At 45.9% G+C, this 63,813-nt stretch overlaps 1 long non-coding RNA gene and 1 pseudogene across 3 annotated transcripts; one reads left to right on the top strand and one right to left on the bottom strand.

Moving 5' to 3' along the window:
- Positions 1-22,565: 22,565 nt before the first annotated feature.
- LOC109736571 (uncharacterized) lies at positions 22,566-40,602 on the bottom strand (annotated as a pseudogene).
- Positions 22,907-28,917, top strand: LOC123494666 (uncharacterized). 3 transcript variants are annotated; one of them, XR_012189288.1, is made up of 10 exons: positions 22,907-23,545; positions 23,652-23,735; positions 24,074-24,216; positions 25,149-25,326; positions 25,430-26,357; positions 26,750-26,849; positions 27,297-27,355; positions 27,482-27,568; positions 28,184-28,307; positions 28,394-28,917. It is a non-coding gene; the product is annotated as an uncharacterized lncRNA (long non-coding RNA). The 3 variants fall into 3 exon arrangements; XR_012189287.1 differs by having other exon boundaries at positions 25,430-25,577; positions 26,250-26,357; positions 28,184-28,917; XR_012189286.1 differs by having other exon boundaries at positions 28,184-28,917.
- Positions 40,603-63,813: the final 23,211 nt, after the last annotated feature.

Genomic DNA, 63,813 nt, shown 5'->3' on the forward strand with positions numbered 1-63,813 from the left:
TCAAGCAATCTTCATAGCGGCAACAGCTTGTTCAAAACCTCTCTTTCATCGGCGACGGTCAAGGAACAAACTCCGTCCTTGACGACTAAGGATTATATAATCAGCATATATATCGTAGCATTCCATTTTTATAACATCAGCTGCGATCATACTTTGTGCAGTCGATACCTAGCTAGAGACACATGGATGTTCTAAAGAGCGAAGAGTTTTGAAATGAGCGAGCCCGTTGGCGACCGGGTCGGGCGACCGCGAGGGCGACTCGCTTGCGCCGTCGGGGGCGGCGCCGCTGGACGGCTGGGAGCTAGTCCGGCAGGGTGCGGGGGGCTCGCCGGGGCGCGGCCCCTGCCCCATCTATGCTTCGACGGCGCGGGTGGCGCTGGGACCGAGGGGCAGCAGGTTTTGGGCGCTAGCGGGAGAGGATTCGGAGGCGGAGAGCGAGGCGGAAGATGAGGACGCGGAGGCCTGGAGGGCGGCGCCGGCAGGGCCGCTGGTCTGCGACTTCGTTGCTTTCGCAGCGGCACCAGGCTAGGGCGCGTCGGGCAGGCGTCAGCGGTTTGCGCCGAGCTGCAGAGGCCACCGTGCCTTGGCGGCTCAGGTGTGGCGGCCGGCGTCACCGGCAAGTGGGAATGCGGCGGCGGCGGCATGCTCGATTAGGTAAGGACGGTGGTCCACCTGTCCAGGTCGGGCGGTGTGGAGGCGTCGGAGGGGGTCACGAAGTGGCCGTGCTTGCCTCGGCCCTCACCTCGGCGTGCGGTGGAGGCGCCGGCGGGCGCAGAGAGCGCGGAGGGGGCGGTCCTGTCGCTAGTGCCTAGGGTTACTGGCGATGGGCCGCTGGCTGATTCGGCCCAGTGTGGGTCGAGGCCCACGATGGCGGGAGTCGGCCCAGCGGGTGCTGTGTTGGAGGAGGTGCGGTTTGGTCTAGCGAGGGGAGTGCGAGGCCCGGCCCACCAAGCCCACTTTCCAGGGCAGCACCCGGCTATAAATGGGTGAAGAAGGGCAGCCTGGAGCCCTGGTTAGGGTTTCCCACAGCCGCTCGAGACGTGCGGTGATGGGCTCACACTGCTCGTCACTTCCAGATCGTTCCCCCACCTTCTCCTCTCCTCATCTCGTACGAGGCGGCGGTGATGGGGATCGGCGTGCGGAGAAGCGACCGATGGAGGCGGCGGATCTAGATGCCGAGCGCAAGCGGGAGCGAGATCTATGCGACAAGGCGAAGCGGGCGATGCGAGGCAGGTACGGCGATAGAGATGAGCGGGAGGTGCGTGAGGCGTGGGATGTGTCCCAGGAGCAGTTGGGGCGTGAGGGGGATTGGGGTCCTCCTCCCCCATGGTGGATCCAGCAGCAAGAAAAGAAGAAGAAGAAGAAGGCAGTCTAGCGGCGGCGCGAGCTTGAGCGCAAGGTGGTGGAGCACCCCTTCTGTGGTGGGGGCCACGGGGACCCCCTTGCCAAGAAGCAGCGGGCGGCGGAGGAGCCTCTCGCGGTGGCGCTGCCGTCTTCTTCCAAAGGGACGGCTTGCGAGCTCATTCCGGTGGAAGATGCGCCGGATATTGAGTGCTTCAAGTGCGGCCGGCTTGGCCACTTTCAATCCAAGTGCACCTTCAAACCTCTCTGTGTCTTGTGCAAGGAGGAGGGTCATGCCTCTGCCAATTGCCTGGCGCGCGCCCAAGCTGCAAATCATGGGCAGCGCGATCTCGGGGGAGGGCTTCTTCTGCCTGGAGATTGCAGAGGATGCGGAAGAGGAGAGGCCGGTGGATCAGAAGGTGGCGAATGCGGCGATCCTCTAGGCGAAGTCGGGCAAGCTGAATCTGCGAATCCTTCAACAAGAGCTCAAGCACATCGTCACAGGTGAGTGGGATTGGCAGGTGACACAGGTGGGCGACGACGAGTTTCTGGTGGTTTTCCCCTCGGCGGATCTGCTGCACATGGCCAAGTCAAGTGGCAAGCTTTTTCTTCCTATCCATGATATCACTGCAAGGGTGCGTGATATGCTGCATGAGAAGATTCAGCCGATGGTCATGTCGGAAGTGTGGGTGAAGCTTCATGGCATTCCTCAGAAGCACCGCAGAGAGGAGCGGATCAAGGAAGGTTTTAAGATGCTGGGGCGGCCGATTGTGGTAGACGAGCTTTCTCTCATTCGGTTGGGGCCGGTGAGGGTGAAAATTGCTTGCAAGGCACCTGAGAAGTTGAATGGCACGGTCGAAGTTTGGTTCAACCAAGAAGGTTATCAGGTCAAGGTGGAGGTTGAGCGCCCGCTCCAGCGTAGGGAAGGGGGTGGTGCCAGTGGTGGTGGTGCGGGTGCTTCTGACGCTCCCCCTCCCCCACCATCCAAGCCAGATGGGTCCGGACCCTCGGCCCCCTCTGCTGGCCAGGGAAAGTCGCTCGGCACGGCGGGTAGCAAAGAGAAACCGGGCTCGGAGCGTCACGGTGCTAAGCAAGATGTGGTGATGGGTGTGCAAGAGGAGGAGCAGGAGGACAATATGCAGGACACATCAATCAATACTGAAACGTGGGACAAACTGGGTGCAATGGAAGGGCGTGTGTTGGTGGTGGCGACCCAGGACACTGCAGTGAGCGTGCCTGCCCTGGCGCCGATCTGGCAGGGGCTTTCGACGAGTACGGCTCCAACATGTCGCGGCAGGCCCCTATCTCCGTCCCTGCCCTTTGCCAGCTGCCTTTCGTGAAGGAAGGCGTGCGTCGCGAAGCGGGGAGGGCCCCAAACCTTTCTTATCCGGTGGCTACGCATGCTGATGAGGGTTGCGTGCTCAATGTTGGCGCCACGCCCGCTTCGGCCAAACGTGGCTCTGGGAGCTCGGGTAGGCAACCCAAGAAGACGACGGGCAGGAAGCCGAGGCCCAAGGGCTTGACTCCGGCGGTGCAAGGCGCGGCGGCTTCCTTGTGTGGTGTGCTGGGGACGGAGTTGGCGGCGGTGGACGTGGGTGCCAAGGACAAGCGGTCCAAGGCGACTTCAGTGGTGACGCGGGAGCCGAGCGCCAAGGCGAAGGCCAAGCTGGGCGATCTTTCTTCCATGGAGAGCGCCAAGCTTCGCGCCGCTGACAAGAATCTGGACGTGTCAGATGTGGACACCTTTGGGGAAACAATGTGATGCTGAGCTCATGAAGATCACGATGGAGAAGATTGGCAGGAGTATTCCGAGACTCCGGCAAGCGGCTTGAGCTACTCTATGTTCCGTCTCTTTTGGTTTCTTTTGGCTGCGACAGATGCAGGCGACCGGTGCTCTTTTGGTCGTCTCGGTTGGGGCCGTTTTATCTGAACTATGGTTATGTGAAATGTGTGTGGCCGTTCGGGCCCGTGAAACTTGCCTTTGTTTTGGTTGTAAGATATTTAAACCTTGTGATGCTGCTTAGTTGGCTTTATTAATTTAAAACCGGACACCTCTAGTTCTTCGTTTAAAAAAAACTTTGTGCAGTCAACGAGCTTGTCAATTGCCTGCACAACAAAGTCTACTATTAGTCCTTGTCAATTGACTGCACGATAAAGTTTACTATTAGGACAACTCCAACGTAGAGATCTAATTCTTGTCTGTATTTTGTCCGTATGGGTCGCCAAACGGACCGGCGGACAGGGAGACATGTCCTATATGCGGCTATGCATCCAACGCGTCGGACCCATTTAGGACGGACATGCCTGGAAAGAAGGGGAAACACTTCCCATCATACGTATGATAGAAGCTAATCGTCAGACGGATCGACAACCGTTGATTCTGCTTCCATCCCACGGCCACGACCATGCACCCAAATCCCACGTAACATCCCATAATTCCCGTACCTACCTCCCCTGATTTCTCGGCCAGGATCTTATCTCTCCCAAATCGTCTCTTTCCAACCACGTTCAGCTCACCATCCAAATCCATCGTGCCGCCGTTGTTCCTCTCTCCCCACATTGCTTCAATCATCTCGCCGGTCTCTCTCCCCGGGCCGCCTCTTTTCTCTCCAGTAACACCGCCTTGGTCGCATGGCCCAACAGCCCCCACTACTCGACCACGCCGGAGCGCCATCCCCTGATTTGACACGCGACCCCTCCATCACCAACGCGGTGCTCGTCTCACCAGGCTGCCCCAAGGATCACCAAGATGCCGGAGGATGCAGGTTGGTTCCTAACATATTGTTGTAGATATGTTCATATCTTTCTATTTTGCATGCTGATCCCTGTCAAAACTGCACTTCCATTGTGTATAAGACCTGATCCCTGTGAATTTTGAATTTTGATCATATAAACATGCATCCCCATTTTGGCTGCAGTCTTAGTTGGTTTTCATTCCCAATTGTCCATGCTTCCAATTTAAATGAGCCATATTGTGATAGCACATTTGTATGCTTCCTACTTGTTGAGGTTTAAAATCGTACTCCTGCATACTCTTGTTTATTTCTCATGCATGCTGCGCACAGTCAATCCTATGTTTCTTGTCAGTCATGCTGCTTCACAAATGCTGCAATAATATGATTTTGAACATGCTTACATACTTAGAGATGTTCGTATTAGCTGATTGATTGGCACTTTTTAATTTCAGTTCATGGCTTTGTCATCGTGAAGTAGCTAGATACAGATTGTGTCTGCAGGAGCTGCCATATGGTACCATGTTTCGTTTCAATGAGATTGTGAGAGGGCCCAAGCCACGACGAAGAGCCCTTATTCCTAGATGTGGTTATTGGAGGCTGAAAATATTTATGCGAAGCCGCACTGTTGTATGGTTCTTGAAACAAACAAGACTAATGTAGGAAACTAAGAATTTGGGCGGTTAAACTAACCATTGTGTACAATGTGACATCTCAAATTCTGATTGATAAATGATTTGTAATGACGTAAGAATTTTAAATTATGAGCTCTTGCAGCATGATCATAGTGGTAGTAACCGAAGGAGGAGGGAAGCACGTTTGTAGATGTTCTAAACATTCCAAATAAAAACAGAAAGCATTGTAATAGTCCTGAATACAAGGAAGCAAATCTGCAGGTCTTTGGAAACATGTTTACGAAATTATGAAGCCATGTAATGTTGTTTATAAGGTACCAAAATATGTTATCTAAAAGGCTACTGAGTTGGTAGAAATTTTTCAGGTCTTACCAATCACTTAGAAGAACGAGTGATGTATTGTGATATTGGTGATTTAATAGGAAAAGCGAACTTAGTTCGGAAAATCAGGTGTGATTCTTGGCAGTAGTTATTCGAGACTAAATCATACGGAATCAAATGTTTAGATACATCTTTTGTACGGAAACAAATCACAACTGCATGGGAAGCAAACATCACTGCATCGGAAACAAAAAATGTTGTGGATATATCCTCCCTAAAATAAGAGGGAATGGATACGCAACAGTGAAGAATAAAATGGAAGCAGTTATTTCCTGAGTGATTTTCGGGATAATACTTTCCTTTAGGAAGCAATTAATGGCCGCATTAGCTAGAAACGGCCTGGGGTGCACACTTTCATGGGAGAAATCCAACGATCCAGACTCTCTATATCCAACGGTAGCATACTAGCCTGATGGATGCTTAGGAATCAGTAGTCTGATTCCTAGCCGTGCCCGGAAAGAAGAGCGGAAGAGAGAAGATGATGAGAGGATGGCGGCCATCGACACCGGCCCCTGCGTCCACCCTGCCGCACGCCGCGCCGTGCATGTCCGGGGCCTAACACGCCGTTGCAACCACGGCTATCCCACAACAGCCCACGTCGGGCCCAGCCCATCTAGATCTAGTGGCCTCCCAACTCCAACACACTGGCCACCATGCCTTGGCCGCCGCCGCGCGCCATGGCCTTGGGCTAGAGGTGCTGACGCATACGAATTTGAGGCTATTATGGGTTTAATAAATGTGATTTTTCAAGGATTTTTTAGACTTGAGATATGTGTGGCGGGCGGCAGATACTGCCAGCCACTACAAACTTTTAGAAATTTTGAAAGAAAATTGACGGGTTGCCGAAATATTGTTCTGGTGGGTTTATTGCCCGCCCACCATTAGTTTACGAGTGGCGGGTAGTAATTTACTAATTATTGTTCGCTACTGTTGTGCACTAAGCAGTGGCGGGGATTTACAATGACCCGCCACTGCTACTTTTCCAGAAAAGTGGTGCGCGGGTTTCTGACCATGTCTGCCACTACTTTGAGCCCACCTAAGCCTTTTCCTAGTAGTGGCCTTCGGCATATCTCACAAGATTCGAGTAGTGGTTGTCATTGGTGGATCTGCTCATATCCGGTCTTCATTCGTCTATATTCGTGTGTCTTCAGGTTTGATTCTTCCGATCTACGCTTCTCTTCATCGGTGGCGATTGTTGTTCTGTGTGCAGGTCCTATGGAGCCTTAGCACTATGACTTCCCCGCTCTCTACTACAACAAATTTCTCCAGATCCGTCGAGGGAGGGGCGATGATGGCGGTGCGCCTTCAGCTCGATTCAGTGTCCATAGTTGTCGCTAGATGGTCTACGAATTTGGATATATTTTTTATTATTTTCGGTGTCTGTTGTACTACAATGATTGAAGATGAATGGATCAGAAGTTTCTCTGAAAAAACAGTTCTTAGCCAGACTACAAAAACTTAACCCACCCACCCCCCCCCCCCCAATAAAAACTACACACAAATTCATTTATTTAGGCCATCGAACTAAATTAAAGCTTCACTAGTTAACCACTTCATACAAAAGATATTTAGAGCGCATGGTTCACCGGTTCTTCACCAGGAGAACTGATCTAAACAAGATGACAAAAACAACTACAAACTTCAACAGAAACACAACTTCATTGACTGCTACTACAAGTGCAGCCAATATTTTCTCCATCTACTTATGTCCATTGCCATCTTCCTCAACACTTTTCCCTTCTCTGTTGACTTATCTGGTACTATACTTGTTTCTTCTCTGCCCCCACATGAAAAAAACTTGGAGATTGTCTCGTCTGTCAACTCATCTCTAGCAACTTCTGCACCATCATCCAATAGAGCTCTCTGAATCAATGGACCAAATTATTTTTCTTCCCATTACCAAATTGCAACCTTTCTGCAGAACATGAATCCAACATTTACCTCAAACTGCTTGAAAACAAAAAACATCAACCATCTGATGAGCACTTACATTGTCCTTCACACACTCATGACCCGTACGTCCAGGGTGTTTTTCTATCATGGAGACCCGACATGGCACCTTCGACCAGTTGTCATCGCTTTTCATCAATGGGCGAGGCCAACCAACGAATTTCTGGGCAACGACTGAGCCCACGCTACTGGCAGATGAGGGCATGCCGACAGGAGGAGGGGCGGCGAGAGGAGGACGACAACCCATGAGGAACTCCGAAGGCAGTGCATGCACACGTGTAGTTGCGCAGTTCCATTCCCACCTAAACGCAGCTCTGTAGTGGCCCTTCTCATATATCGATTCTGTGAGGAACTCCGAAGGCAGTGCATGCACACGTGTGGTTGCGCAGTTCCATTCCCACCTAAATGCAGCTTTGTAGATGCGTCGATTCTGGCGACTGCGGCAACCGATGAGCGAATTGAAGAGGGGGTGGGACGTCAGCGGGAGTTGCGGGGTTTCAGTGGACGTGCTTGGTGGCCATCGGATGCAAGGTGGGCGACCCCGGCATGGAGGAGGCCGAGCGGGGGAGGGAGGCGGCCATGCGAGGGGAGTAATCTTTTGCTGAGAGCTGGCGGAGGGTTCTAAAAAAATTGCAGCTAAAGCAAATGGGAGTTCGGCTAGGTGCAACTTAACTCCACAAAAGGGAATCATTTGAGGAGTTAAGCCCTTTTAGGAGTTCGGCTAGCGATGCTCTAAGCTATTGCACTAGACAAAGACGGGTATACATATTCCAAAATAAAGATCATTTTGTTTACCAATTGAATTACAAAAACTTGTCCAAGCACACATAAATACATATTCCCAGAAATGAGAGCATAAATATCAAGGAGAGATCCACAGTTGAATCCTAATCTTGATGTTTCCGTAAAACAGAGTACATAATTTAATGATATTTCCCTACATAAATGTATCCCTTATCTGATCGATACTGCATCCAGAGACTAGAGGGTGTTCTTATTTAGACCGTAGGCAGCCTGAATGCACTATTCTTTGAAGCGTTTTAGAAGATAGCCAATCATGCATGGAGTGTAAATAAATGGTCCTTGAATGTAGTCGTCACAGGAGTAATCTCTTGGGTGTAGTCTGCCCAGATACTGAAATTTTGTGCTATTCAAATGGCAAGCCATTGCAACTACTCGTCTGTATGATATTAACCCCAAGAAAACAACTTCTTTGTAGGGATGAAAGCCGAGAAAGAAGACATGGCTGCCTAAATATTTAGAACAATCTTCAATGTTCACAACGTTATCATCATCGGAGTCCCAGTCCAAATTTTCAATCCTTATCTTGCGATTATTGCCGTCCACATCATTAACATCATCGAAAATCCAAGTTTTTCCAGTTACCTCAAAATGGTCTGACCAGCCAGATTGTACAATTGCAGATACCGATAGGTCAATATCAATAGGTTTCTTCGACATCCAATCTATCCGTTCACTTGATTCCATGAGATTCCAAACCTGAAGTCGGTCTCCATCATGAATTGCTGCAAAGTACACCCCCCTTTCCGATTTCCCAATATAAGTACGCACTTCAACACTCTCCTCGATATTTGTCGGCAGTTCAATTACTCGGTACTTTCCATCTGATAAAGATAACCTGCCAAAATATCAATTCATTCAAAAAAGTTGTAAGAACATTTTCGAAGAAAACAGATGGACAACTAGTGGTAGAATTGAGAAGGTGCTTTTTGCAAAGATGCATTGCATACCTCAAGACAAACACACCATGAAAGTGCAGGTAGAGTGATCCTTGCCAATACACACTTTGCCTACACCTCTTAGGGCCCCAGGGAGATGTTGGATATAATTGATCTAGTGGCATATTGGTCATTGACTCCAGAGCTTGGGCTTCACGGACAAACAACCTCTTCTGCCACTGCCTTGTACTGGATGAGAACACATTTAACGTCCAGGAGAACACATTGATCGGCGAGTCACCTTCTTCTTCGGGCTCATCTTCACCTTCCTCGTCGGACTGTTCTTCACCTTCTTCGTCGGACTGTTCCGGCGGTGATTCCATGGGTTCTTTAGATCGCTCTTTCGACTCATTGTTCGGCGGCACCTTGTCTGGCTCGCGCGGGACGGAGAACACCTGATAGTGCGGCGACTCAGCAGGGTCAAACACAAGGTACGCGTCGCAGCCGTCGTCCAGCCAGGGCAGATCTTCCCAGCGTTCTGGTGGCGGGGTTGATCACGCAGAGGGTCCTCAGGTCGCGGTACAGCAGGAGGCCGCTGCAGTGATCCACGATCTGTGAGGCGCCGCCGTAACGAGGCAGAAAGCCGAGAACCCCGTCGACCGCGGGCTGCCGCATCGAGGAAGGGCGGGCGAAGAAGTGCTGCGTGCGGTCGCCGTAGTTGAAGAAGACACCGTGCACCGCGCGCGGGAGGAGGTGGGGGAGCAGCAGGCGGCGGCCGTCGATGACGGCACGCCACGCCTTGCGGACGCAGCGGCACGCGGCGAGGTCGCGTGGCTGGAGGCGGTCGAGGATGCCCGCGAGTGCGTCGTCGGGCAGGGATTCCGTCTGGTCCATGGCTGCCGCGCGCTGCCGGCCTTTGATCAAATGGCCAGAGGCACGAGAGTTTAAGCAGGAGATCGACGATCACCGGCGTCTAGGTCTCTGTAACTTCTGTTTGACAAAGGAAGAGGAAGGCTATACCGCCACTTTAAGCAGGAGTCCGGGAAGCTTAAGGCAAGTGCCATCCGGCCGATTCAAACTCAGCACAGCAGGGCCGGAGATGGAGGCGTATCCGTCTCGACCTAACCAGCGAGCAGGTGATCGATTTGAAATCTTGAATTTTCAATCATCCGTACATGTGTGACATCTTGGCTTAATTTCTTCACTTCAATCGCCGGGTGTCCCCTAACGATATTCTTGGCTTACATTTTGTCCATTCTAATTTAATGGCAAAATGTAATACAGGTGCCTCATAAAATACCATCATTCGTGTTATTGCCAGCCGCCGCCACATGTGTCATTGGTTGGCAGGCCCTAGGCCATTTATCTAGGTATTTTTTGCAGGAAAACATTTGATCTATTTATTTTCAATCGTGACAGTACAATGAACATGAAAAATAATAAAGCTTACATCTAGATCCTTACCGACAACCTAGCGGCGGTTAGAAGCACTAAAGCGAGCCAAAGGTGCGTCACCATCATCGCTCCTTCCTCCCTGGAGCCGGGCCCATAGAATCAGTGCATCAGAACAGCGACAACCATGCATCGATGTAGAGCCGAGTAGATCAATGATCCAACCCAAAAGCACATGCACGTAGACGAACAACGATCAAATCCCAGCAAATCTACCAAAGACAGATCTGCTGGAGGCATACCTTCACACGCCCACCGATGATTCTAGACGCACCACCGAAACGGGGACTAAGCGAGGAGAGAGCTTTATTCCAAAAAACAAATGAAAACCCTAAAAAACTCAAAAAATGAAAACGGAGCCCTCCCGCCCACAAAGGCCGGGTCCACCATGCCCCCCAGTGACCTTGGGGCCACCGAAGAAGCAGAGGAGCCCTAGGCATTTTTTGGAGAAAAGGAACAAGGAAAGAAGTCGGTTTATCTATCTTATTTGGTTAAATGAAAATAAAATAAAAACAAATTTAGGTGGAGAAGTTTAAATAGCTCCCAGAATTATCCCTCTAAAATTTACAGACATTCTATAAAAGCATTTCTACAGGAAATTTTGTAGAGAGTTGGAGTGCAGTGATTCGGTGCCCGGACTCATTTGCATCGAGTCAAGAAAAAAATCACAAAAATAAAAAATCCAATTTTTTTTTGCAAGGTACAGCTCCAATTTAGTGCGAGAGGCACGCTCCAATTTTTAGATAATTTAGACATCTTAGTAGCTCTCAGCAAAAAAGACAAATTAGGTTAGAACAGTACGGTAAACTTTTTTCAAACCTCAAATTTGTCTTTTTTGCCAGGAGCTATTCGGATGTCCAAATGATCCTAAAATTGGAGCAGTCCTCACGCGCAAAATTATCTGCCATGTCAATTTTTTTTAATTTTTTTAAAGATAGTATTTGCGTTGACTTTTTACTTCAGCACAGGTGCAGATAAGCGCGGGCTTAGAAATGAATATTCGAGAGAGTTGCTCTTACACAATACTCTGACAGGCAAGCCGACTTTGTATGCACGATCCAGCGCCACAGCACCCGCGACGGTGGAAGAAGCCATCGCCGTCGTCGCCGCTGTAGAACTGCACGCCTCCTACGCCTGTCGCCACCATTGGCCTTCAAGAACCTACCTTGCTTCACCCTCACCTTCCCTTTCCTCGTACCCAACCATGTAGTACATTGTACATATGTCCTCGCCTTTGATCCGCTGATTGGAACCTGCGTGCATCACAAAGAAACATGTGTCCGGCCCAGAAACATCTACAAGAAACCGGCACTTTTTAACCCCGCGGGGCTGCTATTGGGTAAAGTATAAAACCCAACATGTTTCGCGGGTTCAATCCCGTTTCAAGAATACCCGAATCCGAAACCCGTCATCCCCATCAAAATATACAATAAGCATATTCGAGGAGTACAATCTTGAGAGTGATGATGATCATGGATAGCCATCTTGCTCATTCTCTTCTTTGCAAGCTCCAGACCTTATGTCACTCTTCAATGAACGTGTTGCTCAAAAATGGCCAACATCTTTTAGGATGAAATATGAGCTAGACTGGTACTTGGAAGATGAGCTAGTTCCATTGTCCAAAGATAAATTCAGTGTGTTAGATTGGTGGAAAGTTGGTTGAACACGCTATCGAACTTTGAGGCTGCTAGCACGTGATATTTTTGCAACTCCGGTCAGCACAGCTGCCTTAGAATCAGCATTCAACACAAGTGGTAGAGTTCTAGTTCTAAGCGGTAGAGCTCCAGTCCTTATGTTGCTTAAATATGCCAATTTCCCCGTGGGTTTAGAAAACCCGATGGGTTTAGGGGATGGGCAAAAAGCTAGCCCCGCAGACGATGACGGGGACGGGGATGGACTTGCGATTTTCTCGTGGGATGGGTTTGGAAGGCAAAACCCAATGGATTTCATCCATGTTGCCATCTTGAGTCACCATTATCAAGGACAGGAATGGCCACGGTCAGTGGCGGAGCTTGACTGCAATGTCAGGGGGGGCAAAAAACAAAGTACATGTTTGGTTTTTTTTCGGGGGGGGGGGGGGGGGGGGGGGGGGGGGCTAATAAGAATACTTTGTCCTAATTATATCCACCTAAAAACATATAGCTCCGCCATTGTCCACGGTGGTCTGACATTGTCGCCTCCAAGGACGAACATGGTGGGCTTCCGGTAGACCTGGACAACATAAACCTTGCGCAAGGTGCCACATTGTACTCCTGCTAGAAAATTGAATTTTTATGAAAAGCATTTGCTGCATCCCGTAAGGAGTTTGACTTTTTAAATGTATCGTGTGTTCATCATTTTTTTTGCCAAATTACATTGATCCCGTGTATCATATTATATGGTGTATCATTATTTGATCACAATTCAGGGCGCAGAAAACTTGCCTTTTTGCAGAGGTTCTGATAAGTTATACGCCTTCCGTAACAAAATTATATGGTGTGTCAAATTATATGTCCCATGCAAAACCAAGAATCGTCTTACATTTTGGTACAGAGGAGGTACTATGATTTTCCCTGCAAATATCTATATTTATGTCTATATCTATATCTATATCTATATACCTACTAATAAAGCAAGGTGCGTTTCTCCGATTTTTTGATTCCGTTCACCGCCGAAGAGATTTTTCTTTTATTCGAGGCGGTACTAAATTTTTGTGCGTCCATCTATTAGAAAAGAATAATGGTTTGTCCAGATTATCGTATATGGGCCACATGCGCTATGGCCCAGCAAAGCCAGCCCACTTAATTTACTGCCCACGTAATGAGGAAAATCCTATTTGCTGCACAGTGCAGCATATAGTCAGGGCTTCGCATCTGACAGCCAAGACTGGGTCGGCACATTTTCTTTTTTTTCTGTAGTTTTTTTTTCCATTTTTTTCCTGTTTATTTGTTATTTTTTCTCTGGAAAATTATTTCACTTTTTCTCTTTTTTTGTAGATTCATAATTTCCATAATTTTAATTTTGGTCAAATCTTCAAAAACTTTTCAAAATTTGAAACAAATACTATTTTAAAATAATTTTTGGTATTTTATTTTATTTTTATCGTTCAAAAAGTTGTTCAGAATTCATAAAATGATAGTATTTTCCAAATTTGTTTGACATTTAAAAAACAGTTACATTTTAAAAATGTTCAAGATTCAAAAAATATTCTTATTTTACTGAAATGTTCACAAGTTGAAAATAATGTTCGCGTTTAAGAAGAACATTTTCTAAAGTTGTTCCGAATGTTGAAAACATGTACCTGCCTTAAAAAAATCCAAAAGTCAAAAAATATTTGTGATTTTATAAAAGGTTAATGTTTTCAAAAAATGTTCCGGTTTCAAATTATCTCTTCCGTTGCAACGCACGGGCATATGTGCTAGTCATTACTAAAAAGTTGAAGCTATCTTCAAGGCCATTTAGAAGTTTCAGAATTTTTGGAGTTCTTGTTCGGAAGTTGTGTATTTCCCCAAAAGATGCATTGTACATTCTAGCTAATACATTGATCAGGGAGAGACATCGGATATTTTTCTGAAAGGACAACTTCATATCATTCACTGGAATTTTTTAGTACAAATAATGGTCCTGATAATCCCAGGGAACTCACTGTACCATCGGGAGGATTACAAGATCAGTATACCAGCACGACATTACAAGAGTGAATACATGGTGAAAGTCACTCAAAACAAACTTCGGGAATCTACAGTATAATTTGAATGGATTGATTTATTATTATACCGAACATTAGTCTGTTATACTTTGACAAGTAGATGTGTCTTGTTTGGTTAGACAAGTGTACACAGGTCAGGGTGGACATCCGGTTTGGTTTGGTCAGGGTTCAGGAATCTATAGTGCTGCTGGTCTGGTCCCGGAATACTACACCATTCTGCCGCCGGTCCGGTCCCCAGTCGGCTCGCTCATGGCCAGTCCGGAGGGCAGCTCAGTGAGGCTGGACCGAGCGGCTCATTTCCGCCGCCCAATTTAAATTTCAGTGGCGCGCATGCATGCTCCAGCAATGCACGGGGCATCGCGGGGAGAGGTGTAGGGGACCTACGCATGGGCATAGAGGCATGCAGTAGGGAGGCCACACCCTTTTGAATGGCGCGGTTGGTCGGGGTCAACGCCATGGTCGAGATCGGTAGCGGTGCACGTACGACAGTGACGGCGAGCGGCGTCTCACATGGCGGCAAGAGGTTACGGGGCACGGGAAGGAGAGGAAGGAGAGGGGAAAATCGTGCTCACCGTGAACACGCTGAAGAGGTCGGTGAGGCTGAGACACAACAACAGCGATGAATTGACGGTGGGAGGCGACGACCCTGGTAGGAGAACATAGGATGAGTGGATCATCTCTGCGGTGTTCTAGAGCAATTCCTAGCACGAGGAGGGCGGTGGCAATGCGGAACATCAAACGGATGGCACCAAATGTCGGTGGAAAACACAGGGTGCGCTGGCCATCGAATCATAGATACCAAATGTCCGCCTTTCAGCTTTTTTCTTTACCCAGACTACTGAAAGTAATGAAAGATAAATAGCATAATTCTTTCATAATTGAAAGATAAATATAGCAATGTAACAATAATTCAAATATAATCATTATAATCCAAACATAAAATTTTGAAATAAATTAGTTCAAATTCAAATTCAACTTATTCTGACACATGTTCTAATTGTCCATATGAAACACTATAAGATGTTCAACCAAATCATTTTGAAGTTGTGTATGAGTTCCTTTACTGCTAACGTGATAATGCATTTGAAGAAAATGTTGAAATGTTGTCGGATTCTACCGTGGAAGCTGAATAGGATCACCCATCTATTGAAACTCCAACCTTGGCGAAACCCCAACACCATCATCCTCTATAATCATGTTGTGCATGATCACATAAGTTGTCACCTCACAGTCTCTGGATCACATAATTTAGCAGGTCTGAATCTATTGTCTTTGCTTGCTTAAATGTAAACAAGGAATAGACCCCAAAAAAATGCTATTACATTTGGTTGACACTTGCCAGGCATGGTGTCTGTCATGTATGACATCGGCAGGGGCGGAGTGTACCTGGGTGGCAGCCGGATCCAGGGTGGAACAGCGGAGTAGGCAAAGCCGTGCGAGCGTCTAGGTGGAGCGGTGGTGGTTCAGCAAGGGCTAGACGGCATTCCGTGAGCGTGGATACAAAGCACATGAGGATGAACGGAGTGGAAAAACCAAGGGATTCATATGGGCGTTTTTGGTGGGTGATGAGTCGGAGTCTGACATAGCGTTTGTCTGGACTACCTTAAACCTCCCTATTTTGGTGTCTTCTAGATCGGTCTATATATTTTTATGAACCCTGTTAAATGGCTAAAAATGTTTTTTTGTCAAATGGCTAAAAGTGTTCTTTTTTAGAATGGCTAAAAGTGTTGGGAGATGTGGCGAATAGGTGATCCGTAGTTTTCCCTGTATCCGAGCCTGCAGAAAAAAGAAAAACTAACCTCTATCCGAACCGATCGGTCGGGGTACGTAAAGGAAGTTGCCTTTCTAAACTAGATACTCGAGTGCTAGTCGAACTCAGTACGGGCAGAAAAAACTGGAGAATATTACTCTCACTTCGGGCCTTGGATGAGTCGGGTCGGAGTTGCTGTAGTAGTTTAACCCTCAAACCCTCAAATCCTTAAAGCAGTTTTAAGGGTTGAGAAGTGCCACTTTTTGACACTTTTAAGGGTTGAAAAACAGGGGCAAATACTAGAACCCTTAAACCCAACCCTTAAACTGCTTTAAGGATTAGATTTGAGGGTTCTAGTCTTTGCCTCGACCCTAACCTATAAATCTATCATTTGACATCTCATAATTTATGACAACAAGAACACAATCAACTTTCAAACAAACTACCAAATGACAATCATTGATGCATGGTTTAATAGTTTACATCACAAAATCATCATCTTCCTCCTCTCATCGGCACCATCACCAAAAAGTTGCACCTCGGCGCCATCTCCTAGACCACAAGCGGGCTCCATCAAGCATCTCCATCGGCACCGGTGGAGTCGTACACACCGCCATCACCACAACTACTCATCGGAGTGTCACCTCGAAAAGTAGAGGACGCAACACGGAACATCCTCTTCCTCTCTGCGATGTCCTCCTTGGTGTCCTTCCACCATTGCAATTGGTCTTGATCCATGTCCTTCTTGGACATCATAATGTGCTCTTTCTCTTTCACCATGAGTTCTTTCCATACCTTTGCCTCTTTGAGCTTGATCATCCTCTCCTCCAACTCAGCCTTGCGCTTTGCTTCTTCACGCTTTGCTTCAACTTGTGCAAGCTTGACCTCTTTCTTCTTCTCGGTGATAAGAAGCTTCGTCTCCAATGTCTTCGTTGTCAGTTCCTCTCTTGCCTTCATCATGTTTTAGTTGGATGACGGGTCGTATTCGTGTCATATCGGCTGGGGATTGTATGGTGTTTGTTGCTGTGCTCTGAGCCAGCTACAGCTTCTCATCTACTCCCCCCATAATGTAAGACGTTTTCTAGTGTTAAAAAATGTCATGAGCAGTTTTAAAAAGAGAGAAGAGGTAATATCACCGGAAGTTATACAACTTGCTCTCGATGTTCAGTTTGATACTAGAACTTTAAAAATACGGATTTGTGGTCACCTAACTTGACATCACGTGCAAATACAGTCACAAAACACGTATACGGACGTATCATGGTGTGTGGCCCCACCTGTGAGTCAGAGATGGCGCTCGACCTACTCAGTTTTGCACAAAACACCCTCGCGTTTTTTTATTTGTGGAAAAAGCCGACCACTGCAACGCATTTTACACAAAACTCCCTCGCTTTTTTTATTTGCAGAAAAGCTAACCATTGTACTGGATAATGGTACGAAAATTAAAACAAAAAATCAGGGCGCCTGTTCTTGAACCCCAACCAACGATCACAACACAAGCCAGTCCAACCAATCTAACCTTCACGTTCCCACCTCATGTATGGATACCAAACCTACATGTATTAGACGTGGGAGCTTAAATCACATTTATTCTTTCTACAGAAAAAAAGTGTGGCCGCCAGCTCTCTAACCCACAAGCAAAGAGTAGCACACAAGACGTTCTAGCCACTAGAACCTGCACCTGTACACATTTACCGTGAATAACTAGTCTTAATGTACTAGAAACTTGTAGATATTATATGTAAATTATAATTTCAGCAATAAAAATAACGTCTAAATATACGCGTGTTATAAATATTGTACATACAAAGGAAATAACCTACTATAAAATTTGTTCATGAACTATTTTAAAAATATTCATATACTTAAATATTATGTATGAATTACAAAAATGTTTGTATCATTTAAATTAATACTTTTTCCAAAATTACAGTTAAAAATAGTATTTTAGTTATACAAACATTTCACTACCTATATACACATGTGTATAATTCAACGTTTGTATAACTAAAAAATATTCATAATTTAAAATGTAAAATGTTTATATGACTATTCAATCGTGTCTAATATTTCAATTATATACATTTTTAATATAAGTCATGTGTAAAAATTATACACAAGTGGATATTTGGTAATATTTAGTAAATGTTTGAATTCATTATTTTGCATGATTTAAATACAAGCCACAAGTTTATAATTTTTTATTCCTTAAACATATTTATTAAATAAAAAATCAACATTGTTATTAACTAAATATTTTTTATATAATACACAGGCTTATATATATTTTTATTTACTAATGATTATTTGTATGCATAACATTTTTGTAACATAACTTTATTAATTATGTTTTACAAATATTTTTAAAAAATAACAAGTGCAAAATGGGCTGCAGTATCTGCAGCTCATTTAAAGTCCACATGCGTCCGCGCTCAGTACATGTATATGTCGGTTGAAATCTTAAAAAAAAAAAGTATACGTCGGTCTGGTGCTCAAGACCTGTTTTCCTTTAAAAAAAATTGTATCTAAGCTCCACCGTGAGCACATGTTGATTTGCTATCTTACTAAACATTCGTACGTGAAGGGTGTGTTGGCTAGATTGGCTTGTGTAGTAAACGTGGGTCGCAGGTTTGAGAATCGGTGTCCCCAATTTTTCTGTGATTTTTGTACCTATTCAGTGGTCAGCTTTTTTTTGCAAATAAAACAAGTGAGATGGTCTGGTGTAAAAATGCGTTGCAGTGGCCACTTTCCCTGCAAATAAATAAATGCAAGGGTGTTTTTTGCAAAAATGAGTTGATGGAGCGCCATGGCTCACTGACTGGTGGGGCCATACACCCTGATACATCCGCGTATGTTTTTTGTGACCGTATTTGCATGTGATGTCAAGTTAGATGACCACAAATGCGTATTTTCAAAGTTCTAGCACTAAACTGAACATCAAGCGCAAGTTGTATGACTAGGTGATATTGCTTCAAGAGAGAACAGTGTCAAGTACATGTATCTCTAGGTTTGTTTCAAAGATTCCATGCCAGGCCAAAAACCGCATTCTCACGAGCAGTTTCTGCCAGCCATCTGAACCGTGAGAAGTAGGCTTTGTTTAACAACAAACACATGAGAAGAAGAAAAAATGAAGGTCACCGGGCGGCAAAGCCGCCCACCTGAATCGTTTTCTTTTTTATTGATGATTAGAGGAGTAACAGAGATCAGGGATCAGGGGAAGTTACAAGCGAGGGACGAGGGTGGGTTTGGGGGGGGGGGGAGGGGGGGGGGGGGGTGATGCCACAGCTACAGCCTCTGATCTACTCCGATCCCTTCATAATGTAAGACGATTTCTAGTGTCAAAAAATGTCTTATATTACAGGGCGGAAGGAATATGTAGGTATAAATAAACTGATGTAATTCAAAATAATCGTACCTAGTTGGGAGATGGGATGAATAAATGAATCACTTGTAACAGCTGCTTGCTTCATTTCTTTTAGTGTGCAATTCAAGCATCAGTGCTAAATCTTTAAGGGTTTCTTCAGTCTTTCTTGTGCAAGTTGATATCAACTCGACTCTGTCTGAAAGAAACCCATCCCATTCAGGGTCGCAGCAAAGCAAAGAAGAGAGAACAGTGTCAAATACAGTATCTCTAGGTTCGTTTCAAATACTCCATACCAAGCCAAAACCGCACTTTCATAAGCAGTTTCTGCCAGCCACATGAACCGTGAGAAGCACACTTTGTTTAACCACAAAAAAACACACGAGATTGTGCATCTTTTCGTGTACCTGCCCTCTGCCGCTCCATTAAATAAGTAATATAAATAAACTGTTCCCACATCAGAACATTAATAGTATCATGCATATGATGCTAGTATATGATACTACATTCATAGTGCATAATATCATAGATTAGTATCATAGGTAGTCTCATTTATTGCCATGCATGACACATATTAGCATAACATTTATTATGTTACGGTATCTACCTATGTTATTATAATCATCTCTCTTTTTTAATTGCCTGCCACATAAACATATTTGCAAATCCCAAGTGCATGATACTACTTATGTCACCCCACTATAGTCAGCCTTAGTGGGATGATAATCAAAAGAAGAGCCGGAAAATAAAGAGACCTCTGCATGCACCCGATCTTCACCTGACCCGGACGTGTAATAAAGAGAGGAAAGGAAGAAAGAAAAATGGGCCTGAGCTGGATTTATCTGTGGAGACGGCAGTTTAGTCGGTTGGTTTGTACTCCCTCCGTCCGAAAATACTTGTCATCAAAATAAATTATTCATTTTAATGACAAGTATTTTTGAACAGAGGGAGTACTGTACAGCGTCACAAGAACAGTGTGAGAGGTCACAGATTACATGCGCGCATGAACATGTGTGTGCAGTTTTACCGGTACGACGACTCCGCACATGCACGGGATCTGTCTCTCTTGTTCGGAGACCCATCATCGTCACTCATCAGTGCCTGCTCCTCATCACTGTCTTGTTGTTGTTGTTTAGGAAACCCAATGCTCAGCAGCTCTTTGTTTAAGCTCACACTTAACACAGCAAGTACTTTACACTGCAGAAAAAAAGGTAATAGGACACCTGTCCCTCTTGCCATGCCACGAGTACGATATGCGTCGAGATTCTCTGACTTAAGCCAGGTCATAGAGGATCTGCGCCCGAAAACAATGGACACTCACATGACCGCACAGACCACAAGGCTGAGAGTACGAACAGTTTATTTCGCGTCATTTTTGAACTTTTCTGAAAATTACTAACAGTCTTTTAAAACATGAATATTTTTTGAAACAAATTTCTGGATCAAGAAATTTCGAACAAAAACTTCAGAAACGCCAACATTTTTTTTTTGAAATCCGTATGATCAGCCAATCTGATATTATCTTCCTCAGTTAGATCCTCACAAAGATCTGAAACCTTGGGTATGAATAGATTTTGTGGATCTTCGTCATATTTAGATAAATTACTAGCAAGATGCCCGTGCATTGCACAAAACATCAAGATGCACTTTTTACAAAACATCTGTTGTGATTGACCCATGCGGGAGTGATATCTCGAGAAAGTGGAGAGATAAGGTGAGGAGGAGTGGGGCGTGGTGGTGACTGGTGGTCGGACTGAGCGGAGGCATGGGATGGACGACGCTGGCACCGGCCATCATGCCAGATTGTTTCAGAGGCTTCATTTTTTAATTGGTCAACAATGAGGTTGTGGGAGATAAGGATGAAGGAGGGAAGGTCTTATCTGCAAATATGGAGGGAGGTGCGGGTTTTTGCAAAATTGTCTTAATTTATTTTCTATCCGTCAGATATAGATCGGACGGTCTATATTGCAAGATGGCAGGCATATCATCATCACCAACTCAGTTTTTTTTATAAAAGTAGAGTAGAGATTCTTTAAAAAGAGAGCTCTATCGTCTTTACGTTTTTAAGATTTTTAACAGAAAGAGCTATCTCGGTAGGTGACTTCCCAAACGAAACACCTAATTTACCAGCTCTAGCAACAACAACACTATCATATAAAAATGACAAAAGGATAACTTCGGCATTGGGGTTGTACCTGAAGGGGGGTCGCCGGAATTGGCCACCTTGATGGCCCTCTCCATTTGGGTAGCATCCGCGTTCACTTGCGCCTAAATGAGACCGATTGAGCGATTTTTTATATGATGGTTGTTTGATTTGTAGGATTATGCAATCCCATAGAAATTTTTTCTAAGGAATCCTTTGCACTAGATTTCATTGGAAATCAAACATCCACTCATGCCTTTTTTCTAAATCCTTTGCTTTTCCTGTGACAGAATCAAACAAACTTTGGTGTTTATGTAATCTTGTAAGATTGAAGTGGGCATGACATTGGAATCCTGCATTTTTTTCTATTCCTACATTTTTAGACTCCTATGAATCAAAGAGACTCCTCGTATTAGTAAGGTATTTAACGATGGCATTGCCATCTGGAAATTATCTGTGTAAGCTCAACCTGTACCGTCAGATAACCAAATCAAACAATTTGAATTGTATCCTAATATAGTTTAGCTTGCATCGTACCGTTGCACACTACATTTAGTTGCGCAACTGCAACAAAATCAAAGAAGAAAATGTTACAATCACCAACCTCTACATTTCATTGGGGAATCATGTTTTCATGATTGGACCAGGGTAAGCAGGGACAGCGGATTGAGCAAATAGTGCGCCCTGCTGGTTCACCGTGCCACTCAAGACGTTTGTTTTTTCATTTACTCCCTCTGTAAAGAAATATAAGAGTGTTTGAAATATAAGAGTGTTTAAATCACTATGCGTGATATTATATTTCTTTACAGAGGGGGTACTTGTTAACCGGCAACTGCCCGGTAACTCAACATCTCGTTGGAATAGAATGCAGCGCCTGTTAGCACTAGCATTGCATTTTTCACCTGGCCGGTCACCATCATTGTCACAAAATGCAGAGAAATGTTCAAGCTCCTGTCACATAGCATAGCATCACTATCTATTAAGCTATATGTACAACACAACACATCACCCACCTAAGATAATGCTGTCACAAAGAACGAGTTTGAAACCGGCTGCCTCGTCAGCGCAACACATCCTAACATACGAGCAATGGTAGCTATCACTGTTAGTAGGGTACGCAGTAGGCAGTACCCGGTAATTCCGGCGCAGGGATACACAAGCCGGGTCGTTGCAGAGATGTGAGAAGAACCAAGGCAGAGAGTTAGAGAGTTCTCCGATCTTCCTTCCCTCGGAAGCGACCCGGCATCAGCAGTTGCTTAATCTTACGCGCGCTGCGGCTCCTCCAGAGCCTTCTCGGCCTTCCTGCAAGCAAGTCGCAGAGATTAAAAGGCGTCGAAAGTACATCTCCAACCGAAGTTCGAGCTATAAGGTATTTAGATATGTCCGTCGTCCTCTGCGGATGACGGATTCAATCGATCATGGTAATAATAACCCAAGGCAAGCAATGCCATCGTTACCTCAGCGCTTCCTTAATCTCTTCACTCTTGGGGTCGAGCTGCAGCGCCACCCGGAACGCGTCAACAGCGCCCTCGTAGTTCTGCGCACAATGAGACAATTTACCTTATAAAGGACGCTGGGGTGCTAGGCGCAACGACGGCCTCCACGTCCGCAATGAACAGTGCCGCAAGCGTTGCGTCCCGCACGAGCAAAGAAGCAAGCGAGCTAGAGAAAAAAAAAGAAGCGGGCGAGCGAGCGAGAGAAAAAAAGAAGAAGCGTGCGAGCAGCTGTAGCGAGCGATACCTACCCGCGTCTCCCCCACGACCCCCGCCTCCTCTCCTGCCGCCGCCGCGCCCTCCCCACCCGCACGCGTCCCACCCTCCTCCTCGACCTCCCTCGCTGCCTCTCCTTCTCTTCCTCCTCTCTCTCCTGTGCCGCCGTCCTGCTCCATCCACCCATGCTCCACTCCGACGGCGACGATGACCTGTAGGCGAAGGGCGACGACGCAGAGGAGAGAGAGGTGCGGCAGCATACGGGAGAGGGTCACCAGCTAGCGTCGGCCTGTGCTGGTGAGGTCGGGCTCCACCGTTCCTGTCCCTCGTCCTCACGCGGCCTCTCTTGGTCACCGGCGCTGCAATTGCGCGGGGCGTGAGGATAGCAAGGAGATGTTGGCCCTCGTCCAGGAACGCGGCGTCCATGGCCGCTCCTCTCCTCCCGATTTGCCTCCTCTTCTTTGTGCGCGCCGGCCGCTGCAGCTCCTCGCGCCGCCTCCGTCCATCCCACCTCTCTTGTTTTCCTCCTCTCTCAGATGGGGCGCCTTCGCTCGCCGTGGTTCCAGATCGGGCGGATTGGAGGAGCAGGGGAGGGCGAGGCCTGGAGCTCCATCGGCACCGCGTGCTAGACTGGTGCCAGGCTGCATCTTCTCCTACCTCCGTTCTGGTGCCTCCTCCTACCCGCGTAAACAGCGAGCGGAGGGCGTAATCACGTAAGTGCCAGGTGAGCTCTTCCTCCATCCTGCAACTGTGAATTCTTTCGGTTTCTATGAAGATCATTCACATCTATTTTTTCATTCCTCCCATCTAGATTTCTGATTTGATTCCAGAGTTTGGAGGTGGATGTTACTTCAGGAAGGAAGTTGGTTACAATTTTCATTTGTTTGATGCAGCAGAGACAAACTAATTTGCAGGTAAGCTTTCTTTCAGCGATTGGTGGGTTACAGGTCAACCTGTCACACCTCACTAAATTTGGAACTCATGATTTGTTTTCTTGCTTGATATTAATTCTTGATATTTTTGGCACATCCTTATAGGGATATCATGTGCATATGTACGAGTTTCCTTTGCTTCGGTTGGAGATATGTGTGTGCCTGAAGATATAATCTTAAATGCATTTTCTGTATGATATGAGCACTCTTTCGTTCTCTGGGTGTACGTAGGTTGCAAGAATGAGAAGGCTTAGGGGATTATTGTAGAGTTTTGATTCACATGGATGCTCTATTCATGACTACTCTTTCTTTATTTGCAGAATTTCTTGGTGTTGCGATCTCTCCCCATCTTAGCATTGTCTTTCGTTGGAAGGGGAGGAAATTTGTGTATATCACACCTATCAGCTGCATCCCACAAAGAGGAATTTTGTGTCAGACATTGCCATTGGAGAAGCTTTGACAGGTATGGCCCTTCTTTCAGTAATAAGGTTTACACATGTACTGATGCAAAAGATTTGATTCAGAGGTTAGTTCTAATGGAGCGACACGTATTGTGTTTGTGGTCTTCCAGTTTGCCTTTCTTCCATGTATATGAATGACTCATACTTCCTTTCCTATTGCGATTTCATCCAGCCATTCCTTTCCTTGCAGCTTTAAATTTGTGAAATCTAAAGTATTTGGTTAAGAGAACATTTGCCACATAATTGTACTAATATTCTATGAATAATTACACTTTTGTGGCTGTGCTAATAGATGACCCTTAGAGACCCTGCGCATTCTCTAATTTTCCATACATGAAGATTTATTAAATGAATGTGGTGCTTTATTCTGGCTTGCAAGAGGAGCAACAAGAAATTCCTATTTCACATAAGTGAAGAATATTTATATCCCTGATTGTTATAGTTGGTGGTCCGGATTCCAGTTTATTTCTCTAATTTGATGTAGGAAATGGATTGTAATTTGCAAGTGAGGTGGGGCTTTTGATTGGGCCTTGTGGTGGTTGGATCTGCTAACAGATAGGGAGAAGCATGATAGGTTGCTACTGCTGCACCTATTATTTAATTTCTCGCGATGTTTTCGCAATCAGTTTATCTAAAGCATGATTTTAATATGCAATTTTATCAGTCGGAGATTATTTGAATGATTCGAAATTAGAATGTGGGGATCTCAAAGAATGTTTCACAAAAAAAACCAATATTGATCATTTCCAAACTTGCTCGGTGATCGAGGTACTATAGAGGATATCAATAGAATGAAAGCAAGAGCAACCTGACAACATCATTTTCCCTAGAATATTGATAGTCAACTTCAGTTATCAGCAGCTTCACACGTGTATGTATTTTTTTGTTCATTTTCATCTTTGTGGTATTTTCTTACTTCCCCTAGTTGTTTCAGATCGGGCAGAGATCGCAGGTCGCGGCCATGGGAGAGCAGGGGAGGCGTGGTTTACGTGATGGATATGTAGTAGGGGAGGGTGAGGAGGACGGGCATGTGGGAAGGCACAGCAATGCCGGAGCTAAAGCGGGCGCTTGTGTCACGGTGGTGCTTGCTGGTCATCGTCCCTAATCTCCAAGTTAGGCTGCACATCTTTGGCCCTGCCATCTCCTTCCTCCAAATTTTGCCTTTTAATAATCTCATTTTGATTTCTCGATTTATGTTTTTTCTGAACAAAATAGGTGCAGATTGGACGATGAAGAGACGAGGAAGGATGTTAGGAAGAGTGAAGAACAAGGCGGACCTTCTCTGGTGGAAGAACAAGATGAACCCTCTTTTGTGGGTCCTGTTTTTGGCAAAATATGTGGGGACTCGAATGACAATGAGCAGGTATATGATCTTCTTGTTCATTCCTGTTCCTACCATGTGACCCTCAACCTGTTTGATAGTGGTACTCCTAAAACAATGTTCTCAACTTGACTTCTATGGTTAATTTGTTATGGATCTCTAGTGCAGATTTGTTGCTACTGGAATGGACTAAGGTTAGTATGGGATGCCGATTTTTTGTCTTCAATTCAAAGATTTGAAATTCTTAAAACTAGAGTTGACGTAATTTTAGTGGCGTCCTTGGGGATCTGATTATCCTGCTGTTAGCTACATAAATAATCGATTCTTTGTGTTTTGAGATCAAATGCATGAAATTCCATCAAGCAATATATTATTTTGACCTTGATGGATCCTTAGTACATGAACGGACTTGATGGGTCCTTCGTTTGTTCGCAGTATTTGAATTGGACTGGCAAGGCAATATATGTATAAAATTATATCGATTGGAACTTCAATTAGTCTTGCTTGCAGCGATATTATTATGATTTCCTTTTTGTATTTTCTTCAATTTATCTTCCAGCTCATCTGAATGATTTGCACACATATTTTTCTGGCAAAGTATACCTGCGATTGGTTCATAGAACATTCAGTTTTGTTCAGTTCTGGTAAGCAGCTTACTTGGCTGCTACACATGTGGACCACAACTTACTTCCCTTTTATTATGTCACTAAACAGGTGCCATTAATTCCTACAGTGGCCTTTTTCTTCTTCTCACAAGCCAGATAATGTTCAGTTGGAAGAGATGGATATGAGGTGCGTGCAAGTACAAGTGTGCAATGACAGGTACCCTATCTTGCACCTGTTTTGCTCATAAAAAAGCGCACATGTTGTTCTTGATTTGGTTTTCTTTTCCATGTGCAGTTTTAATTTTTTGTTCGCTCAAAGTGACATTAAAATGAAGATCCTATAACTGAAGTTGGATCTTCACTCCTACACAACACATACTTTTTAGCTGAATAAATGGCTACAACTTCACCACATATGACCGTAATTAAATCTCATGTTTCATGCTCTGACTTATGTACTACCAATTTTTATGTTAAACATGATTAAATTCTTTCTGATTGTATTTAATATATCGGTGTATACTATCTTCAGCTATCATACAACTGCATGTAGGTAAAATATTCATGTTCATTGGTTGAATATCAATTAATGTTTTTTCTCTAGAATAGGTGGCGGAATGGCAAGGCGTCTGATCAGATGACCTGTGTCTGTGGTCAGTTGGTGGATCTCGACTACAGGAACATCACCGATGCAATCCATAGTAGATTGGTAAATTGCTCACACAACATGTTTAGAATTGGAAAATATTAATTTTGTTCTTCTGTTTTATTTTTTCTGACTAAAAGTAGCAGTTTTGCTTCTGTATTAAGATTTCAACAAGAATTTATAAAGGCCTCTAAGGAAGCAGAGGAAAGAAAGAAAACGCCTGATAGTGCAAAGTGCACTTTGGCAGTAAGGTCAACATTAGACTACTAATGAAACACCTCCATCAGGAGGCAACAATATACAGATACGAACTCCCAAATATTGCATGCTCATGAAAGCTGATAACATGCTCATGAAAGCTGATAGCATGCTCATAAAAAGACTTGGGTGTGCAACGCCACTCGAAGCTTTAGAAGGTCCACACCCTAGCATGATTAAACTGGACTGTACTTACTATTCTCACTTGGTTCTGGTTATAACTTTTTTAATGGTTTTTTCCTTCTCTTGCAGTTGTTCCAATGGGATGTAGATAGTAGGATCGAGACTACAATGTCACATGGTGGAAGCAAGTCAGTTGCCAAGAACAGTTTCTATTATGCTGACTTAATGTATATCCAGTTTAGAAGAATTTATCTGACATTTATCTTATGATTGTGCCTGCAAGTTGAAATTTTAATTAATTTAACAAATGACAGGAGAAAGTGATGCGTGCTAGCCGTGAACTTAATGGGTCGCTTGTTCCTTGCAGATGAATCCATTCTGATGAGCTTTGTAAATATTAGGTAAATGTCGTGAAACTTAAGATAATCTCTCAAGCATATAATTTAGGCATTTCACTCCTAAGTGTAATGATATATGACACTGAACCATTCGATTGAATATCTTCTCAGTGTTTCCAAAATAGCCTAATTATTATAACATGATGGGAGAGTGGTAATAAGCTATTAAATGACACACAGCGGGAATAAACTGAGCATTTACTTAATTTGGTCGTAAATATGAGCTTGGGTTTTTCAGGTTGCATCTTGTACAAATCAAATTATATTTGGTGCTAAATTTACTGGATTTGAATTGTAGTGATGGTGATCTATTATTTAGATGGGTGTACTTCAGTGCTCCTATTTCTCACATGTCTTACAAGTTATTGCTGCAATATGTGGAATATAGAGCGGTACTGGTAATCTGTGATGTGACTGATGCAAACTAAAAAACTCACTGCAATACAAGTATTCTTTTTTAATTGTCTGATGGGAAAATAGGTAAATAGCTTGTGAGCAGACATGGATACACCGAGCCAAATTATTTATGCTAGATAGGTTTGTGTATTTTTTTTATAATAGTTTAATTCAAGCTTTGCCTGTTGTACTTTGTTTTACCTGTTATACTTTGGTTAGCAGATAAAATTTGATGCTGTCCCCTTAAGATTAAACGGATGCGTCACACTATCAGACGAAATGCGTGTTACATCAAACAAAATCCATGATCGAGCTACCTTGGACCCTATTGCTTCAAGCACTATCTGTAATCTCAAATAGACTCTTATGGAAATTCATGATGTTGTGGTTGCGCTTCAGAGCATGACTAGCGTGGCATGTCTCTCATTGCAGAAGAAAGGCATATGATCCAGACTCAGATTCAAGCTGCATTGAGGGTTATGCTTGAGACATGGATGATGGCTACAACCACTATGTGCGACCGTAGGCTGCGGCGGAGACAGGCCCCAGGCAGCCCGAGCGGATGCCTGGGGCATGAGGCTGATTCCCTTCGTATACTGTAGAGAACACTGTAGCTACAGTGTTGCAGTGCTTCCTAGGTCGGCCGGGGGCGTGGCTGAATCCTGGCGCCGCCACTGACCATAGGCATGCCTGCTTAGACGATGAAATTATGTTCAATACTGCTGGGATATGTAACGATGACTCAACTTAATACCACCACCTTCTCGCGTCTTGGTCCTTGCTGCAAGCAAGACAATGCATCTCTGGCCTTTGCTAATATAGCTTACTTTTATAAAGCCAATGTATGCCATTATCAAGTGATATGAATATCTTCTTTTAAGCTACCAAGTGCCATGTAATGGAACATAAACATCTATTAAGTTAGTTCTAAATCAATCTCATATGCATTGTTTGAATACTCGGTTCGCTCTCACTTTTTGCGCCATGGGTATTCCTTAATTTTTCATATGAAAGGTTTAGAATTATTACCCTCAGTGCTTTCTAAAACTCGAAGTTACTAACAAATGTAAAGATTTCTGTTATAAAAGGTTTAGAATCATTATCCTTGATGCTTAAATTTGGACCATGCACCTTACTTGGGTAAACATAGAGCCAAATGGCACATTGTCCAAATACACATTCAAAACACTTCTGGTTTGACATGGTCTCTATCCTTGATCAAACATAAAGTTACTAAAAAAAGGCAAATATTTTCAACGCGGACATGGTTTCAAATGGGTCTCTGTGCCATTTGGCGCACCGGGTCATCTAGTATCAGTAACACCAGAGGGAGGTATATACAAGCGGAGAGGATGAGTTCGACTGCGAGGGTAGAATCGATACAAGCAGCTGTACCTTCATGAAGCTGAGGACTGCGCCTTCACGATACCAGGCCTTGGACCAACGGGGCCGCATCATCCTGCACTTGAGCGCGTCTTCCAGAGCTAGCTTCCCATGTCTCATACGCAGCCAGCAGAGGCTCTGGTTGGCATACATGGTGGCATCAGATGGATCTGTGTCAAGTACCTGCGTTTACAATGAGCAAGTATGCGCTCAGTATAGCTCAACAGGTTGGTGAATGGATCTACTAACAGACTTTATGGAGCATATCGTTGCCTTTTCATCAGTTTATTTTATTTTTATTTTTCTCAAAACAGAGGCTTAGTCCCCGTCCTCTGCATCATTAGTGTCTGACCCGAAGTAACAAAACCACGGATATAAGTTGTTGTCTGACCTAAGAAAAGAAAGGGCATCTCAAGATGAAGTGCAACACTCTTAAGTGTCGGTGTACAAGAGAAAAACACTCCAAGCGCCGCTATTTCATCATCTGGTGTCACACAGGATATTAGGTTCAGCTACAGAGAAAACTAAAACACCACATTTTCAATCTTGAGCCTGATATTCTGGAACTATTTGTTGAGCGATCTTTGTGATAGTTCGTTGTTCCAAATAAGTACTAGTAGATAGGCTCATGCACTTACCTTGCCATAGAAGGACATTGCTGTAAGGTAGTCCTCCTTTGCAAATGCTTCCTTTCCTTGTGACTTCCAAAAAGCAATTTTTTCTTCCACAGAAACTGAGGCCTGAACACAATAGCATGTTCAGTTACAGGCATACCGAACGACAGTTGGACAGCACAGTAACAATTTAAAGTTCGAAAATTAAAATAATGCTGCTTGGTCCAAATTCCTTCAACCATAATCTTGTTAGCTTTGCAAACTTGGCTGGGGGCAGAACACATACAAGTATACAACCATCATGGTTGAAGTCTGTCAGAAACTTTCCTAGTGAATGAGAAGTCAACGCAAATTTGAATACAAACTCTATTTAGGTATAAGAATAACATCTCCCATCATAAAATACATAAAGAGTGCACGCACTAAGATTTTATGAAGAATGCACTGGCTTGCAGATAGAATAGGGTGACAACAGTTTCACATAAGTTATCATGCATAAGAACTGCCCCATTTCTTCTAAGGACATCGAAGTGAAAACAATTGAAGGACCAACGAGATCCATGCATGTAAACAGAGTCCATGAGTATGCGTACTGCATGATGAACTTTTGGATTTGTTAAGGCAAACGCAGCGCAAGCTATCTACAAGAGCACAACGAATTATTGTGTTCTAAGTAGATAATACGAAGCAATCAGGCATTGAGCTTCATGAGTATAACCTGAAATGAAGTGATAAAAAAATTTATGTACATGCCTCAAGACGATTGATATGCGGAGACTTTGCGGTTCTAATTATCCCATCAACGCTCCAATCTGGCAGAGATGGAATTGGTTTTGTCCTAGAAAATAGAACTTCAACAAGGTCACGTCGGCCATGAACTGCTGCTTGCTCGACTGGAATTGCACCATGCTATGTCATACAAAACAACAAAAGATTCCATATAATCCAGCACGGAAATAACAAAGCCATCAATGCCATTAGATTTTCTTTCGACAAAAAACTTCGCAAGAAAATGAGACATTTGAATTCATCGCACTGACTGTAACAAATTTAGACATTGTTAAATGAACATAACATAATTTATAAGAATGCTAGACATAGTACTCCCTCTTGAACCATAGTACATGGACTCTCAGAGGAACACCAAACAATAATATGGAATTACAGTGACCAACTAGTATCATGATGCAGAGATGAGATATGCAAGACCTATTGTACCACTTAGCACTAGAGCTGCAATCTTGGGGTGTCTTCCTAGTCAGTGCAGTCTGAACTATGAAGCAAACCCAAACAGATGTACTTGAATACAAACCTACTATACATAATTTAGTTGAACATGAAACATACATAAAACGTACTGTGTTATCTCAGGAGACCTTAGTTAGATTCCACCCTGTGTCAGATGGAACGAGAACGGGACCAACATTGCAAATCGAAAAGCATCCAAGATAGTAAGCGGGGAGATAAGGTAATAAAAAGCTTTGTGAGAACATGAGATATTCCTGAATTCATCCAACTGGCAGTAACAGTTTTAAACACTGTAAAATGAACGAAACACAATTTGAAGGAAAGCTAGACACAGTACTCCCTCTTAAAGGTAGAAAAATTCAAATCGTTGCCCATTTTAAAAGTGGTTGCATGCATCAATCGATGCAGAAGCAAGGGGTTATCCTCCTTTACGAAAAAAACTAGACACAGTACCGCCACTCGTACTGAGAGGGCACTAATGATATTGAATTCCGGTGACCGTCTAGTATCATGATTCTGAGATGAGATATGTAAGACCTGTTGTACTACTTAGCACTAGAGCTGCAATATTGGGATGTCTTCCTAAGTCAGTGCAGTGTAAATTCTAGAGCAGACCCAATAAACTGATGCACTCGAATACAAACCTACTGTACACCATTCAGTTGAACATGAACAATCTTTACAATGCACTTCTATCTCAGGAGAAAGGGGCCAAGATTGCAAATCTCAGAGCATAAAAGATACTCCCTCCGTCCGGAAATACTTGTCGGAGAAATGCATAAAAATGGATGTATCTAGAACTAAAGTACGTCTAGATACATCCATTCCTCCGACAAGTATTTCCGGACGGAGGGAATAGTTAACAGAGAGATTAAGACAGAGGTATACTTACCTCGCTAGGAATGTTAGGGTCGGCTCCAGCCTCTAGGAGCAACTTGACAAAGTCGGTGGAACCGTCATCAACTGCTTGTGTTAAGGGAGTTGGTCCAGAGTTACCACGAGCATTCAGATCAGCACCCGCCTATGGATAAAAGTAAAATAGCTTTAGATGCAGAGCTTGTAGAAGTACTCATGACACGTTTAACCACAAAAACAAGTTACTCTACAAACTCAGGACACCAGCTAGTTACCGTAAAAGAATAAAAATCAGGACATAGTCAAACATAAAAAACATAACAAAATAGATCAAGGCAGTAAATTACTGGACCTCAATCAGTAGCTTCATGCACTTCAAGGACTTCCTAATGACAGACATCAGGAGTGGTGTAAGGATAGGATCCACCAATTTGTTTGGCTGAAAAGGGAAACGAATCACAATTTTGAGAAGCGTTATTTTATTTTGATCACAAATAATATACTCCCTCCGTCCCATAATATAAGAACGTTTTTGACACTAGTGTAGTGCAAAAACGTTCTTATATTAAGGGACGGAGGGAGTAGCTTACAAAGTATGCAGGCGCACCACCAAGAATAAACCACTACATCATCAAGCAGACACAGTTTATCGCATTTGCCTTCCAATTTGTAATATTCATTATTCTGTTTTTGGGAAAAATTTGTAATGTTCATACAAAACAACGTAAGTTTCCATATAATCCAGCATGAAAATGACAAAGCCATCAATGCCATTAGATTTCTTTCGACAAAAAACTTTGCAAGAAAAAATGAGACATTCTGGATTCATCGCACTGACTGTAACAGATTTAGACACTCTTAAATGAACAGAACAAAGTTTATAAGAAAGCTAGACATAGTACTCCATCTTGAACCGTAGTACATGAACTCTCAGAGGAACACTAAGAAATAAAATGGAATTACAGTGACCAACTAGTATCATGATGCTGAGATGAGATATGCAAGACCTATTGTGCCACTTAGCACAATAGCTGCAATCTTGGGGTGTCTTCCTAAGTCAGTGCAGTCTGAACTCTAAAGCAAACCCAAACAGATGTACTTTAATACAAACCTACTATACATAATTTAGTTGAACATGAAACATACATACAACGTTCTGTGTTATCTCAGGAGACCTTAGTTAGATTCACCCTGTGTCAGATGCAATGAGAAAGGGGCCAAGATTGCAAATCGAAAAGCATCCAAGATAGTAAACGGAGAGATAAGATTAAAAAAAAAGCTTTGTGAGAAAATGAGATATTCCTGAATTCATCCCACTCGGAGTAACAGTTTTAAACACTGTTATATGAACTAAACACAATTTCAAGGAAAGCTAGACACAGTACTCCCTCTTAAAGGTAGAAAAATTCAAATCGTTGCCCATTTTAAAAGTGGTTGCATGCATCAATCGATGCAGAGGCAAGGAGTTATCCTCCTTTTCAAAAAAAAAACTACACAGTACCGCCTCTGGTACTGAGAGGGACACTAAAAATGATACTGAATTCCGGTGACCTTCTAGTATCATGATTCTGAGATGAGATATCTAAGACCTGTTGTACTAGTTAGCACTAGAGCTGCAATATTGGGATGTCTTCCTATGTCAGTGCATTGTAAATTCTGGAGCAAACCCAAACTCACCTACTGTACAGCATTTAGTTGAACATGAACAATCTTTACGATGCACTTGTATCTCGGGAGAAAGGGGCCAAGATTGCAAATCTCAAAGCATAAAAGATAGTTAACAGAGAGATTAAGACAGAGGTATCTTACCTCGCTAGGAATGTTAGGGTCGGCTCCAGCCTCTAGGAGCAACTTGACAAAGTCGGTGAAACCGTCATCAACTGCTTGTGTTAAAGGAGTTGGTCCAGAGTTACCACGAGCATTCAGATCAGCACCCGCCTATGGATAGAAGTAAAATAGCTTTAGATACAGAGGTTGTAGAAGTACTCATGACACGTTTAACCAGAAAAAACAAGTAACTCTACAAACTCAGGACACCAGCTAGTTATCGTAAAGGAATAAAAATCAGGACATAGTCAAACACAATAAAATCGATCAAGTCAGTAAATTACTGGACCTCAATCAGTAGCTTCATGCACTTCAAGGACTTCCTAATGACAGACATCAGGAGTGGTGTAAGGATATGATTGACCAATTTGTTTGGCTGAAAAGGGAAACGAATCACAATTTTGAGAAGCGTTATTTTGATCATGACTGTTAGAATACAGTGTAGAATACATGTATAGCTAGTAGGACGTGTGTGCAGTTTTCCTTGTAGCACTCACGATCCCATGCCCCGCACTCGGCCAGCCCACGATCACCATCGTGGGTTCGTGCCTCTCTATAACTCTACATAAGCTGCCCGATGGCAATACGATCATTGTGTTCGATCTCTTCTTGCCTTCATGGTATCAGAGCAGAGGATCTCAATCCTTTCGCGACCCATCCCTCCCACCCTTCCGCTGCCATGGACACCAACCCGGTCTCCTCCCCCGACTCCTCTGCTGACGGCGATCACGCCGCCGGAGGTGTTCTCCAGGACGCGATCTTCCACCCTGAGGCCGCGAGCCCTAGCGTTGCGGTTCCACCGCCGCCACCACGCGCCTTTCCCTCCTCCGTCCTCCAAACCATCGGCATACGCCATCACATCCCCGTCGTTCTTGATCTCCACGGCGGCAACTACGCTCAGTGGTGCCGTTTCTTTCACACCGTTGTCGGCATGTTCGGCATTCGCGACCACATCATCGCTCCCGCTGCACCGGCCCGCCGTGACCCTGAGTGGGTTATGATCGATCACTGCGTGGTCCACTGGCTCTATGCCACGATCTCGCCGGAGCTTCTCGCCGCCGTCATGCAGCCTGATGACACCGCTGCCGTTCTCTGGTCGGCTATCGATGGCATCTTCCGCGACAACCAACTCTCGCGCGCGGTGTACCTCGACGCCGAGTACCACGCCACCGTCCAGGGGGATCAGACGATCATGCAGTACTGCACCCGCCTGAAGACGTTCGCTGATCAGCTCCGCGAACTGGGGCAGCCCGTCGGCGACAGGCAGCAACTCTTCAACATGATCCGCGGCCTGAACCGTCAGTTCCACGGTGCGATTCCCCACCTCACCTCGCGTGTGCCCCTGCCCACGTTCCTGCAGGCTCGTTCCTTCCTTCTCCTCGAGGAGCACCGCGCCGAACAGGCGACCCGGATCCAGTCCGCGCACGCTCTCGTTGCGGCCCGGTCTTCAGCTGCTCCAGCACCACCAGCTCCCGCTCCCCTGCCGCCTGCTGCCGACTCCGGTGGAGGGCGCGGACGCGGGCGTGGTCGCCGCCGTGGGCGCGGCAGGCCCGGCGCGTCGTCTTCGTCAGCGCCGCCGCCTGCGGCCTCTGGCGCTCCAACGCTCCCAGGGCACGCGCCCGACGCCAATTCCTGGACAGGGATGGTGCAAGCATGGCCCATGCCGTGGCGCGCTCCCGGCGCCGGCGTCCTCGGGCCCCGCCCCGGCCCGCCTCATCAACAGGCCTACTTCGCCGAGGCGTCCGCGTCCGTCCCGCCTGCCTATGGCTACGACGCCTATGGCCCCCCTCCTGGTCTCACCTACGGCCCGCCCCCCGGCTTCATCTACGGCTCGCCCGGGGCCAGCTCCAGCACTGCGCCTCCGCCGCCACAACCGCAGCCCTGGGACATGGGGCCCCTGCACGCTGCTCTTCAGGCTGCGTCGGCGCCCTCCCCGTCTCCTGCGAGCACATTGGACTGGTACCTGGATTCAGGTGCCACAGCACACATGACTGCAAACCCGGGTACTCTCTCTTCCCTCCGTGCTCACAACTCTCCCAACCACATTGTGATCGGTGATGGTGCCCATCTTCCCATCACTCACGTTGGGCAGGGCTCTCTCATCACCACTAATTCCCCCCTTGTGCTGCGTAATGTTCTACTTTCCCCCTCCCTCATCAAAAATCTTTTATCTGTTCGACAACTCACCCGTGAAAATCCTATCTCAGTTGAATTTGACATGTTCGGTTTCTCTGTCAAGGACCTTCGCACCCGCCAGGTGATCCGGCGATGTAACTCTGATGGAGACCTGTACGCTGTCACTCCCTGCGCTGCTGCCTCTCCTCGTCCATTCGCTGGTGTTGCTTCTGTGGAGCTGTGGCACCAGCGGCTGGGTCATCCTGGAGAGGCCGTCCTTCGTCAGGCACTGCCCCAGCTCTCCTTTACCTGCACACCGTCGGCTACGCACACCTACCACGCCTGTCGTCTCGCCAAGCATGTCCGCCTTCCTTTCTCTGCATCCACCAACCATAGCTATTTTCCGTTCCAGTTACTGCATTTAGATGTTTGGACCTCTCCAGTTGTTAGTGTCTTGGGTTTTCAGTATTACCTCGTTGTACTCAGACAGTTGTACTCACTATGTATGGACGTTTCCAGTTCGCAACAAGTCAGATGTATTTGCTGTTCTTACTGATTTCTATGTCTATGTCCAAACACAGTTCGAGCGCCCAATCCTTGCTTTTCAAACAGACAACGGACGTGAGTTCGACAATCACGCCATGCGCGCTCTCCTCGCCAAACATGGCTCTGTACTGCGCCTCTCCTGCCCTTACACAAGCCAGCAGAATGGCAAAGCTGAGCGTATCTTGCGCACCCTAAATGACAGCACCTGCTCACTCTTGTTTCATGCTGCCATGCCTGCTCATTTTTGGGCGGAAGCGCTCGCCACGGCGACTCTCCTCCTCAACTACAAACCCTGCTCCACCACTTCTTCTCGCACGCCTCATGAGCTCCTGCTCGGCAGCCCACCAGATTACTCCACTCTTCGTGTGTTCGGATGCCTCTGTTACCCCAACATCACGTCGACATCCCCGCATAAACTGGCGCATCGCTCTGTCGCTTGCGTTTTCCTCGGGTACCCGCATGATCACCGTGGCTACAGGTGCTATGATCCGGCCACTCGCCGTGTTCTTACCTCGCGCCATGTGCGTTTCGATGAGCGCGTGTTCCCCTTTGCTGCCACACGTCTCCCTGCCGCCGCCCCTCCTTGCACTAACGGTGATGCTCCGGCTTCGCCATTCTACGTGCCTGCTCCTGTTCAGGTCCCTACTGTGGCGCTGGATCCTCGCCCGGTGCCGGCTGCTTCATCACCGTGGCGCGCTGGCTCTCACGCTGCAGATTCAACGTCCGCCGTTGGATCTGCTGCGGACGGCCCGCCTTCGCCCCACTTGGCGCGCACTCACTGGATTCAAGTGGGGCGGTCGGATCATCATCGCACGGTTCTTCTTCGCCCGCCCCCTTCGCAGGGCGTTCAAGCGGGACGGCTGGATCCTCATCGCACGGCTCTGCGTCGTCTTCCTCGACATCGCCCTCGCCGCCCCCAGCCCCTGCACGGATGATCACACGCGCGCGCGCCGGCGTGCACTGCCCCAACCAGCGCTACGCCAACGACTACGTCTGTACCGCCACCGTTGCTCTACCTCCGGGCGTCTCTCCTCTTCCGCGCTCCGTCCGCGACGCTCTTCGCGATCCCAACTGGGTCGCGGCCATGCGGGAGGAATTCGCCGCGTCGTCAGCAACAACACCTGGGAGCTCGTTCCCCGACCACCGCGCGCCAACGTGATCACCGGCAAATGGGTATTTCGCCACAAGCTGCGTCCAGATGGCTCCCTCGAACGCTACAAAGCCCGATGGGTCGTCCACGGCTTCAACCAGCGTGCCCGCGTTGACTACGGCGAAACCTTCTCGCCTGTTGTGAAGCCTGCCACGATCCGCACTGTGCTCACCCTTGCTGCTTCACGCTCCTGGCCAGTTCATCAACTGGATGTGAAGAACGCGTTCCTCCACGGTACGCTTCAGGAGGAAGTGTTCTGCTTGCAACCTGCCGGTTTCGTGGATGCCGCCAAGACCGATCATGTCTGCCGCCTCGCTAAGTCCCTCCACGGGCTCAAGCAAGCGCCGCGCGCGTCGTTTCTTCGGTTCGCCACCTTCATCACCACCATCGGCTTCGCTGCGACGCGCTCGGACACCTCCCTCTTCACATTCACGCGCGGTGTGGATGCTGCCTACCTGCTGCTCTACGTGGATGATATCATCCTCACTGCCTCCACCGACGCACTTCTCCGTCGCATCATCGCCAGCCTCACCAGCGAGTTTGCTATGAAGGACTTGGGCCCGCTCCATTTCTTCCTCGGCATTCAAGTGACTCGTACGTCCCGCGGTTTCTTCCTCTCTCAGGCCCAGTACGCTGAGGACATCCTCGAGCGCGCGGGCATGGACAACTACAAGCCTGCACCAACGCCCGTCGACACCAAGGCCAAGCTGCCCGCGGCCGATGGGCCGCGCGTCTCCGATGCCACTGCCTACCGCAGTCTGGCCGGCGCTCTGCAATACTTGACGATCACGCGGCCCGAGCTCGCGTACGCCGTCCAGCAAATCTGCCTCCACATGCATGATCCGCGGGAGTGTCACCGTGCTCTTCTCAAACGAGCTCTCCGGTACGTCCACGGTTCCACGCACCCCGGACTGCATCTTCGCGCTTCCTCGACACTGGAGCTCCGTGCCTACACCGACGCCGACTGGGCAGGTTGCCCTGACACCCGGCGTTCTACGTCGGGCTACTGCGTGTTCCTAGGAGATGCTCTCATCTCTTGGTCCGCGAAGCGTCAGGCCACCGTCTCGCGCTCGAGCGCTGAGGCCGAATACCGCGCGGTCGCCAACACCGTTGCGGAATGTGTCTGGCTTCGCCAACTGCTCGATGAGCTCCGGTGCGCGGTCACCACGGCGAGCTTGATCTACTGCGACAACATATCAACGGTGTACCTCTCCAGCAATCCAGTCCATCATCGGCGCACCAAACACATCGAGCTGGACATCCACTTCGTCCGTGAACGCGTGGCCCTCGGCGAGTTCCGTGTCATGCATGTTCCAACGCGTCAACAATTCGCTGATGTGATGACGAAAGGGCTGCCCACCGATGTCTTCAACGAGTTTCGCTCCAGTCTGCGTCTCCAACAACGACGCCAAGACTGCGCGGGGGGGGGGGGGGGGGGGGGGGGGGGGGTTGTTAGAATACAGTGTAGAATACATGTATAGCTAGTAGGACGTGTGTGCAGTTTTCCTTGTAGCACTCACGATCCCATGCCCCGCACTCGGCCAGCCCACGATCACCATCGTGGGTTCGTGCCTCTCTGTAACTCTACATAAGCTGCCCGATGGCAATACGATCGTTGTGTTCGATCTCTTCTTGCCTTCAACGACTAATATAGCCTACAGAGCATGAAGGCGTGCCTCCAAGAATAAACCATTACATCATCAAGCAGACACAGTTTATCGCATTTGCCTTCCAATTTGTAGTATTCATTCATTCTTTTTCTTTTTTGCGAGAAATTTGTAATATTCATTGAACTAACTGAGAATGGAATAGACAAACTTACATCAGCACCATGCTCCAGCAGAAGCTTCACAACCTCGACACGGTCCTTTGAACCGCCAAGTGTAACGGCGCGCCCCGGTGATCAACAGGATCCACGGGGACTCCTTTGGACAGCAACAGCCTTACAGCCTCGCAGTGCCCTGGAGACACAACAAACGTAGCGCAAACCCAAATAGATCAGAACTAAGGCCTCTACACTACAGAGTATACATAGACAGTATCTTTATTCAAGTGATGCCATTCCTTCAGTTCCAGGGAACCAGATAGGAAGAAACACGCACCTTCCTCTGCCGCATAGTGCAGCGGCGTCGAGCCGTTATCGTCGTGGACGGCCGGGTCGGCGCCGCGGTCGAGGAGGTACCTCATAACCTGGACTTTCCCCACGAGCGCGGCGTAGACCATCGGCGTCTCACCTTACAAGGGGAACAGAGCATCTCGTGCTAAACTAAAACAGAACAAAACTTTCCCTGACAAGGACGCGTGAGGGCTGAATTTCAAGCAGGTGGGTGCCAGCAGGCGCACCTGTTTTCGACGCTGAATCGACATCGAGCCCGGACTCCTCCGCCAGGAACTTGCAGATCTCCAGGCTGCCCTTGCACGCCGGCGAAGTGGAGCACGGTGGCGCCTTTCGCGTCCTTGGCTCCCCGCAGGTCCACCTTCGTCGCCATTTCTAAGAAAAACAGGAACAGTCAGACAGGAGAATCATCCGCACGAGCCCAAGGGGCGAAATGCAGATGGAAATTGCTCGGATGGGACTCCAAATCGGTGTGAACTAGGGCACGCCCTGCCGAAATTGGGGTTTCTCCCTGCAAATTTCTTGGGGGTTTCCATCTAAAATCATACAAATCGAAGCTCGCTCCAATTTCCCGGAGGATCACGGATTTGCAGGCAGCCAGCCAGCCCGAATCCTTCCGTACTGCACAACAACGAGCCGCGCGAGTGTTCGGAGAGAGAGAGAGAGAGAGAGAGAGAGAGAGAGAGAGAGAGAGAGAGAGAGAGAGAGAGAGGCGCTTACTCTTGAGGAGGCGGAGGTTGCCGTTGATAGCGGCCTGGAAGGCGATATCGGAGGGGGAGGAGGCCATGGCGGCGGCGACCCCAGACGGAACGGAAGGTTCTCGCCGGCGCGAGTGGTATAGGGTTTTGGGAGGGGATGGCGTACAGGGGCGGCGATAGAGGGTGGGTGTTTTCCTTTTTTCATATTAATACGTGTCTCATTAATAAAATAAGGACAATGATAACTGCCACACATTTTATGTGGTGTTTAAGAGGACCAGTCACACGCCTACGTGTGGGCAAAAGAACTATCGCCACACGCCTCTTCTTTTCCTTGCGGTCCCTCTTTCACACGCCTATATGTGGGTAAAATGCATAACGCCTACACGACCTCTCTCAGCCACCTACCTCACGGTCCCGCATGCTCCGCGTGACAGTCACCACGCGTCCCCGTGGTTGTCATGGTCCGGACCCTTTTCAATGTCCGTTTAACTGCAGTTGCCATGTCGCTGAACTACAGTTGCCATGTCGGACAACTACAGTTGCCATGGTTGCTCAACTGCAGTTGCCATCTCAGGTCAAGTGCCAGATGCCATTTTGGACAACTGCAGCTGTTGCCATGTATGGTCTGGTTTACTATAGTTGCCATGATTTGAAAACTTTAGAGGTTGCCACCTACTAACACTAAGCAGTTGCCATGTATGGTCTGGTTTACTACAGTTGACATGATTTGAAAACCTTAGGAGTTGCCACCTACTAACACTAGGCAGTTGCCGTGTAGGGCTACAAAGAGACAGTTGCCATGTACACTAACACTAGGCAGTTACCGTGTAGCGCTACAAACACAGTTGCCGTGTAGTTGCCACCTACTAGACAGTTGTCGTGTAGTTGCCACCTACAAAGAGACAGTTGCCACCTACTAACACTAGGCAGTTGCCGCGTAGCACTACAAAGAGACAGTTGCCATGTACACTAACACTAGGCAGTTACCGTGTAGCGCACACGCTACAACACACAGTTGCCACCTACTAGACAGTTGCCGTGTAGTTGCCACCTACAAAGAGACAGTTGCCACCTACTAACACTAAGCAGTTGCCATGTATGGTCTGGTCTGCTTATAAGCACGCTAGGGCAGTTGCCGTGTACACTGCAAAACGCATGGCAACTGGCAGCTTGGGTGTGGAGAGAGGAGACGGGCGTGTGGGCGAGATGGCAAATGCCCACACACCAGCCCTTGTGCGTGAGTGAAAACTGGCGTGTGGGCGAACTGCTAAACGCCCACACACCAGCCCCTCCATGTGGTGAAACAGACGTGTGGGCGACTGGCTGAATGCCCACACACCAACCCAGTCCTACGTGGCACCACAAACATGCCAAGATTCATGCACCCACCACTAGTAAAAAAGGGGCTTTCGTTCGGGCCTGGCCAGCCCATTAGTCCCGGTTCTGCCACGAACCAGGACCAATGAAGGCATTTGTCCCGGTTCGTGAGCCCGGGGGTCCGGCCGGGGCCTCGTGGGCATTGGTCCCGGTTCGTATGGGCCCATTTGTCCCGGTTCTTGGCACAAACCGGGACCAATGGGCCTCGCTCCTGGCCCACAACCATTGGTCCCGGTTCGTGGCAGGAACCGGGACAGAAGGATGGCCATTAGTCCCGGTTCCAGCCACGAACCGGGACAAATGAGTTGCCTATATATACCCCATCGCCGGCGAGCAGAGCACTCCACAGTGCTCTGCTTTTTGCTGGCCGGCGAGGAAGGGCATTTGGGTGCTCTAGCTCACCTCTTATGCATGTGAGGTGTTCGATGAAATGCCCGAGCCACACTAGTTAAGCTTTCTCCTCTCGAAGCTCGACCTCCGAGCTCCATTTTTTCCGAGATTTGTCTAGGTTTAGCGGTCCGTCACGCCCCGTCCTCGTCTTCACCGCCGTCGATCGCCCGCGCCGATCTCGTCGCCGGCACCACCGTGGTGAGCCTCTTGTTCTTATCTTCTTTCTGAAAGAGAAAAAATCTTAAGATAGATACTTGTCTAATTTTCTTACTTTTGACACACAAAATTATATATAATGCACGCAGATGAACCGGCAATGGATGTACGGTGACAGACACACCTCTGAGTACATTAAGGGCGTGCATAATTTTCTCGAAGTGGCTGAGGCAAACAAGCAGAATGGTTTTATGTGTTGTCCATGCCCTAATTGTGAGAATACGAGGTCTTACTCTGACAAGAAAATCCTTCACACCCACCTGCTTTATAAGGGTTTCATGCCACACTATAATGTTTGGACGAAGCACGGAGAAATAGGGGTTATGATGGAAGACAGTGAAGAAGAAGAGGACGATGACAACTATGTGCCCCCTGAATACGATGATGCTGCAACGGGAGAAGCTGAAGATCAAGAGGGAGTTGAAGATCCAGAGGAACCAGACGATGTGCCCGATGATGATCTCCGCCGGGTCATTGTTGATGCAAGGGAAAAGTGCGAAAGTGAAAAGGAGAAGCTGAAGTTCGATCGCATGTTAGAGGATCACAAAAAAGGGTTGTACCCCAATTGCGAAGATGGCAACACAAAGCTCGGTACCGTACTGGAATTGCTGCAGTGGAAGGCAGAGAATGATGTGCCTGACAAAGGATTTGAGAAGCTACTGAAAATATTGAAGAAGAAGCTTCCAAAGGATAACGAATTGCCCGACAGTACGTACGCAGCAAAGAAGGTCGTATGCCCTCTAGGATTGGAGGTGGAGAAGATACATGCATGCCCTAATGACTGCATCCTCTACCGCGGTGCGTACAAGGATTTGAACGCATGTCCGGTATGCGGTGCATTGCGGTATAAGATCAGACGAGATGACCCTGGTGATGTTGAGGGCGAGCCCCGCAGGAAGAGGGTTCCTGCGAAGGTGATGTGTATGCTCCTATAATACCACGGTTGAAACGACTGTTCAGAAACAAAGAGCATGCCAAGTTGATGCGATGGCACAGTGAGGACCGTAAGAAAGACGGGAAGTTGAGAGCACCCGTTAACGGGTCGCAGTGGAGAAAAATCAAGAGAAAGTTCTGGGCTGAGTTTGCAAGTGACCCAAGGAACGTATGGTTTGCTTTAAGCACGGATGGCATTAATCCTTTCGGGGAGCAGAGCAGCAATCACAGCACCTGGCCCGTGACTCTATGTATGTATAACCTTCCTCCTTGGATGTGCATGAAGCGGAAGTTCATTATGATGCCAATTCTCATCCAAGGGCCTAAGCAACCCGGCAACGACATTGATGTGTACCTAAGGCCATTAGTTGAAGAACTCTTACAACTGTGGAATGAAACATGTGTATGTGCGTGGGATGAGCACATGGGGGAAGAATTTTACCTAAAGGCGTTGCTGTTCGTGACCATCAATGATTGGCCCGCTCTCAGTAACCTTTCAGGACAGACAAACAAGGGATACCACGCATGCACGCACTGTTTAGCTGACACCGAAAGTATATACCTGGACAAATGCAGGAAGAATGTGTACGTGGGCCATCGTCGATTTCTCCTGACCAACCATCAATGTCGAAAGAAAGGCAAGCATTTCAAAGGCGAGGCAGATCACCGGAAGAAGCCCGCCATGCGTACCGGTGATCACGTACTTGCTATGGTCCCTAATTTACACGTAATATTTGGAAAGGGTCCCGGCGGACTAGCTGTTCCCAATGACGCTGAGGGACGCGCACCCATGTGTAAGAAGAAATCTATATTTTGGGATCTACCCTACTGGAAAGAGCTAGAGGTACGCTCTTCAATCGACGTGATGCACGTGACGAAGAACCTTTGCATGAACCTGTTAGGCTTCTTGGGCGTGTATGGGAACACAAAAGATACACCTGAGGCCCGGGAGGACCTGCAACGTTTGCACGAAAAAGACGGCATGCCTCCAAAGCAGTATGAAGGTCCTGCCAGCTACGCTCTTACCAAAGAAGAGAAGGAAATCTTTTTTGAATGCCTGCTCAGTATGAAGGTCCCGACTGGCTTCTCGTCGAATATAAAGGGAATAATAAATATTACAGAGAAAAAGTTCCAGAACCTAAAGGCTCATGACCACCACGTGATTATGACGCAACTGCTTCCGGTTGCATTGAGGGGGCTTCTACCGGAAAACGTCCGATTAGCCATTGTGAAGCTATGTGCATTCCTCAATGCAATCTCTCAGAAGGTGATCGATCCAGAAATCATACCAAGGCTAAGGAGTGATGTGGCGCAATGTCTTGTCAGTTTCGAGCTGGTGTTCCCACCATCCTTCTTCAATATCATGACGCACGTCCTAGTTCATCTAGTCGACGAGATTGTCATTCTGGGCCCCGTATTTCTACACAATATGTTCCCCTTTGAGAGGTTCATGGGAGTCCTAAAGAAATATATCCATAACCGTGCTAGGCCAGAAGGAAGCATCTCCATGGGCCATCAAACAGAGGATGTCATTGGGTTTTGTGTTGACTTCATTCCTGGCCTTAAGAAGATAGGTCTCCCTAAATCGCGATATGATGGGAGACTGACTGGAAAAGGCACACTAGGAGCGGACTCAATAATATGCAGGGACGGGCATTCTTGGTCTCAAGCACACTACACAGTTCTACAAAACTCTACCTTGGTGACCCCGTATGTCGATGAACACAAGAACAGTCTGCGCTCCAAACACCCGGAGCAGTGTGACGACTGGATTACATGTGAACACATCAGGACTTTCAACAGTTGGTTGGAAACACGTCTCAGAGGTGACAACACTGTTTGTGATGAGCTGTACTCGTTGTCCAGGGGACCATCTTGGACTGTATTGACTTACAAAGGATACGAGATAAATGGGAATACATTTTACACGATCGCCCAAGATCAAAAGAGCACCAACCAAAACAGCGGTGTCCGCTTTGATGCAGCAACCGAGAGGGGAAAGGACACACATTATGGTTACATAATGGACATATGGAAACACTACGGACATGATTTTAAGGCCCCTTTGTTTAAGTGCAAATGGGTCAATCTGTCAGGAGGCGGGGTACAGGTAGACCCACAGTACGGAATGACAACAGTGGATCTGAACAATCTTGGGTACACTGACGAACCGTTCGTCCTAGCCAATGATGTGGCATAGGTTATCTATGTGAAGGACATTTCTACCAAACCAAGAAAAAGAAAAGATAAGGAAGCGAATACATCATATGATGAGCCAAAGCACCACATAGTTCTTTCAGGAAAAAGGGACATCGTGGGAGTGGAGGGCAAGACAGACATGTCTGAAGATTATGAAAAGTTTCATGAAATTCCTCCCTTCAAAGTCAAGGCTGATCCAAGCATCCTGATAAACGATGAAGATTATCCATGGTTACGACGCAATAAGCAAAGCACACAAGCAAAAAAAAAGTGAATATTTTCTCTCCACAACTATTATGATGATACCATGCCAACTTTCAACCTTTTCGTCGTTCATTTGAAATGCCTATTGTAACAGACGAGTTTCCGTAAGAAATCTTGATACTTCGAAACAAATTGTCCGTTTTGTACACGAAGTGCATCCAGTTTTTGCCGTAACCTTCTCAACTTTCTTGCACATGCTATATGGGTGAAATGATGATACCATGCCAATTTTCAACCTTTTCGGAGTTCATTTGAAATGCTTTTCAATTTCCGGGTCTTATAGCTCAAAAAAGCAGTAAATGCATGAAAAATAATAAAATGCATAAAACTATAATATTTGTTATGATCAACTAAAAAACTTATATAAACCTCTAGTATTTTTGAAACTAAAATTAAATAAAATTTATGCAACTTATATTAATAAAGTATTTTTTGTTCAAAACATTAATAGCAAAAAAGAATTTAATAGCAAAAAAATTAACAAAATCTGGTTTTGATTAAAACAGATATTTAAAACAGATAAAATTTAATACAATATATAAGTAGAAACCAAATAAAAAAATAAACTTTAATAACATAAAGCAAAAAGAATTATCATAAAGTGAAATAAATAAGTAATTGGAAACAAAATAAAATAAATAAGTTTTTTGTTGTAAGTAGAAACAAAACAAAATAAATAAAGCAAAAAAGAAAACAAAAAAACAGGAAAAAAATAAAAAATATGCCACCTACTGGGCCACCACTGCCTGAATACGACTAGAAACCAACCCATGGGCCAGGATTCAGGCCAGCAGAAGGCCCAGTAGGCCCATCAGGCATAGCAGTGTCAATTAGGCCCGTAAGCCTGCAACGGAGAGGAGCTCGAGAGGGGTGCGGCAGTGGGGTTTATAAACCACTGCGCGCCCCTCTCAACTAGCGAGGTGGGACTAAACTTTCGACGCGGGCGCAGCAGCACAAGGCATTTGGTCCCGGTTGGTGGCACTAACCAGGACTAAAGGGGTGCATTGGTACCGGTTCATGGCACTAACCGGTACGAATGCCACCCTTTAGTCCCGGTTGGTGCCACCAACCGGGACCAAAGGCGCCGCTTCCCGCACCAACCGGGACTAAAGTGTGGCATTGGTACCGGTTGCTGTCACGAACCGGAACGAATGCTTCATCTATATAACTAGCACTTATGAAATTTTTCATTCAGTTCGTCTTCCCTGCCCGACGCCGCCGCCAGGCTGCCCCTATGCGCCTCGCCGTCGCCGCCGTCGCCCTTGCCTCCGACGCCGTCCCGCGCCGCCCAGACGACGTCGCCGCCCCGCGCCCCCTGCCTCCTCACCGCCCGTCACCGCGCCCTCACCGTCGCCGTCGCCGCCCCCTGCCTCCTCATCGCCCGTCGCCGCGCCCCTCACGTCGCCGTCGCCGCGCCCCTCACCGTCGCCGTCACCGCGCCCCTCACCGTTACCCCTGTGCCCTGCCTCCTCGTCGTTCGCCGCCCCGTTCCGCAGTGAGCTCCACATATGAATTTCCTAATTTGGATGTGTAGTTAATTTAGATGTGTAGTTTAGATGTGTAGTTTAGATGTGTAGTTAATTGAGTTATTTTATTTGTTCATAAATGAATAATATGCAAAAGTTAGAATTTTTTCTGTTCATAGATTTTTTTGGTGATATTATTGTTGAATATGCAAATGTTTGTGTGCTCATATATATGCAAAGAATATGTCAATTTTTTTATAGAATTTTTATGATTTTTTTCTGTTGTAATTTTGTTCATATAATTTTTATTTTGTTCGTAGAATTTTTATGATTTTTTCCTGTTGTAATTTTGTTCATAGAATAAGAAGAGAAAGTGTTTAATATAATTAGTTAGAAAAATAATAGAACTAGTTAAACTAGTTTATTTTTAATTAGTAAGTACTACTTTATTCTATTTATAGTAAGTGCTTAGTAGTTGAACTAGTTGATTTAACAAAACTAGTTTATTTTACTATAGAAGTAGTTTATTTTTAGCAAGGCAATTAATAGAACTAGTTTATTCTTTTAGTTAAAGCAATTATTCCTGCATCGACGTCGACGATGCCTATCCCGCATCCTCGTCGTCGACTCGGCGGAGGAGGTCGGCTTGATCAGAGAGGCCATGTCCGGGACTGGGCTCCGCCGGGCTGGTTTTGGGAGGTGCTACCTTCCGGGGGCGTAGGTTGGTGAGGAGCCAGCCCGTCGTTGACCCGATCCTTGTTTGGTAGCGGTCGCGTGGGCCAGTGATGGTGCCGAGGCTTCCGGACACCGCGGAGGTGGTACGTCACCGTGTCAGCGAGGAGGACGAGCACGTCCGTCGCTACATGGCTGCATTGGAGGGCAGGTTCGACAATACCTGGCAGGTTCTTCAGGGATCTCACTGGAGCGATCCTGTGATGGTTCCTTCTCTTTGGGTGTCCACCGCCCGCGCCGATACCCGTCGGGCGCTACGGTTCTAGCTGTACTGGCGAGGCTATATGTATGATAGTATTCGAGGTGTATTAGTGATAATATTCGACGATGTACGGACGCATGGAGATGATGTAGTTTTGCTTATAATTGAATGCATCCTAATTTGAATACTACTTTATTTTGCGATTTGATTTTGCTTATTGAATGCTCAAATTGGAAAACTACTCCTAATTTGAATGCTAAAATTGGAGAGCACTATGCAAGGCGTATGCATATGATTAGTTGATAGCTTATAGGGTTTTTGTTTTCGCAGAAATCTAGGAGCCCCCGGCCCCTCCATCATCTCCACCTTCGTCCCCGTCACCGACCCCCTCCGACATCGAGGTGAGACCAGCCAAATCCTCTTTTAGAAAGATAATTAAACGATATTTCGGGTTGACTTTAAGCCTGTCGAGTCTCCACCATATATGAGAGGACGAAGAATCCCGACTGTTGACGTGGGGGTAGCTTCTCCTTCGTTCCCGTGTGCTAGACAATTTGGTGTAATGCACTCGGGAACGAAAGGAGGAGCTACCATCACCGACGGTCGCAAATGTCAGAGAGGAATCAGTGAGGGAGAGTTCCACCATATATATATATATATATATATATATATATATATATGAGAGGACGAAGAATCCCGACTGTTGTCGTGGGGGTCGCTTCTCCTTCATTCCCGTGTGCTAGACATTTTGGTGTAATGCACTCGGGGATGAAAGGAGGAGCGACCATCACCAACGGTCGAATGTATACACCACGTGAGCTGAGAGTTTTCAACAAAAGACTCGACAGACCGATAGTCAACCCGTGATGAATAATAATGATCTAACTTAGGTTTTTTAGTACATATATTTAATTGTAGATGTTTAATATTTGAATTATGAACATAGGAAATGTCGTACTCGGACGACGTAAGTCTCCCGGGGGAGTGCGACTGGTGCCACGACGACCGAGGTCAGTGCGACAGGCCTCACCTGGACGAGGATCGGCACTTCAGCATTAAGCTGGAGGAGACCTTCGATGTTGAAACGGTACGCAACGACGACCAGTGTTATTTTTTCGTAATTAAGCACGACTTCAAATATTTCAACGTGTACTTTTCATCTTTTACAATTCGACTAGCTTATCCCATGCCATGCAAGACACTATGTCTTGGAGAGGATGGGTTTTGAAGACCATGAAAGTTTCGAAACAAAGAAAATTCACCTAAGGACCCATCATGGTGTGGATTTTGAAGTAAAGCTCTACAATTCTGAGAGCGTAACCCATTTTGGTTGCAAAAAATGGGAAGCACTTTGCAAAATGTATGGTTTTGATGAGGGTATGCTTGTCACCATGGATCTTGGTGATCCTGACATCGACCAAGACAATATGGACATTTGGGTCCTTGTTGATACGCCTCCAGTTCTACCGCTATGTGAGTTTCTCAAACATAGTTAATTATTAACTAATTTATATTGTTTATTTTAAAATAGTTGACAGCTTATTTCCATTGACAGCTTATTTTGATTGTTCAAACAATGTGCGGAACATGGTAGACAAAACCCACCACACTGATGGCTCCGAATTAACTTATCAGGAGAAAAATCATCTGGTCGGATTTTGTACTGATATTGAGAATTACAATATCTACAATCAAACTCCTCAACATTATGGTCAATACGTGCCACTAGTGCACGTGTTGAACTACGGTAACTACCATGGAGATACCTTGGTAAGATTTTTTTTTACTATTACGACATCCGTGCATCTTTTGCATACTTCTGAAACTAGTACATCATTGCTAACTATGAAGTTATTACTATGTTTTTCAACAGAGAATCCCAGAGGATTGTGTGCCTCATTTGATGTATCAGAATGGCAGCCTTCGTGTTTTGAACATATATCCAAGTCATCCTACGAATCTCAACTGTCCATACCGGATTTCTAAAAGAAGTGGAGACATGCTAATCAGAGAATGGAAAAAATGTATGGACAGTCGTAAGGAGGTTCTTGGAAGCAAAAGGAAGCGCCGCGCAAGAATTGGAGACAGGATGATCGTCTCCATTCTCCATAATGGAGAGTCAGGTCTATATTGTTTTATGCTATTTTACCTTAAATAGGGTATTTAGGTCCTGCATAATACTGATGATCATGTGCTAAGAACAATCAAGTAGGGTTGAGTTCTGTTGGGGAACGTAGTAATTTCAAAAAAAATCCTACGCACACGCAAGATCATGGTGATGCATAGCAACGAGAGGGGAGAGTGTTGTCTACGTACCCTCATAGACCGAAAGCAGAAGCGTTAACATAACGCGGTTGATGTAGTCGTACGTCTTCATGATCCGACCGATCAAGTACCGAACGCACGACACCTCCGAGTTCAGCACACGTTCAGCTCGATGACGTCCCTCGAACTCCGATCCAGCCGAGTGTTGAGGGAGAGTTTCGTCAGCACGACGGCGTGGTGACAATGATGATGTTCTACCGACGCAGGGCTTCGCCTAAGCACCGCTACGATATTATCAAGGTGTAATATGGTGGAGGGGGGCACCGCACACGGCTAAAAGATCGTTGATCAATTGTGTGTCTATGGGGTGCCCCCCTGCCCCCGTATATAAAAGAGCAAGGGGGGAGGCGGCCGGCCTAGGAGGAGGGCGCGCCAAGGGGGGAGTCCTACTCCCACCGGGAGTAGGACTCCTCCTTTCCTTGTTGGAGTAGGAAAAGGGAAGGGAGAAGGAGAAAGAAGGAAGGGGGCGCCCCCCCTCCCTAGTCCAATTCGGACTAGTCCATGGGGAGGGGTGCGGCCACCCTTTGGGGCCTTTCTCTCCTTTCCCGTATGGCCCATTAAGGCCCAATACGAATTCCCGTAACTCTCCGGTACTCCAAAAATACCCGAATCACTCGGAACCTTTCCGATGTCCGAATATAGTCGTCTAATATATCGATCTTTACGTCTCGACCATTTCGAGACTCCTCGTCAAGTCCCCGATCTCATCCGGGACTCCGAACTCCTTCGGTACATCAAAAATCATAAACTCATAATAAAACTGTCATCGTAACGTTAAGCCTGCGGACCCTACGGGTTCGAGAACTATGTAGACATGACCGAGACACCTCTCCGGTCAATAACCAATAGAGAAACCTGGATGCTCATATTGGCTCCCACATATTCTACGAAGATCTTTATCGGTCAAACTGCATAACAACATACGTTGTTCCCTTTGTCATCGGTATGTTACTTGCCCGAGATTCGATCGTCGGTATCTCAATACCTAGTTCAATCTCGTTACCGGCAAGTCTCTTTACTCGTTCCGTAATACATCATCCCGCAACTAACTCATTAGTTACAATGCTTGCAAGGCTTATAGTGATATGCATTACCGAGTGGGCCCAGAGATACCTCTCCGACAATCGGAGTGACAAATCCTAATCTCGAAATACGCCAACCCAACAAGTACCTTTGGAGACACCTGTAGAGCACCTTTATAATCACCCAGTTACGTTGTGACGTTTGGTAGCACACAAAGTGTTCCTCCGGTAAACGGGAGTTGCATAATCTCATAGTCATAGGAACATGTATAAGTCATGAAGAAAGCAATAGCAACATACTAAATGATCGAGTGCTAAGCTGACGGAATGGGTCAAGTCAATCACATCATTCTCCTAATGATGTGATCCCGTTAATCAAATGACAACTCATATCTTTGGCTAGGAAACATAACCATCTTTGATCAATGAGCTAGTCAAGTAGAGGCATACTAGTGACACTCTGTTTGTCTATGTATTCACACATGTATCAAGTTTCCGGTTAATACAATTCTAGCATGAATAATAAACATTTATCATGATATAAGGAAATAAATAATAACTTTATTATTGCCTCTAGGGCATATTTCCTTCAGTCTCCCACTTGCACTAGAGTCAATAATCTAGTTCACATCGCCATGTGATTTAACATCAATAGTTTACATCACCATGTGATTAACACCCATAGTTCACATCGTCATGTGATCAACAGCCAAAGGGTTTACTAGAGTCAGTAATCTAGTTCACATCGCTATGTGATTAACACCCAAAGAGTACTAAGGTGTGATCATGTTTTGCTTGTGAGATAATTTTAGTCAACGGGTCTGTCACATTCAGATCCGTAAGTATTTTGCAAATGTCTATGTCTACAATGCTCTGCACGGAGCTACTCTAGCTAATTGCTCCCTCTTTCAATATGTATCTAGACCGAGACTTAGAGTCATCTAGATTAGTGTCAAAACTTGCATCGACGTAACCCTTTATGATGAACCTTTTGTCACTTCCATTATCGAGAAACATATCCTTATTCCACTAAGGATAATTTTGACCGAAGTCCAGTGATCTACTCCTAGATCACTATTGTACTCCCTTGCCAAAATCAGTGTAGGGTATACAATAGATCTGGTACACAGCATGGCATACTTTATAGAACCTATGGCCGAGGCATAGGGAATGACTTTCATTCTTTTTCTATCTTCTGCCGTGGTCGGGCTTTGAGTCTTACTCAATTTCACACCTTGTAACACGGGCAAGAAACTCTTTCTTTGACTGTTCCATTTTGAACTACTTCAAAATCTTGTTAAGGTATGTACTCATTGAAAAAACTTATCAAGCGTCTTGATCTATCTCTATAGATCTTGATGCTCAATATGTAAGCAGCTTCACCGAGGTCTTTCTTTGAAAAAAAAACTCCTTTCAAACACTCCTTTATGCTTTGCATAATAATGCTACATTATTTCCGATCAACAATATATCATTCACATATACTTATCAGAAATGTTGTAGTGCTCCCACTCACTTTCTTGTAAATACAGGCTTCTCCAAAACTCTGTATAAAACCAAATGCTTTGATCACACTATCAAAGCGTTTATTCCAACACCGAGAGGCTTGCACCAGTCCATAAATGGATCGCTGGAGCTTGCATATTTTTTTAGCACTTTTAGGATTGACAAAACCTCCTGGTTGCATCATATACAATTCTTCTTTAATAAATCCATTAAGGAATGCAGTTTTGTTTATCCATTTGCCATATTTCATAAAATGCGGCAATTGCTAACATGATTCAGACAGACTTAAGCATAGATACGAGTGAGAAACTCTCATCGAAGTCAACACCTTGAACTTGTCGAAAACCTTTTTGCGACAATTATAGCTTTGTAGGCAGTAACACTACTATCACTGTCTGTCTTCCTCTTGAAGATCCATTTAATCTCAATGGCTCGCCGATCATTGGGCAAGTCAATCAAAGTCCATACTTTGTTCTCATACATGGATCCCATCTCGGATTTCATGGCCTCAAGCCATTTTGCGGAATCTGGGCTCACCATCGCTTCTTCATAGTTCGTAGGTTCGTCATGGTCTAGTAACATAACCTCCAGAACAGGATTACCGTACCACTCTGATGCGGATCTTGATCTGGTTGACCTACGAGGTTCAGTAATAACTTGATCTAATGTTTCATGATCATTATCATTAACTTCCTCACTAATTGGTGTAGGTGTCGCAGAAACTGGTTTCTGTGATGATCTACTTTCCAATAAGGGAGCAGGTACAGTTACCTCATCAAGTTCTACTTTCCTCCCACTCACTTCTTTCGAGAGAAACTCCTTCTCCAGAAGGATCCATTCTTAGCAACGAATGTCTTGCCTTCGGATCTGTGATAGAAGGTGTACCCAATAGTCTCCTTTGGGTATCCTATGAAGACACATTTCTCCGATTTAGGTTCGAGCTTATCAGGTTGAAGTTTCTTCACATAAGCATCGCAACCCCAAACTTTAAGAAACGACAACTTTGGTTTCTTGCCAAACCATAGTTCATAAGGCGTCGTTTCAACGGATTTTGATGGTGCCCTATTTAGAGTGAATGCAGCCGTCTCTAAAGCATAACCCCAAAATGATAGCGGTAAATCAGTAAGAGACATCATAGATCGCACCATATACAACGTTCAGACACACCATTACGTTGTGGTGTTCCGGGTGGCGTGAGTTGCGAAACTATTCTGCATTGTTTTAAATGTAGGCCAAACTCGTAACTCAAATATTCTCCTCCACGATCTGATCGTAGAAACTTTATTTTCTTGTTACGATGATTTTCAACTTTGCTCTGAAATTCTTTGAACTTTTCAAATGTTTCAGACTTATCTTTCATTAAGTAGATATACCCATATCTGCTCAAATCATCTGTGAAGGTGAGAAAATAACGATATCCGCCACGAGCCTCAATATTCATCGGACCACATACATCTGTATGTATGATTTCCAACAAATTTGTTGCTCTCTCCATAGTACCGGAGAACGGTGTTTTAGTCATCTTGCCCATGAGACACGGTTCGCAAGTACCAAGTGATTCATAATCAAGTGATTCCAAAAGTCCATCATTATGGAGTTTCTTCATGCGCTTTACACCGATATGACCTAAACGGCAGTGCCACAAATAAGTTGCACTATCATTATTAACTTTGCATCTTTTGGCTTCATTATTATGAATATGTGTATCACTACGATCGAGATCCAACAAACCATTTTATTGGGTGTATTACCATAGAAGGTTTTATTCATGTAAACAGAACAACAATTATTCTCTAATTTAAATGAATAACCGTATTGCAACAAACATGATCAAATCATATTCATGCTCAACGCAAACACCAAATAACACTTATTTAGGTTCAACACTAATCCCGAAAGTATAGGGAGTGTGCGATGATGATCATATCAATCTTGGAACCACTTCCAATACACATCGTCACATCATCCTTAACTAGTTTATGTTCATGCAACTCCCGTTTCGAGTTACTACTCTTTAGCAACTAAACCAGTATCAAATACTGAGGGGTTGCTATAAACACTAGTAAGTACACATCAATAACATGTATATCCAATATACCTTTGTTCACTTTGCCATCCTTCTTATCCACCAAATACTTGGGGTGGTTCTGCTTCTAGTGACCAGTCCCTTTGCAGTAGAAGCACTTAGTCTCAGGCTTAGGTACAGACTTGGGCTTCTTCACTTGAGTAGCAACTTGCTTGCCGTTCTTTTTGAAGTTCCCCTTCTATCCCTTTGCCCTTTTCTTGAAATGTGTGGTCTTGTTAACCATCAACACTTGATGCTCTTTCTTGATTTCTACCTTCGTCGATTTCAGCATCGCGAAGAGCTCGGGAATTACTTTCGTCATCCCTTACATACTATAGTTCATCACAAAGTTCTACTAACTTGGTGATGGTGACTAGAGAATTCTGTCAATCACTATTTTATCTGGAAGATTAACTCCCACTTGATTCAAGCGATTGTAGTACCCAGACAATCTGAGCACATGCTCACTGCTTGAGCTATTCTCCTCCATCTTTTAGCTATCGAACTTGTTGGAGACTTCATATCTCTCAACTCGGGTATTTGCTTGAAATATTAACTTCAAGTCCTAGAACATCTCATATGGTCCATGACGTTCAAAACGTCTTTGAAGTCCCGATTCTAAGCCGTTAAGCATGGTGCACTAAACTATCAAGTAGTCATCATATTGAGCTAGCCAAACGTTCATAACGTCTGCATCTGCTCCTGCAATAGGTCTGTCACCTAGCGGTGCATTAAGGACATAATTCTTCTGTGCAGCAATGAGGATAAACCTCAGATCACGGATCCAATCCGCATCATTGCTACTAACATCTTTCAACACAAATTTCTCTAGGAACATATCAAAATAAACATATGAAAGCAACGACGCAAGCTATTGATCTACAACATAATTTGCAAAATACTACCAGGACTAAGTTCATGATAAATTTAAGTTCAATTAATCATATTACTTAAGAACTCCCACTTAGATAGACATCCCTCTAATCCTCTAAGTGATCACGTGATCCATATCAACTAAACCATGTCCGATCATCACGTGAGATAGAGTAGTTTCAATGGTGAACATCACTATGTTGATCATATCTACTATATGATTCACGCTCGACCTTTCGGTCTCCGTGTTCCGAGGCCATATCTGCATATGCTAGGCTCGTCAAGTTTAACCTGAGTATTCCGCGTGTGCAACTATTTTGCACCCGTTGTATTTGAACGTAGAGCCTATCACACCCGATCATCACGTGGTGTCTCATCACGAAGAACTTTCGCAACGGTGCATACTCAGGGAGAACACTTTTATCTTGAAATTTTAGTGAGAGATCATCTTATAATGCTACCGTCAATCAAAGCAAGATAAGATGCATAAAAGATAAACATCACATGCAATCAATATAAGTGATATGATATGGCCATCATCATCTTGCGCTTGTGATCTCCATCTCCGAAGCACCGTCATGATCACCATCGTCACCGGCGCGACACCTTGATCTCCATCGTAGTATCGTTGTCGTCTCGCCAACTATTGCTTTTACGACTATCGCTACCGCTTAATGATAAAGTAAAACAATTACATGGCTATTGCATTTCATACAATAAAGCGACAACCATATGGCTCCTGCCAGTTGCCGATAACTCGGTTACAAAACATGACCATCTCATACAATAAAATATAGCATCATGTCTTGACCATATCACATCACAACATGCCCTGCAAAAACAAGTTAGACGTCATCTACTTTGTTGTTGCAAGTTTTACGTGGCTGCTACGGGCTTAGCAAGAACCGTTCTTACCTACGCATCAAAACCACAACGATAGTTTGTCAAGTTGGTGCTGTTTTAACCTTCGCAAGGACCGGGCGTAGCCACACTCGGTTCAACTAAAGTGAGAGAGACAGACACCCACCAGTCACCTTTAAGCAACGAGTGCTCGCAACGGTGAAAACCAGTCTCGCGTAAGCGTACGCGTAATGTCGGTCCGGGCCGCTTCATCTCACAATACCGCCGAACCAAAATATGGCATGCTGGTAAGCAGTATGACTTATATCGCCCACAACTCACTTGTGTTCTACTCGTGCATATAACATCAACGCATAAAACCAGGCTCGGATGCCACTGTTGGGGAACGTAGTAATTTCAAAAAAATTCCTACGCACACGCAAGATCATGGTGATGCATAGCAACGAGAGGGGAGAGTGTTGTCTGCGTACCCTCGTAGACCGAAAGCGGAAGCGTTAACACAACGCGGTTGATGTAGTCGTACGTCTTCATGATCTGACCGATCAAGTACCGAACGCACGGCACCTCCGAGTTCAGCACACGTTCAGCTCGATGACGTCCCTCGAACTCCGATCCACCCGAGTGTTGAGGGAGAGTTTCGTCAGCACGACGGCGTGGTGACGATGATGATGTTCTACCGACGCAGGGCTTCGCCTAAGCACCGCTACGATATTATCGAGGTGTAATATGGTGGAGGGGGGCACCGCACATGGCTAAAAGATCATTGATCAATTGTGTGTCTATGGGGTGCCCCCCTGCCCCCGTATATAAAGGAGCAAGGGGGAGGCGGCCGGCCTAGGAGGAGGGCGCGCCAAGGGGGGAGTCCTACTCCCACCGGGAGTAGGACTCCTCCTTTCCTTGTTGGAGTAGGAAAAGGGAAGGGAGAAGGAGAAAGAAGGAAGGGGGCGCCCCCCCTCCCTAGTCCAATTCGGACTAGTCCATGGGGAGGGGTGCGGCCACCCTTTGGGGCCTTTCTCTCCTTTCCCGTATGGCCCATTAAGGCCCAATACGAATTCCCGTAACTCTCCGGTACTCCGAAAAATACCCGAATCACTTGGAACCTTTCCGATGTCCGAATATAGTCGTCCAATATATCGATCTTTACGTCTCGACTATTTCGAGACTCCTCGTCAAGTCCCCGATCTCATCCGGGACTCCGAACTCCTTCGGTACATCAAAACTAATAAACTCATAATAAAACTGTCATCGTAACGTTAAGCGTGCGGACCCTACGGGTTCGAGAACTATGTAGACATGACCGAGACACCTCTCCGGTCAATAACCAATAGCGAAACCTGGATGCTCATATTGGCTCCCACATATTCTACGAAGATCTTTATCGGTCAAACCGCATAACAACATACGTTGTTCCCTTTGTCATCGGTATGTTACTTGCCCGAGATTCGATCGTCGGTATCTCAATACCTAGTTCAATCTCGTTACCGGCAAGTCTCTTTACTCATTCCGTAATACATCATCCCGCAACTAACTCATTAGTTACAATGCTTGCAAGGCTTATAGTGATATGCATTACCGAGTGGGCCCAGAGATACCTCTCCGACAATCGGAGTGACAAATCCTAATCTCGAAATACGCCAACCCAACAAGTACCTTTGGAGACACCTGTAGAGCACCTTTATAATCACCCAGTTACGTTGTGACGTTTGGTAGCACACAAAGTGTTCCTCCGGTAAACGGGAGTTGCATAATCTCATAGTCATAGGAACATGTATAAGTCATGAAGAAAGCAATAGCAACATACTAAACGATCGAGTGCTAAGCTAACGGAATGGGTCAAGTCAATCACATCATTCTCCTAATGATGTGATCCTGTTAATCAAATGACAACTCATGTCTATGGCTAGGAAACATAACCATCTTTGATCAACGAGCCAGTCAAGTAGAGGCATACTAGTGACACTCTGTTTGTCTATGTATTCACACATGTATCAAGTTTTCGGTTAATACAATTCTAGCAGGAATAATAAACATTTATCATGATATAAGGAAATAAATAATAACTTTATTATTGCCTCTAGGGCATATTTCCTTCAGGTTCGATGACTATGAGGATGATGATCGTATGAATTGTTATTAATAACAAGTAGAAGTTGTATGATGATGATTAGTAGGACTTGTTATTATGATGATGCATGATGCGAGCATGAAGAGTTATTATATATCTGTGGGTGAAATGAACATGGATTGGATTGAAGTGAAGGCAACATGCATGTGGTGCATGTCGAAAGTAGTACAATCCAAACTTGATCAAGTTAGGATTAGTATTACTTTCGACATGCACCACATGTTGCATCACTTCAATCTAAGTCATGTTTAGGCATAGCAGTAGCAGTAGCACGGAGATAAGAGAGGACACATCTCTCTATTAGCTACCTATAACAACCTAAATTAACCCCCAAAACCCCTAAACCACCTCCTTTCAAAAAAAACCAGCCCCTGAAATGCTGACGCGTGGAAGCTTATTGGTCCCGGTTGGTGCTACCAACCGGGACCAAAGGCCCTCCTGCCTGGGCTCGCCGGAGCGGCCACGTGGAGGCCCATCTGTCCCGGTTGGTATAAGAACCGGGACTAAAGGCCTAGGGCATTAGTAACGACCCTTTAGTCCCGGTTCCCCAACCGGGACAGATGGGCCTTATGAACCGGGACAAATGGCCCTTTTTCTACTAGTGCACGAACGCACGCGGATCCACGCGTATGGGCGAGATGCAAACGCCCACACGTGTGGACGTTAGTGTTTCCGTAAAATAAAGATTCACTTACAAGAAACTTAAACATCGATATTACAAAAATATAAACATCGATATTACAGGATTGAAAAGGATAGGATAATTCTATGCAAAAAATCAGTGCTTGTCCCTCACCATTAAGAAAAAAGAGACAGATCACCTCTTCACCTGAGCTCGACACGGCTTCATCGCTCATCAGCAGCTTTACGGGCCTCCAAAGTAGTTCGCCTAAAGCAAAACCATTGTCATTGAAAGAATTCGGCCGGGGCAACGTGTCCCTAGACACGCCATCGAACTACGGAACTGACACCCCCGCACAACTACGACGTCGGAGGAGGAAAACCAGAACTGTCAGCCTTCAACCAAAGCCCAACACAAGATGCACCATCTTCCAACTATCACTTGTGTAGACAACTGTCTGCGCATACTTCTGGACGACAAAACCTCCCTGCTCCTGTTGGGGAACGTAGTAATTTCAAAAAAAATCCTACGCACACGCAAGATCATGGTGATGCATAGCACCGAGAGGGGAGAGTGTGTCCACGTACCCTCGTAGACTGAAAGCGGAAGCGTTAGCACAACGTGTTGATGTAGTCGTACGTCTTCACGATCCGACCGATCAAGTACCGAACGCACGGCACCTCTGAGTTCTGCACACGTTCAACTCGATGACGTCCCTCGAACTCCGATCCAGCTGAGCTTTGAGGGAGAGTTCCGTCAGCACGACGGCGTGGTGACGATGATGATGTTCTACCGACGCAGGGCTTCGCCTAAGCACCACTACAATATAATCGAGGTGGATTATGGTGGAGGGGGGCACCGCACACGGCTAAGAGATCAAGAGATCAATTGTTGTGTCTCCAAGGGGTGCCCCCCTCCCCGTATATAAAGGAGTGGAGGATGGGGAGGGCCGACCCTCTATATGGCGCGCCCTAGGAGGAGTCCTACTCCCACCGGGAGTAGGATTCCCCCCTTCCAAGTAGTAGGAGTAGGAGTCAAGGAAAGGGAAGAGGGAAGAGAAGGAAGGAGGGGGCGGCGCCCCTCCCCCTAGTCCAATTCGGACTAGTCAATGGGGGGTGCGCGGCCTGCCTCTCCCTCTCCCCTAAAGCCCAATAAGGCCCATATACTTCTTCCCCCGTATTCCCGTTGATGGGGAACGTAGCAGAAATTCAAAATTTTCCTACGTGTCACCAAGATCAATCTAGGAGATGCTAGCAACAAGAGGGGAGGAGTGCATCTACATACCCTTGTAGATCGCGAGTGGAAGCGTTCAAGAGAACGGGGTTGATGGAGTCGTACTCGTCGTGATCCAAATCACCGATGATCCTAGCACCGAACGGACGGCACCTCCGCGTTCAACACACGTACGGAGCGGGGACATATCCTCCTTCTTGATCCAGCAAGGGGGAGGAGAAGTTGATGGAGATCCAGCAACACGACGGCGTGGTGGTGGAAGTAGCGGGATCCCGGCAGGGCTTCGCCAAGCGCAAGCGGGGAGGAAGAGGTGTCACGGGAGGGAGGGAGGCGCCAGGGCTTGGGGTGCTGCTCCCATGCGCCTCCCCACTATATATAGGGGTGGAGGGGGCTGGTTTCATGCCCTCCAAGTCCATTGGGGCGTTGGCAAAGGTGGGGGAAAGAAATCCCATCATTTCCCTTCCCCACCGATTGTTATCCCCCTTTTTTAGGGATCTTGATCCTATCCCTTCGGGATATGATCTTATTCCTTCTAAGGTGGGATCTTGGTGCGCCTTGACCAGGGGTGTGGGGCCTTTCCCCCACTACCCATGTTCATGTGGGTCCCCCCATGCAGGTGGGCCCCACTTCGGAACCTTCTAGAACCTTCCCGGTACAATACCGAAAAATCCCGAACATTTTCCGGTGGCCAAAATAGGACTTCCCATATATAAATCTTTACCTCCGGACCATTCCGGAACTCCTCGTGACGTCCGGGATCTCATACGGGACTCCGAACAACTTTCGGTTAACTGCATACTAATATCTCTACAACTCTAGCGTCACCGAACCTTAAGTGTGTAGACCCTACGGGTTCGGGAGACATGCAGACATGACCGAGACGACTCTCCGGTCAATAACCAACAGCGGGATCTGGATACCCATGTTGGCTCCCACATGTTCCACGATGATCTCATCGGATGAACCACGATGTCGAGGATTCAATCAATCCCGTATACAATTCCCTTTGTCAATCGGTACGTTACTTGCCCGAGATTCGATCGTCGGTATCCCAATACCTTGTTCAATCTCGTTACCGGCAAGTCACTTTACTCGTACCGTAATGCATGATCCCGTGACCAAACACTTGGTCACATTGCGCTCATTATGATGATGCATTACCGAGTGGGCCCAGAGATACCTCTCCGTCATACGGAGTGACTAATCCCAGTCTCGATTCGTGCCAACCCAACAGACACTTTCGGAGATACATGTAGTGCACCTTTATAGCCACCCAGTTACGTTGTGACGTTTTGTACACCCAAAGCATTCCTACGGTATCCGGGAGTTGCACAATCTCATGGTCTAAGGAAATGAAACTTGACATTAGAAAAGCTCTAGCAAACGAACTACACGATCTTGTGCCATGCTTAGGATTGGGTCTTGTCCATCACATCATTCTCCTAATGATGTGATCCCGTTATCAATGACATCCAATGTCCATGGTCAGGAAACCATAATCATCTATTGATCAACGAGCTAGTCAACTAGAGGCTTACTAGGGACATGTTGTGGTCTATGTATTCACACATGTATTACGGTTTCCAGTTAATACAATTATAGCATGAACAACAGACAATTATCATGAACAAGGAAATACAATAATAACCATTTTATTATTGCCTCTAGGGAATATTTCCAACAGTCTCCCACTTGCACTAGAGTCAATAATCTAGTTCACATCACCATGTGATTAACACTCAAAGTTCACATCGCCATGTGACTAATACCCAAGAGTTTACTAGAGTCAATAATCTAGTTCACATCACCATGTGATTAACACTCAATGAGTTCTAGGGTTTGATCATGTTATGCTTACGAGAGAGGTTTTAGTCAACGGGTCTGCAACATTCAGATCCGTGTGTGCTTTACAAATCTCTATGTCATCTTGTAGATGCAGCTACCACGCGCTACTTGGAGCTATTCCAAATAACTGCTCTACTATACGAATCCGGTTCACTACTCAGAGTCATCCGGATTAGTGTCAAAGTTTGCATCGACGTAACCCTTTACGACGAACCCCCTTTCCACCTCCATAATCGAGAAAATTCCTTAGTCCACTAGATACTAAGGATAAATTCGACCGCTGTCATGTGATCCCTTCCTGGATCACTATTGTACCCCTTGACTAACTCATGGCAAGGCACACTTCAGGTGCGGTACACAGCATAGCATATTGTAGAGCCTATGTCTAAAGCATAGGGGACGACCTTCGTCCTTTCTCTTTCTTCTGCCGTGGTCAGGTCTTGAGTCTTACTCAATACTCACACCTTGTAACACAGCCAAGAACTCCTTCTTTGCTGATCTATTTTGAACTCCTTCAAAATCTTGTCACGGTATGTATTCATTTGAAAGTACTATTAAGCATTTTTGATCTATCCTTATAGATCTTGATGCTCAATGTTCAAGTAGCTTAATCCAGGTTTTCCATTAAAAACACTTTTCAAATAACCCTGGATGCTTTCCAGAAATTCTACATCATTTCTGATCAACAATATGTTAACAACATATACTCATCAAAAATTCTATAGTGCTCCCACTCACTTCTTTGGAAATAAAAGTTTCTCATGAACTTTGTATAAACCCAAAATCTTTGATCACTCATCAAAGCGTTCATTCCAACTCCGAGATGCTTACTCCGATCCTTAGAAGGATTGCTGGAGCTTTGCATACTTGTTAGCATCTTTCAGGATTGACAAAACCTTCTGGTTGTATCACATACAACCTTTCCTCAAGAAAATCATCGAGGAAACAATGTTTTGACATCCTATCTGCAAGATTTCATAAATAATGCAGTAACTGCTAATATAATTCTAACAGACTCTTAGCATCGCTACGAGTGAGAAA

Source organism: Aegilops tauschii, chromosome 7, assembly GCF_002575655.3.
Source record: "Aegilops tauschii subsp. strangulata cultivar AL8/78 chromosome 7, Aet v6.0, whole genome shotgun sequence".
Classification (NCBI taxonomy): Eukaryota; Viridiplantae; Streptophyta; class Magnoliopsida; order Poales; family Poaceae; genus Aegilops; species Aegilops tauschii.